This window comes from Alnus glutinosa, chromosome 11, assembly GCF_958979055.1.
Source record: "Alnus glutinosa chromosome 11, dhAlnGlut1.1, whole genome shotgun sequence".
Taxonomy (NCBI): Eukaryota; Viridiplantae; Streptophyta; class Magnoliopsida; order Fagales; family Betulaceae; genus Alnus; species Alnus glutinosa.
Genome location: NC_084896.1, coordinates 14,862,691 through 14,934,779, shown reverse-complemented (window position 1 = coordinate 14,934,779; position 72,089 = coordinate 14,862,691). Strand labels below are relative to the sequence as shown.

The following is a 72,089-nucleotide window of genomic DNA, read 5'->3' as shown; positions in this document are numbered from 1 at the left end:
AAATCAGATTTTCAAAAACTCATGTATGCAATGTATGAAGGGTCCTAAGGTCATTCTAGGGTAAGGAGCCTTAGGAGTTCAATCATATAGGAGCTTTACAAGAATACCCTAATAAAATACGGATTCTTCAATCTTGAGTTCTTCAGTGCTTAAGGGCTTCTTGCTTTGAATTCCAAATGCCTTTGATTCTTTTTGGTCCTTTGAGAATGTGTGCTCGAATGTTTCTTGCAACTATCATACTTGAAGTAAATACATTAGAGCAACAAGATATAATTTGTTATCATCAAAATATTTACAATATAATCGGATTGACGCCATAGGGCTAACACTCATAATCTGGCAGTTTTGCTCAACCTGAATCTTCTTGAATAAATGTTGAGCTGCATCAAAAGCATTAGATTTGTCCCGAAGAGGAATAGCCCAGGAATATCGAGAGAAATCATCCACAATAACCAGAATATATCTTTTCCCACCTAGACTAGTAGTTCTAGTGGGACCCATGAGATCCATGTCCAACAATTCTAAATTTCTGAAAGTTTGAATACCTGAGGTCTTCTTATGGGCTACTCGAGTTTGTTTCCCCAGTTGGCAAGAACCACAGATTCCTTTCACAGTCTTCTCCATTTTGGGCAGATCTTTAACAATGTCTTTGCCTGCAATTTTTAACATATCAGAGAAATTTGGATGCCCTAACCTCTGATGCCACAGCTCACTGTCATCTATGGTTGCTTTATTGCAGAAGATCTGAGGATATGTAGTGAGACCAGGAAGACCATAGCAGTTGTCAGCAGTTCATTCACCCCCCATAAGCCATTTGCCACTGCTGTCAAATATGTTACATTCCTTCTTGGAGAATTGCACCACCAAATCATTGTCACAAAATTGGCTGATGCTGAGGAGATTTGCCTTGAGCCCCTCTACATACAAAGCTTCCTGAGATGTTCTGAGGCCTAGAATGTCGATGATTCCTTTTCCAATGACTTTGGATTGGATCCCATCTCCATAGGTGATCTGTCCACCTTTGTCCATCTGAACTTCTTTTAGTAAGGTCTTGTCACATGTCATGTGTTTAGAACAGCCACTATCCAAATACCACAAACAAGTATCAAGAATTTTTAGTGTAGTATGAGAAACTAAACACAGATTATCTTCCTTTTTGACCCAGATTTGTTTGGAAGCTTTCTTATGATTATTGACCAGGACAGATCTTTGCTCATTAGGGATGAGGTATGCTAACTTCTCACTAATGACCTTAACTTGATCACTTAACATTTTGACTTGCTCTTCAAAGCCTGGTTCATCTTTTCTAGGGACAAAAGTTTTGTTCCAAGGTTTTTGAGACCTAATCTGGAAACAATTTGGGCGAATATGACCAGTAACACCACAGTGGTGACATGTAGGTATAGACTGATTTGCCCCTTTATCCCCACAAATAGATTGAGTATGATTATGAGACATGATGAACATGGTTCTATGAATAGACATATAATGAGAAATAGAAGCAACTTTATCCTTACTCAAATTAGACATGATAGAAGTCAAAAATAACACTTAAGAAATGAATCTAACCAGAGTGTACCAAGCTCTGATACCAATTGAAAATTGAAATTGACTTCTAAAATAAAACAAGTGTGTGCAATAGTGTGCAACAAAAATAACAATGCGGAAAATAAATGACACAATGATTTTTGTTGACGAAGTGGAAACTCAATAAAGAGAAAAACCACTCCGGGGCAGCCAAACCCAGGATATCCACTATTCAGAAGACAAGACTAGATACAAGATAGTAACACTCACATACCCCTGATACAGTGGTCGTACCTTGCTCTCTAACGTGTAACCCAACACGAACGCCTCCCAACCAGGTCTCCTACCTGAAGGGCTCTTCAATGGAATACTTTACCTTAAGGACGACCCCTAAGATAGATTTCAGTTGTAGCGCAGCAACAGCACACTTGCAATGGCTTGAGAGAACAGATCAGCTCCAATAACTTCACAAATTAACTCTCTAATCTCTAGCGGAATTCAATACCGAATTCTTGCAGTTCTCAATGCCCAGGGGCCTCTATTTATAGGATGAGGTTCAAATGCGAGACTGCAGTGAAATATGCGGGTGTCATCCGGACAGTGGACATGGGCCGTTCGGACGGATAACTGTGCGACCAGAATTTCTGAGATTTTCACTGAAAATCTTACTTGTTTGAGAGCCGCGTACGGACGGTGAGGCACTGTTGTCCGAACGGTCGTACGTCCGCTGCAAGTAACTTCCATATAAGGCTTCGCGCATCCAGACCATGGGGATGGCCGTCCGGACGGTTAATCTTCAACACGCAATTTCCATATCTGACAAGCACGTGTCTGGACCATGAGAGGCAGGCGTTCGGACGGTTGAAGTTGAATACACAATTTCCATATATGTTGAATGCGCGTCCGGACCATGCTGACAGATGTCTGGACGATTGAATTTGAATTGCGATTCTTGCCTTATAAATGAGCGCATCCAGACGGGAGTCCACGTCGTCCAGACAGTTGCAGCAATCTTCCCATATTTACACTTGGAAAGAATCTGAAGCTTGATCGAATACTGAGAGGCGTCCGGACGGGCTGCTGAGACGTCCTGACGGATGCAAGCTGGAACAGAAGCTTCTCAATACAGTGGGGGGTCCGGACGAAAATCCACGTTGTCCGGACGGTTGATGCTTGGTCTGTCGAGCGACCGGATGGTATGGCACGTCGTCCGGAAGGATGGAACAGTGGACAGATTAGCGTCCGGACAGGATGACACGTCATCCGGATGGCTGACAGGGAACCAAAATTCTTCTGACTTGCAAGCTGTGCAGAGTCTTCTGAAGGTACTCTGAATAGTGGAATCCCTGTTAAAAGCATCTTTACATACAAATGATTTTGTCTAACCAGAATGTAGCCAATCAAAACCTAACAGATTTGGTTAGATATCTGGAGCTCAAGCTAAAGAATGGAGGATAGGACAAGGAAAAGGACACCCACTCCCCGAGGCGAAGCGGACCTACCTAGTAAGTGAGGTCACAAATGCCTAGGATTTTGGTTCCTAAATTCTAGAGCATGACAAGTACACTTGTATTGCATCTTTATATCATCTTATCTCATGTTTGCTTTGCATGTTGTTGTGGAACTAGCTTTTCTATACCCTATAGTCTCTCTTGTTTATCTTGCAATATTTATACAGGTATTAAATAGGGATGATAGAAAAAACAAGTCGAGCGGCTGCTTTTCTATCTTGGTATCGTCAAACCTCTCTCCCTAAAGTCAGGTTTGCCTTTACCTTGCATGCTTGGATTAGATTTTTTTTCTTTTCCTGTGTAGCATGTTTTTGTTATTTTTCTACTTTTATTTTCAACAAAATGGGGAACAGCGCCAAAAACTTGATGTGCAAATTTATTTAACTCGCAAGCGCACAAATCGTTTGCAATATAGTGTATGTGCAAGTGCGAGGTCGAATCCACAGGGAATTGTGTTGCGAAAATTAATTTCTATTTAAACTAATTCTATTTTAACCTAGTTCCAAATTTTGTGAATAATAGAAAAATAAAATAAAATAAAATAAAAAGTACTGAGGTTTTGGAATCCACACCCACCAAATCATAGCAACATATTCTCATGGTTGTCAATACATATCCGAAGTTCTCACCGTAAAAACAAATCTTATGTATGTCCTACTATGCTTCAAAAATTAATTGAATCATTCAATGAATCCGTTCTTTGCACAAATCACAAAAGATATCCGGTTTAAACCAAATCATCAAATGTATCCGTAGAACGAAACACAATGAATATCCAATGTTTTGATAAATGAAAAATTCAAGCAATCAAATAAATGAGATTATTCTCAAATCATCACATGTATCCGAAAATCACAAGAGATATCCAAGAAATCATCTCAATAAGTGAAAAGAAGTAGAACATTGAAAATATTAAACCTAATAAAATCGGATAGTATAAACTCTCATAAAAATATTGTTGCTCTTCAAAAGTGAGGTTTCATCCTCAACCTTAGTTACAAAAAAACTAACTACTCATGGATAAAAATAAAATACTAAATTTTATTAAGAAAATAAAATAAAAAAATAAAAAACTTACAAACTACTACATGCCTTGGTGTGGCTGCAGGCTTGCGCCTCTCACCCTCCACACCTTTACAAGAGAAAAACGTGATGTTTATAGGCAAGTCCTAGGGCTATGCAAATTGGAGAGAAAAGTGTGTCGGTGCTGCTTGTTCTCTACTTAAGGAAAGATCTTGCACTGATTCGGTTTGGGCAGAAAATCAAGCATGTCTTCATTTGGTGCACGCCAGGTCTGCATGGGTCGCATGGTCTATTTGGTGCCTCAAATTCTAAGAAAAGCGTGTCTTCTTTTCTGCCCATTATGGAAAGAGATCATGCATTGAATGCCTAGGTATGGAAAGGAAATAATCTCTTTGGTGCTTCCCTTCACGCATCCAGACCTGGAAAGATTTTGGTGCTGCCCAGCTCTACACGTCTCTCGGTCCCTTCAGTTATGGAAAGAAATTATTTGATGCCTTGTGTTAATTTCAGTGCTGCCAGCTCTACAGGTCCAGGTCTCTATTCGGTCCAGCTTTGGAAAGAATTGCATGTACTGAATATCTGCTGCATGTCAATTGCTCGTTCTTTTGGAGAGATTCATGCTCATTCTTTTGGAAAGATTCCCATGATGATTTGGTGCATGGATGAAAACCGCGTATGCTGTTTATTATGAAAAGTTGGTGTTCTCTCTGCTGTCCATTTTTAATTGCTTAGGTAAGACTCGGTCAATGCTTTGCAGTCCACGTGAGTTACGGTCCTGAACTGAAGAAATCTTCCTTGCTGCCAAGTGCGGAAAGAATCATGAAAAGCCAACTCATGCACTGCTTCAAACGTGTGAAAATATGCTGCTTATCCTGGAAAGAATTTTTGCCTTGATTCGGTGCTAACGTGTCCCTCCAAAACGCGTGTAAGAAGATTAAATAGCTGGTGCTGCATGTTCATCTTTGTTTAATTTGATCGTCACCTAGCTGCACCACAAACCTTGGCCATCAGATTAACTATTATAAAAATTATTATCGGTTCAAATTAATCACAATGAGCCAAAACTAACAAAAACTGTTAAAAACTGTTATTTTCTCTCAATCACCTGTAAAACACCAAGACATCAAAACTAAACAAAAATATTAAAAAATAACAAAGCTAAAGGATTAACTAATGTAAATTAAGGAGTCCAATTATACAATATTTCGCACTCATCAGAGGGGAGAAAGATGCAGGTTTTTATTCCCTTATTTAGCTTTTCAGATATCCTATATATTTTTACCTGATGTTTGATGTCTTAGTTCTTGGTGCGTTAATTATATTGGCCTTTATATAACTAAGAGTTCATGCTTGATATCTGCAAAGTTTCTCTGTTGCATCTGTTTGATAGATAATTGCTTTCCTCAAGCGATGAAAATGTGCACAATCCAAAGCTCCCCTAAGGTACATTTTTTTTTTTTTTTTTTTTTTTATCTCTGATTTTCTGCTTCTAAAAGTTCTTTCGAGAGATTATTATGTGCTAGGATTGTCAAATTGACCAATTCACTAGTTGAACCTAGCTCTAAAAATTCCGGCTTCCTCTCTAAGCTGCAGCACCAAAAAGAAACAAGCAGTTATTCTTCTAAGCTTATTGGTACATGAATAACTTTCATTGTTTTTGTGCTGATACAGCCATATATCTTGTCCTTCATGGTGCAAGTAAAAATCAAAATAGTGCTGCTTCTTAGGGGGAGAGTATCAGATGAGGGTGACTAGGCCTTAGTATAATAATGTTTGACTTTTGACTGATCTAACTGTGAAAATTCTCTCTTTAGAAAATTTAGTTGCTTTAGATCATATCAGCGAAGATCATACCTTACTGAGAAAGTCTTCACACACACACACGCATTGCATGAGTTAAGTAGACTGTTTAATAAATTATTCTGCCGGGAAATTTTTGCTAGCTAATTACTTAACTCTCTGTTATATTTTAGCATCAGTGTTAAAATGCTATTGAACCGTGTTATCAGCTTTTTATACATGCGTGTTCTAAAAATTATTTTTGAGAAATATTTTTCAGCTCTTTTTTCCTCTGTTTTCAGTTTTTTTTTTTGTGAAGCGTCCAAACGATGTTTTTTTTTTTTTGTCCGAACGGTGCGGCAGTTTAGTCTGGACGTGTGCTTTAGTGCGATATCTTACGTGGTACTATGTCCAGACGGCTTTAGTGATACGTCCGGACGGGGAACGCTTGAGGGTTAAATTGCTTTCCCCCTACGCCACACGACATTTCTCTCCCTTTCTTTGGTTTTTTTTTGTCATTTGTGCGATTTTTTTTTTAGCTTTTCACGTGCTTTTCTGATGTGGACTTGTCTTTTTATGATTTCTCTCCACCCCAGGTATGTTTCTCTACCCTTTTACTGATTTCTTTTAAGTTTTTATGCTTAAAATAGTGGATGTTTTTAGGGATTATTAAATTTGGGTTTATGTCAGTTCACCTGCATTTTATTGCTTTTATTCTCTATTGTTGGGTTGAGATATTGCTATTTTATGAATTGTGATGTCATATTTTGGATATTTATGTGTCTGTAATTTTTGGGATAGTCCATTTTACAGCCTTCATTATTCCTAATTTTTTTTTTTGAACTAACAGGATTTAATGTTTTCATGATTTTTTTTGGAATGTCTTTTGTGTTTTAGTTCAAGAAAAATGTCTTCAATGACTCTCCACCCAGAGTCAGGCAAAGAGTTGAAGAATCTGTAACTAACAGGTGTCTCCACATGGAAAGCGGCAAGTCCTATTAGAGCGGAACTTTCTCCGCCCCAATCTGAGAGATCCAGTTCTACTCCCTATTGGCCAGATGATTCAAGAGAACCAGTGGAAGCACCTCTACAACTGTGCCTTCCCGATTTTCCTAGACTGGTGCGAGAATTCTATGGTCATATGATTATCACTCAGGATGACGACAAAGGCCTAATTATACAGACTATTGTTAGAGGACACAACATTCAGATTGACCCACAGCTCATCAGTGCTGTGATCGGGGTTCCAGTGCTTCATGTTCCAGGGGTTCCTTTCCCAGATGGTGTTGAGGCTCCCAGCATGGACTATCTCTTGGATTTCTTTGGCGCTTGACCATAGGGGGAGGAGAAGTCCCACTCTCATATCAGAATTGGTGCCTTTACCCCTATGCACCGGTTTTTGGCAAAGATAGTTGTGACCAACTTCTGGCCTCAAGCTCATCGAAGTGAGCTTACTCTCAAGAAGGCCACCCTTCTCTATGCCATTGTGATGAGGACACCTTTCTGTCTGTGCAAACACATTTTGCACACTATGCTCGAGGTTCATGATGAGACAAAACACTAGTTTGTCCTTTAGGTGTTTGATCTCTCACATCTGTCTTCAGATTGTGACAAACATTTCTGATTCTGAGCCCAGATAAAGGATACTGTATCCTCTTGGCAAACAAACTCTCATAAAATCTAATGCCTAGTTACGACATGAGGATCAAGGCGAAGTTCCTCAGCCTCCACCTATTCCAGTTGACACCTAAGTTGCTGCATCATCATCTCAGTTAGTGCCTCATTCCTTCAACATTGAAGCTGCTTTTGCTCAGCTTATGTCTTCCATGGGAGCTCTCCAGGGAGAAGTCAATCTTATTGCAAAGCGTGTCAAGCAGAGTCAGATTGACATTCAGGAGTGCTTGAAGTATCATCACCCCAAGCTTGATGATGATGATGATTGAGTTTTTTTTACTCTCTTATTTGTTCTTGGTTGTTGTAGTTTTAAAACAATTTTCTTTTCTGAGACTTTCTGTATTTTTTTAATACCAATGGCTTTTCTCTTATACTTTGTTTACCCTTTGTCCTTTTGTGACAAAAATAAAAAGTATTTTTTGTTGTTTTTGGGCCAGGAATTTATTTCCAAACCGATCAAGTGTTTTTTGTCCCAGAATAGCCAAATGGAGACTTTGTTAGTATTTTATGTTGGCTACATTCTGGATGACAAAAACACTTTATGTAACGGTTGCATTTTAAACAAGTTTATCGGTTTTATTCAAAGTCTTCAAGTTATATGGATAGTGTTCATTTCAAGCCATGTGATTGATCACAAGTTTCTAGAAGATGTCCATGAAGATTCCATGCATTTTCCAAGTCAGATCAACCGGTTCCTGTGCAACCGTCCGGGTAGGCCTTTGAAGGCATCCGGACGCCCCTTAGTGTCTAGAATCTTCAGCATTGAAGATGTCTTGACGTTAGATCAACATCGTCCGGATGCTAGGTCAAGCTTCTCCAATTTCTACACAGAGTTGAATTTCAGTCGACACTATTTTGGAAGTTTCTGCAAGACGTCCAGACAACGTGGCAACACATCTGGACGCTACCCAGCGTTCCAGAATATTTCGGGTTTCCTTTACAGACGTGGAAATGAGTGACAATGAAGACCGTCCAGACGCTAGGCCAAGCAGTCCAGACGTGGTTCTATTATGGGAATAATCGCGCTATTCTTGAAAGATGGTCACAGAAGACCGTCCAGACACTCCACAGCCAGAGTCCGAATTTGTCTAGAATTAGGTTTTCTAAAGCCTATAAATAGATGGCTCTATGCTTGTTATTTGTAAGAATTTAGTATAGAATTTTATAGTGCTTAGAGAGGGTGTTTAGGGAAATTTGAAGATCCGCTAGCTCTATAGCCGTTGCCGATGTGTGTTCAGCAGTTTGTGTGAAATCTATCTTAGGGGTCGGCTCTAAGGTAAATGAATCCATCAAAGACCCCTTCAAGTAGGAGACTTGGTTGGGAAGTGTTCACGATGAGCTTCATGTTATAGTTAAAGGTATGACTACTACAATAGGTTTTGTGAGTACAAGTGCTTTGTAACTTGCTTTGTCTTTGGATAGTGGATTTCCTGGGTTTGGCTGCCCCGGAGTGTTTTTTCTCTTCACAGAGTTTTTACTTCGTCAACAAATATCTTGTCTCTTTTATTTTCCGCATTTGAGATATTTTGTTGCACACGAACACACACTTGGTAATTTAGAAGTCATATATTTATTTTTCACACTAAAATACCAAAACTAGCCAAAAACATCAGAAAATAACAAAGCTAAAGGTTTAACTAATGTAAATTAAGGGGTTCAAATATACAATATTTGGCACTCATCAAATATACTCAAACTTACGTTTTGCTAGTCCCTTAGCAAAACAAAATGAAAAATAAAATCAAAGCATGAAACATGAATCCTCTGTTGTTGGAGAGACGATTGCATTTAGCATATGCAACAAGCCTTTTAAACCCATAGGATTCCCTAATGGACGAGTGAAGTCTCGTGAGGGTTTGCCAGAAATGATACTCACAAACATTGAAATACTATGTGTCAACAAGAAAGAATTTTTATACAAACCATGGTTCATACATCATGAGCATGCTTAAAAAGACAAACATTGGACAATTAAGACATCATATGTTCTCAAAAGTGTAAAGTGAAATTAACATACAATCATAAGGTTTCATTTTAATCTCAAGATAAATACCTAAAAAATCATTGGAATCCCTATCAAATGAAACAACCAAGGCAAGATATGCAAATTATTATTATTATTTTATGTAGGCTGTGCAATGCTCAGCTTCCTTAAACTTTCTAATTGACCTATGTAACGAGTGTTGGACCAATGACTCCCAAACTAGATGGTTTTAGGGCACTAGATGTAGAAACATCCCTAAAAGCTTAATTACTCAAGTCAAAAAGGCTACGAAGCCAAACTAGCCATACAATCAACCAAATTGAATTTTAGACATTTTGACGCGAACACTCAATGCTTAGTGAGATAAGAGGTCCACTTACTTAGTGAAAAACTCAAAATGATATTAATTATTTATTTTTTAAATAGATATATCTTGCAAGCTAAGATTATTTATCAATAGGTCATCCAACAATTCTCAAAATACACAATTAAGCACAAATTCATACCCCACAAATTATATGTTAATGTGATCGTGATAATTCAACTCAAAACAAGTGAAGTCTTACTAGCCCAAAAATAAGTCATAAGACTCAGATTCCTAATGACATAATGATATGTTCAACACTTTAAGCAAACAAATAAAATGCAAACCACAGTTACAGTTTAACTCAAACTTGACAACAACATAGCACATTTTTTTTTTACAACAAAAAGACAACTAAAAAGAAACAAACAAACAGACTTAGTGTATTTTCGCACCCCCAAACTCGAATTACACATTGCCCTCAATGTGTAGTGTAGAAATACATTACCAGAAGGGAAGGAAAATCCGATGTGTGAAAAAGGCCAAGGTGTCCCACAAACTTAAACACCAAAACACTTGTCAACATAACTAACAACAATATTTTCTCATAAAAACAGACATTAAAAGGTTAATTGCTATCAAAAAATAAAATGACAAGAAATCAATTGAAAAATGAAAGAAATCAAATGTGCAGAAAGTAAAATGGAAAAGAAAGTTTACAGCACCTTCCCCGAACATTTGGATGTCCAACCCTTCCACCCTTTCTTCTTTAAAATTGGATACCCCTCTGGAAGAATATGTCGCCATCTCAAGTAGTCTACTTGCTTGCTTCAAAGGATCTTCTTAGGGAGATGGTTCCTAGATTTGTGACCTTATGTGCATGGATCCTTGACTGTTTTGGCATAAGATGACTCTTTAAGACATTGAAGAACTGAAGCTTGGGGCTCATGAAATGTCTCAAGGGAGATTGTGATGAAGCAATGAGGTTCAGTACTCACTTCCTTGTCATGGGACAATTTTGGAGATGACGGGGGCTCGACTTTCTCCATGGGCTCAACTTGCTCCTCTTTTTTTTCCTCCTCATTGTTATCCACAATTTTCTCACTCTCAAGTATGGTGATGGCAGGGACATGCTCATGACAAGAATTGTTGGATTCATCCTCATTAATCATGTTGTGCCTTTCAGCCATCAACTGACTCTCAAGCTCTTCTTCCTCCCTTTTGTTTAACTCAGCAACCAGACGATTAAGCTGACCTTCCAACCTTTGAGTCGCTGAAGTGTTGGCCATAGTGGCATCTTCGATCTCTTGAATGGATGGGCTATCGACCATGGTGACATTCTTAAGCTTTTGTATGGTTTGGCTATTTGATTGTATGAAAGCTTTGAATGTGTCTTCCAATGATGACTTTGGTTGTGGCACTTGAATGGTGGATTGGCCAGTTCTCTCCATAAATTCCTTTAGCGTGTCTCCCAATGAAGATTGTTAAGGAAGAGGATTATATGATGAAGGATCAAGGACTTGTTTTTCGAACTACGGATATTCAGGATGGTGCAGTTCATGAAATTGGGGAGCACAATTTTTCATGGCTTAAGCTTGCCACGAGAAATCAGGATGGTTGCTCCTGTCCGGGTTGTAAATATTAGAATTAAAATCAAACCCCGAGCTGGAGAAATTGGTGTTCATTTGCTCAAATGAAAAATTATAGGATTATCCTCAGGATGGACAATTACTAGAACTATGATAAGGATCGAAGCAGTATGAAAATGTTCCATTTGGGTAGAAACTGTAAGGATAGTTGGTTGGAGCGGGTGTCCTACCACTAGGCAAAGCATGTTGTGCAGAAAAATTACTATAATTATCAAAATAAAAATCCATGCTTTAGCATGCAAATATCCCACATAAAACCTCAACCCTTTTTTTTTTTTTGAAAACTAAAATAAACTAAAAGAAGAAAAACAAATAATGAAAAATGTAAAAACAAAAACAAAATATTAACAAAACAAACCAAAAAGAAACTGCAGTTTTTTTTTTTTTTTTTAACTTACCTACATCCAGTTTGGTGCTGCTTGTAGAGGGGCGCTCGAGCGCAGGAACAGAGGCTAGAATTCTGCAGAAGAAATTGAAACAGAACCGAAAACACCAAAAAAAAAAAAACAAAATTGTTTTTTTTTTTTTTTGTTAGATCATAAAACATAAACAAAGAAAAAATTATGAAATAATAACATAAACAAAAATCTACCTAAAATAGTAGAAAAATAAAATTAATCCAAACAAAAATCAATTTTCACCAATCAACAATAATTCGGCAACGACGCCAAAAACTTGTTGTGAGTTTAAAAGAGAACTCGCAAGCGTACGAATCGTTTGCGATATAGTGTGTGCAAGTACGATGTCGAATCTACAGGGAAATGGTCAAAAATCAATTTCTTGTTTAACTAATGCTATTTTAACCTAGTTTCAAATATTGGGGCTTAAACATGCAAAATAACAAACTAGAGTTAAAGATAATGAAGAACAAAATATAAAAGGAACTAAGGATTAGGAATCCACCAAACCAAATCCAACAACACACACTCTTGTTTTCTATTTAAACACCTAAAGAACATGTAAGCTTTGCTTGTCATTCAAGTTCTTAACAACATATGTTAGAACTATTTAATGAATCCAACTCAAAGATAAATCACAAAGAGTACCCATTTGAAATCAAATCATCCATTGTATCCACTCAAAGAACAAATCATAATGAATATCTTTAAACGGATAAATCAATGTATACATCGGTTGAAACACATCAAATGCCCTACTACTTCAATAAATGCACATTCAATCCAAGGCATAAGCTATAAAGACAATGTAACTTGAATAACATATCAATAAACATTAGAATGTACAAATTGCATAACAAGAGTGTGAGTGTTATCAATGGTAAGGTTTCATCCTCAACCTTAGTTGAGATTTCTAGCATCACATGACTAAAAACATCACAAAAGCTTGAAGAAATAACATAAACTTAAAGGAAACTTAAAAGAAAAGAGTTACAAAATGAAAATAGTTTCTAAACTAAGCTACAACAGAAGAGAAAATGGCCTAGTCTACTGCCTAAATTCATTTTTTTACAAGGAGGGGATAGCTATGGTTTTATAGAAGAGTATTAAGGTTTGAGGGCCAAGTAAAATGACTCCTTTACCCCTCTCTTGCAAGAGACAAGACAAAACACAAATGCAACATGACCTTTTGCAAAAAAAAAAAAAAAAAAGAATAGAAAGAGGTGCTTTTGGCATGAGAAATCGTCTGATTGGCATTCTGAGTACGACTCTGTGTTTGCCAGTTTTGCACTGTGCGCTTGAGCCCAACAGGGCTGCGCTCTCGCGCTCTCTACTTGAATGACTGCTCTGCAGCGTATCCTGGTGCGCTGATGGCTACTATGAGCCCGTGCTCTCAAGCTCAACAGGTTTGTGCTCGAGTTCACTCGGCTGAAAGGCTCTTTTACGGCATATCGAAGTGGGCTGAGGGCTATTATGGGCACGTGTGCTCAAGCTCAACAGGGCTGTGCTCGAGCCCATTGCCAGAAAATCCAAATTTTCAACCTTTTGTGCATTTTTGCCTCAAAACCTCCATTTCTCACTGAAAGACTTGGAAAATGCTAAAACACCAAAACTAGCAAAATACATTAGAAAATAACAAAGCTAAAGGTTTAACAAATGCAAATTAAGGGGTCCAAATATAATATATTTGGCACTCATCAGTTTTCTTGGTGTTTTCATCATACTTTACCTAATTAATCATTTAGTTAATTTAATTCATATTTTAAACACTCAAATAATGTCTTGGACATTATAGAAATGAAGCCCTAGAAGCCGACACCTACTTCACCGCTTGGTCGCTTTAGAAAAAACACTAAAGAGAAGACCTCGAAAGACATCTTGTCGCACTAGGTTTGTAAGGTTAGAGATTATTTAGTATTTATTACAAATATTCCTACTTACACATTTATGTGGACATCATAGAAAATATAATCCCTATCATTTTATATTAAAGGGTGAAGTACATTTTTGGTACCTGTGGCAAGGCTTATTATCAAATGGCTACCTCGATTTAAAAAATATTGTAGGTGATGCCTATTTTCAGCCTAAAAATAGAGATAGTCTTTTTGTCCATAATTTAACAGTGATCCATGTCAATGCCTTTTAAAATGCGACACATGTTCCAAACACCACATAATATAGCCTATTAAGTAGATTCTATTATGCATCACTTACATGTCATTGACACATCTTGCCAACTCTTCGGTCCTACCCAATGTGCCGCAACAAACAATCAAAACTAAGTGGTTTAATGAGATTTAAACCATGTCAGATGCCACATATTTTGAAAAATTACATAAACTAAATTTGACCCAAATCAAATTATTTCGCTCCATTTATCCCTTCTCCCACAAATATCCCAAACATTGTGACCCTTAAGTTTTCAAAGACTTTCGACTTTTGGTTTGCCCCAAGAATTGGTTTCCCCAACAACATTTCCTTGTTCAATTCTAATGTTTTTCCCCCAAAGAATCAGATTTTTGGTTGATTCTGGTTGTTTGTACTTGGAAGCAGGTGGTTCTGCAATCATAGTTGCCGCTGTTGAAGCCCATTTCCAACAAAACTACTACTAGTTTCCATTTTGCACCAGTATTTGAGAAAAAGAATGATGTATAAGAAAGTAAGCTTTTGAGTTCCTTGTGCACTGTGTTACTCTTCTATTATTTGAGAAAAAGAATGATGTATAAGAAAGTAAGCTTTTGAGTTCCTTGTACACTGTGTTACTCTTCTATTATTTGAGAAAAAGAATTATGTATAAGAAAGTAAGCATTTGGGTTTCACATTTTTGTTAGTGGTAGAGCAATTTTTTGCTTTTGTAGGGCCCCTAATCCAAAAATCCTTGTCTCTGGCTTTCACACGCGAGGCTTAACGTTTGGTATATTATATTTAGTGGTTGGTGTTAGGTTGTAATTGGCTTCATTCTGTTTGGACAAAATCACTTGTATGTAAAGATGCTTTTTAACAGGGATTCCACTATTCAGAGTACTTTTAGAAGACTCTGCACTGCTTGCAAGTCAGAAGATTTTCGGTTCCCTGCCAGTCGTCCGAACGACGTGTAATGCCGTCCGGACGCCCATTTGTCCATACTTCCAGACGTTCGAACGATGTGTCATACCGTCTGGACCCCCGACAGACTAAAGCATCATCCGTTCGGACGACGTGGATTTCCGTCCAGACGCTCCTCTGTATCGAGAAGCTTCTGTTCCAGCTTGCATCCGTCCGGACGTCTCAGCAGCCCGTCCGGACGCCTCTCAGTATTCGATCAAGTTTCAGATTCTTTCCAAGTTCAAATATGGGAAGATTGTTGCAACCGTCCGGAAGACGTGGATTCCCGTCCGGACGTGCTCATTTATAAGGCAAGAATCGCAATTCAAATTCACCCGTTTGGACATCTGTCAGCATGGTCCGGGCGCGCGTTCAACAGATATGGAAATTGCGTATTCAACTTCAACGGTCCGGACGCTTGCCGCTCATGGTCCGGACGCGCGCTTATCAGATATGGAAATTGCGTGTTGAAGATTAACTGTCCGAACGGCCATCCCCCATGGTCCGGAAGTGCAAAACCTTATATGGATATTACTTGCAGCGGACGAGCGACCGTCCGGACAACAGTGCCTCACCGTCTGGACGCGGCTCTCAAACAGGAAAGATTTTCATCAAAAATCTCAGAAATTCTGGTCGTACAGTTGTCCGTCTGAACGGTACCCGTATATTTCACAATAGTCGCCCATTTGAACCTCAGCCTATAAATAGAGGCCCCTGGGCATTGAGAACTGCAAGAATTCCGTAGTGAATTCCATAGTGCTTAGAGAGTTGTGTTTTAGAGCTGCTGTGCTGATCTGTTCACTCTCAAGTCGTTGCCAAGTGCTGTTGTTGTGCTAAAACTGAAGTCTATCTTAGGTGTTGGCCCTAAGGTAAAGGATTCCATTGAATACCCCTTCAAGTAGGAGATTTGGTTGGGAGGCGTTCGTTTTGGGTTACACGTTAGAGTTCAAGGTACGACTACTGCATAAGGGTATGTGAGTCCTACTGCTTTGTAACTAGCTTTGTCTTCTGAATAGTGGATATCCTGGGTTTGGCTGGCCCGGAGTGGTTTTTCTCTTAATTGAGTTTCCACTTCATCAACAAAATATATGTCTCCTTTAATTCCGCATTTTGATATTTTGTTGCACACCATTGCACACACTTGTTAAAATTAGAAGTCCATTTAATTTTTCAATTGGTATTAGAGCGGGCACACTTCGTTGAAAGGATTTATTTCCTGAGTATGATCCTCATCTCTTTGTGACTTCTATTTTTTTATTACACCTTTTATTATGGATTTCTCTTAGTTATCTGAAGAAAATTATGATATTGAGCTCTCTAAAGTTTTTGCAAAATTCGATAAACTTATTTCTCCAAAAGAGCTCAAAAGGTGAAGCAAGAAAAAGAGTATTTGATTGTTCAGTTGTCTGAATCACATGCTTTGATTGACTCTTTGAAATATGAGAATACAATGTTGCTTAATATTATTGATGAACTTGAGAATAAATTTGAAAAATTCTCTAGTGATAATTTGAAAAGTATGCTTTGTATTCATTTAGATATTTCTAACAAGGCTGCTTTAAGTATTGATGATATGAGTGCTTCTACTTCACATGCTTCTGATTCTGAAGTAGATATTAAGCCTGTGATAGTAGATACAGCTTGTTTAGAAAATTCTTGCTTAAATCATGTGATGCTTAACTCCAAGGATTCTGGAACACAAGGTAAGTTTGTTCATATTTGTCATAATTGTGGGAATATTGGTCATATTAGGCCAAATTTTTATTTGTTGAAATCCCATAGGCCTTGGATTAAGCAGGATGCTTTGAGGAAAAGTGAAGTTGAAGATTCTTCCTCATCAAAATATGTCCCTCCGCATAGGAGACATATAAAAGGTAAGGGCAATGTTATTTGTAAGAATGCTAACTATAATTCTGCAGAGAATGTCAAGAAGCATTCAAATAAAAGAAGCTTGCCTACCTGTCATCACTGCAGCATCACCGGTCACATCCAACCCAAATGTCCACATCTCTAGGCTTAGAAGTCGAAGATTCAAAAGGAGCTGCCAACAAGAGCTACACCAGGCACTCTACCTTCGACAGCACATCAGGCTTCACGGCATCAGCAAAAATTTGTTCCTGCCAATGAAAGTGGCAAACCAAAGAAGAACAAATCAAGGCGCTACAAGAGAAAGCCGACCCATTAGCTACCATGACTATGAAGGGTTTCTGAGTCTGATGCAAGGTATGCTAAGGACTATGGTCAACATGGACATGACCCGCAAACCATCTCCACGGGTTAAGCAAGTATGGGTCAAGAAGGATGAGACCATTCACCCCTTGAGGGGGAGTGGACTCACCTAGTAGGTGAGGTCTCTCATGCCTAGGATTTTGGTTCCTAAATCCTAGTGCATGTCAGGTATGTTTGCATTGCATTGTTTATCTTGTCATATCTTATTCATGCTTTGCATTCTGTTTGAGGAACCATTTATTTTATCCCCCATATTTTCTCTTGTTATCTTGAGAAACTTCTGCAAATTTTTTTGGGGATGACAGTTAAAGCGCGTCGGGCGGCTGCTTTTCTGTCTTGGTATTTCTAAACCTCTCTCCATGAGGATAGGTTTGGCTTTACCTTACATGCTGGGATTATATGTCATTTCCTTTTCCATAAGCATGTCTTTGTTGTTTTTTCTGTTTATTGGTTTTCAACAAACATAAAAAAAAAATTGGGGAGAAGATGAGGAATTTTATTTTCTTTTGATGGCTTTTCAGATATTCCATGTGTTTTTTACCTGATATCTCAATTCATTGTGCATTGATTAAATATGTTGATATATGATTGAGAGTCTATGCATGATATCTGCTAAGTTTTCTTGTTGCATCTTAATGATAGATAGTTACTTTCCTCATGCGATGAAAATGTGCACTATCTAAGACTCCCCTAAGGTACATCATTTTCCTCTCTGACTTCTTGCTTCTAGAAATTTTAATGAGAGAGATGTTTTTGATTAAGATGGTCAAATTGACCACATGCTAGTTGAACCTAGAGCCTAAAAATTCTAACATGCTCTCTAGGTTGCAGCACCAACAAGAATCAAGCAATAATTCTTTAGTTTTCTATGCCATATGCTTACATTCACTGCTTCTGTGCTGAAATAAGCCTTGTCCATCATGGTGCAAGTAAAATTTTACTTTGTCCTTCATGGTACAAGTAAAACAATTAGGTGTTGCATCATAGGGGGAGTGTATCAGATGAGGGTGGCTAGGCCCTAGCAAGTTATAAGGTTTGACTTTTGACTATCTTTCATTGATTTTCTCTCTTGTCTAGAAAATCTAGTTGCTTTTTGTCATATTAGTTAAATTCATACCTTTTGGAAAAAGTCTTCACACACACACACACACAAGCATTGCATGAGTTGAGTAATCTATTTAAAATTTCTATCTGCATGGAAATTTGTACTTATTGAATACTTAACTCTCATTTATATCTTTGCATATTTTTGCAATGCGATTTGACTGTTTTATCAGTTGATTATACATGCGTGTTCTGAAGCTAACTTTAGGGGAAAATATTTTTCTGCAAATTTTTCCTCAAGTTTCATATTTTCAATGTGAAGTGTCCGGACGGACCTATTCTTACGTCCAGATGAGAGCAGTCTCGCCATATGCTGACCTAGCAGTTGCACATCCGGACAGGATCTCTATAGGTTTAAGACTTGCTTCTCTTTCTCTGCCATACACACATCTTTTCATTTTTATTGATTTATCATGGCATGTTGTGTGTTTTTCTCGTGGATTTCTCCCGAGATTTTGGCATTCTCTACACATTTCTTCTCATTCCATGATCTTCATTGTGTCTTCCATTATTCTCTTAAGTTTTTGTGCTTTTAGAATATTGGAATATTTGTTGATTGGGATATTTTCTTGAGATATTGTGCATAAAATCCCATTTTGTCTGTGTGTTGGGTTGATATTGATATATCTGGGTTATTTGGATTGCGATCTTTTGTTTTTGTAATTCTTTGGCATCCATTTGACAGCCGTCTTTAATACCACATTATTTTTGGAACTAACAGGATCTAATGATATTTTTGGAGATATTTCTTATTGGTTTTGGTTCAGGAATATGATATCCAGCGGCTCCTAGCACAGTGTTTGACAGATGCATCCTTTGGAAATGTTTGAGGTCATGTGCTCAAAATTTCCAAGGGTCTCAGGATTTAAGATGAGCTTTTCCCCTAGCTCATGCAAAGCCTTCCGTAGCATTCCCTCAGATCTGCATCAGTTAAAGGTTTAGTGGTGAATCTCCTTATTTATCTTGCAGACCAGTTGCTTAAAAAATGTCAATCTGCGGATAACCAGGTTCAGGCCTTGCAAAATCAAGAGACTAAAGGTTTTTCAGTCCATGGTTCCCGGCTTTCGGAGCTAGAAGCCAAAGTAGTACAAATCCAGCTTTTACGGATTTCTCTCCGTTACTTGATCAGCAGGATTTGGTACTTGGAGGATTTCTGTTCCTCTCTTTTGGGCCACTTGCAGACCTTTCTCTATTTTCCTATTGTTTTGGATTTTAGAAAGTTTTTGTCTATGGATATTATTACTCTGGTTACCCTTATACTTTTGAGACATTGAGGGGGAGTAATTGTTGTGTGGTTTTTCTCATTACTTTGTTTCACCCTTTGTGACAAAAAAGGGGAAGTAATTTTTTATTTGGACCGGGAATGTATATCCAAACGGGTCAAATGATTTTTGTCCCAGAATGGCAAAAGGGGGAGTTTGTTAGGTTGTAATTGGCTTCATTCTGTTTGGACAAAATCACTTGTATGTAAAGATGCTTTTTAACAGGGATTCCACTATTTAAAGTACTTTCAGAAGACTCTGCACTGCTTGCAAGTCAGAAAATTTTCGGTTCCCTGCCAGTCATCCAAATGACGTGTCATCCCTTCCGGACGCCCATCTGTCCATACTTCTAGACGTTCGGACGACGTGTCATACCGTCCGAACCCCCGACAGACTAAAGCATCATCCGTTCGGACGACGTGGATTTCCGTCCAGACGCTCCTCTATATCGAGAAGCTTCTGTTCCATCTTGCATCCGTCCGGACGTCTCAGCAGCCCGTCCGGACGCCTCTCAGTATTCGATCAAGCTTCAAATTCTTTCCAAGTTCAAATATGGGAAGATTGTTGCAACCGTCCGAACGACGTGGATTCCCGTCCGGACGCGCTCATTTATAAGGCAAAATCGCAATTCAAATTCACCCGTCTGGACATCTGTCAGCATGGTCCGGACGCACGTTCAATAGATATGGAAATTGCGTATTCAACTTCAATCGTCCGGACGCTTGCCGCTCATGGTCCGGACGCTTGCTTATCAGATATGGAAATTGCGTCTTGAATATTAACCGTCCGGACGGCCATCCCCCATGGTCCGGACGCGTGAAGCCTTATTTGGATATTACTTGCAGCGAACGTGCGACCGTCCGGACAACAGTGCCTCACCGTCGGGACGCGGCTCTCAAACAAGAAAGATTTTCAGCAAAAATTCAGAAATTCTGGTCGCACAGTTGTCCGTCCGGACGGCACCCGTATATTTCACAGCAGTAGCCCATTTGAACCTCAGCCTATAAATAGAGGCCCCTGGGCATTGAGATTTGCAAGAATTCCGTGGTGAATTCCATAGTGCTTAGAGAGTTGTGTTTTAGAGTTGCTGTGCTGATCTGTTCACTCTCAAGCCGTTGCCAAGTGTTGTTGCTGTGCTAAAACTGAAGTCTATCTTAGGCGTTGGCCCTAAGGTAAAGGATTCCATTGAAGACCCCTTCAAGTAGGAGACTTTGTTGGGAGGCGTTCGTGTTGGGTTACATATTAGAGTTCAAGGTAAGACCACTGCATAAGGGTATGTGAGTCCTACTGTTTTGTAACTAGCTTTGTCTTCTGAATAGTGGATATCCTGGGTTTGGCTGCCCAGGAGTAGTTTTTCTCTTAATTGAGTTTCCACTTCATCAACAAAATACATGTCTCTTTTAATTCCGCATTTTGATATTTTGTTGCACACTATTGCACACACTTGTTAAAATTAGAAGTCCATTTAATTTTTCAGTTGCTGATAAGCGTTGAATGTTTACATTCAAAGCTCCTTAATTCACATATGTTAAACCTTAAAATGTGTTGTTAAATAATGTGTTATTGTGTTTTAGTGTTTTGTCTTAATTTTAGGTCTTAATGGAAATCAAGAGCAAGACCATTGAAAAATGGGTCTAAAGATATCAAATAGGCTGGAAAATATCAAGGATGGAGGATCAAAATTCGATCAACCGACCGTCGATCGACCTTTAAAGAAATTGAAGTTGATCGATCGACCAATAGGGTCGATTAAGTGACTATTCGATTGAGTGACTAGAATAGTCGATCGAGCAACCTCTGATCTTTAAGAAATATCTGCAGATGTCAACATATTTTTTGTGCGATCCAAATTCATCCTCAAGTTGTGCGGTTGAAAATGATTGATTGAGATATTTTTTATGTCTCAAATTCTCTATAAATAGAGAAGAGCCGAGAGAGAGAGAGAGAGAGAGAGAGAGAGAGAGAGAGAGAGAGAGAGAGAGAAAGAGAGTTTTTTCTTAGTTTTTAGGTTGTAATCTTTTGATACAACCCTTGCTTTAGTTTTTCCAAAGAGCTTAGATTAGTATATTTAGATTGTGTAATAGATTTTAATTCGTTCTTATTCCAGAAAGTTTGGGAAAATTCTTTGATGCAACTTTTTCTCTTTTTTTTCTTTTTTTTTTTCTAGCAACATGTTCTTTCTTTATTGTCTATTTCTTTTCGTTTGATGCAACCTGGAATCCAAAAATTCCAGGGAGTTTAACTTAGTTTCCTTGATGCTTTACCTTAGTTTTTCCTTTTCAAAATCCTTGTTCTTCATTGTTTTTAGTTTTTAGTTTAGTCTCTTTTACAAAGGTCAAAATAAGTGTTTTCAAAGTGTTGTTTAAGGAATAAGTTTAATTTGTAGTTTCCAAATCCTCTTAAAGAAATGGGTTCTTCTTCTTCTTCTTATATAAGAGAATCACATTCCTTCATGAGTAGCTAAATTAGTTATAGGGATTGATGCAACTCCGTCCAATTACTGTGGCTTGATTATGTTATTCCTAGATTTCTATATATGTGTAATGATTATATAGCCTAGAGATTCGCAAAACTTTTGTGAAACATTCTTCAAATAATATTCAATCTTGAAAAGAATGTTTTCTTGTCTATAAAAACCCTTCAATTCTTGAAAGAAATCAACGTTTCCTTTTTTTTTTTTGTGATTAAGGGAATGATGGCTATGTAATAATGTTTTTTGACATAATTTATGTAAATTTGATCAACCATGCTAGGGAACATGCATCACTCCACATCTTTTTAGTTTAAATGCTTTTTCGTTGTAGTGTAATTTTTATGTGGATGATCCGTGCGAAACTAAGATGATTTATGCATTTTCTATAAATATGTATGCTTATTACGAGGTTTTATATAGTCCATGCTAAGGAGCATAAATCATTCATAAGTAGATTTTAGTTAGATGATTAATGTGTAACTAAGATGGGTTATTATTATCTTTTAACTAAAATATTTTCATGTTGAGGCCGTCGTGTGATTGACAATCATTACGCACTAATATTATGCATATAAGGAAAATCCAAGATAGACATAATCTGCCATTGGTATGAGGATTGAGTAAAATCAATTCTCTATACTTTTCATTCTATAAGTTTCTCCATTTTGATTGTTTTTAGTTTGTGTTATCATAGTTTTAAAAATCAAAACAAAATACATTTTTCAAAGTTAAATTGGGTAACATTTTAAATATTTCATAACCAAAACAACCTCCACAATCCTTGAGGTTTGACACCCGCTCTATAGTGCAAAAATTCGTACTATTGCGAGTAGTTTATAAATTTAAAATCCACCTAGTAATCATAACCAAACAAGTTTTAGAACAAAATCAATTTTTAAGTATAGATTCACTACCAATTTTTGGCGCTGTTGCCAGGGATTGTAACGATTGTTTATGGGATATTTAGGATTGTATCTAGTTTGATTCTGTCTATAGTCTAAATTCTGTTGATAAGCAGTTTTCATTTTGTTCAAATTTTTTTTTTTTTTTTTTTTTTTTTTTTTTTTTTTTTTTGTGTGTGTTTAAAAACCAGTTTCTATTTCTATTTTCTGCAATCTTCTGTTTATGTAGAGAAGAGTCGCTCGATCGACTCCTTTGGTCGATCGATCGACCTTGTTTCCGGCAGCACTGCATCCCCTGTTTTACGGTAGGAACTGATTTTTTCTGAATATTCTTCTCATATTTTGTCCATAATACGTCTCTGTGAATATATTGTGTTTTAATGTTGGTATAATTTGGTTTTTGTGAGTTTTTGCATCTCTCTGTTTTCTGCAAAAAAGAGTCGATCGAACGCTGGATTTCATCGATCAATCGACCAGTCGATCGCTTGACCGAAGTGTCAATCGACTGACATCCCGACCAGTAGCACTGAAGCTGTTGCACCACTGGATTCACTGCAGAAACCAGTACTTCCTAAATTCTTCTTTCATTTTTTTTTTTTCCTTCTTGTTCTGTAGATACTGTTACTTTAATTAGTTAGTTTATGTTTGGTCATCGTTCATTATTTTTGCTTATTTTTCCGTGTGACCTAGACATAGAACGTACTCTTAGGCAACTTAGAATCGAAAAGAACTCAAGTTTAAGAGCACGTTCTGAAGAACATATGGCTGAAGCACCTAAGCTTGTGCTATTGAGGGATCATTATGTTCCACTACATACACGTCATCTTCCTGCCTACAGCTGCCACACATCACGACAGCTCAATATAAAATTAAGTCCAGCATTATTCAATGCTCTCATCTTTTTATGGACTTAATAACAAGGACCCTTAAAAGCATCTAGATGAATTTATTGAAATCTGCTCAACCATGAGGTAGCAAAACATTTTAGAAGACGCTTTAAAGATGCGCCTTTTTCCGTTCTCACTAAAAGATAAAGCAAAACATTGGTTAAATTCCCTAGAGACCAATTCAAATACTTCTTGGGCTCAGATGCAACACAAGTTCCTTAAGAAGTATTTTACCATAGGAAAAACTAATCAAATATGAAAAGCCATAACTGGATTTTCGCAAATAGAGGGAGAGACATTTTATGAAACTTGGGAAAGGATGAAGGACCTTTTATGAAAGTGTCCACATCATGCTGTTCCTAAGTGGCAGCTTATACAGTGCTTCTATGATGGCTTAATTGAGCCTCATAGACAGATGGTAGATGCCTTGTGTGGGGGTACTTTTATGTTAAAGAGTGAAGATGATGCATGGATCCTTTTTGAAAATCTTGCTGAAAATTCTTTACACCATTCATCATCTAGTCGTAGGGCACCTGCGTCTAAGAACCAGAAAAATGAGACCATTTTTGAAGTAAGCCATCCCTTAGATGTAACTACTAAGGTGGACGCTTTATCAAGAAAATTAGATCAAATCATAGCCTTTGGTTTTGTGCCTACAACCGCCCTTCACGTTCCTACTCCACAAGAAGCATGTTCATTTTGCTCTAATCCATCGCATCAAGCGAAAGATTGTTCCCTCATAGGACAATTTTCTGAAGTTCCTCCTGAGCAAGTGAATGCAGCATTCTCCAGGCCGATTAATGATCCATATTCCAATTCATATAACCCGGGATGGAGAAATCCACCAAACTTCTTATGGCGAGCTCAAGCCCCAGGGAATTTAGGACCCTCTTTAGGATTGCATAATCAGGCACACCCGTTGCCTCCTAATCACTCCTATAACCAATCCTTTAATTATCGACCCCCTCAGTATCAGTATCAGTCAGCTCCTCCTCTTCCTCCTCCTCCTAGAAATTTTGCTTTTGAGGAGAAAGTATTGACTACGCTTGGCAACTTGGAAGCAAATACTCAAATGCTGAATTCTCATTCCCCATTTATTGCCAAGTTAAAAGGTCAAGTTGGACAGCTAGCGAATGCACTTAACCAGAGAAGAGAAGGAAAACTTCCCTCCCAACTAGTAGCCAACCCCAGGGACAATACATGGTCGATTGGAATGCTTTCGGAAGCACAACCCATGAACAAGTCCAGGCAGTTACAACTTTAAGGAGTGGAAGGATGGTTGATAACAAGGTTAGACAAGAAACCACTGAAGAGGATGAATCCCTGCCAAATCCAAATTTACCCCTTAAGAGTCCATAGTTGATGAAATGAAAGAATGTGTAGCACCCAAATCAAAGAAGATGCAAGCAACACTACCGAACAAAGGGATTGTACCTGTGACTACGTCGGTAGCATTTTCTTCAGCTTCGACATTACTCGGTGTGAGTGAGTGAGGGTTGCCCTTGGCTGATAGTTGCTCGCTTGAGACCCTTGACTTTTGGTTGCAACTTGTTGACAATCTCTGGCGTAATGGCCATCTCTGTAATACCCGAAAAAATACTACGCTTAGGATGATAATGCATAAATAAAAATATGTGCATATGCATACATAGGTATAAGGCCTAATTAATGTTAGTCATAGACAAAATAGGATTGTGTATAAGTATATAGGCATGTATAGAAATCGGATGAATAAAAATATTTCAGCCAAGGTCGATCGAGCGGATTTATGGTCGATCGAGCGACTTTGGAAGCGATGCCGATCGATCGAATATTAAATTGATCAAGCGACATAATATTTGCCGATAAGCAGGATCGATCGAGCGATTCTAGGTCAAAGTTGATCAAGCGACTTAATTATCCAGTGTGATGCAGTTTACGTGTAAACAACAAAAGACGATTTTCAACCTTTGATCCTTGAACCCACATCATGCTTTTGGTTCTAGATGATCATAGCCTCATCTAGTCAGCTTAGTTAATTCAGTTTGGTTCAAAAGAAACTGGATTTGGTTGAACAGTGAAATTATTTCATAAGATACAATATGTAATCTTTCAAAATATATAATGTAATCATGTTGAAGATTTCCTCAATCTAGCTGTCATAAATCTGACCATTGAAGGAGTATGTACTAGTTTGATCTTAGCCATTCAAGATTTCTATATAAGAGAGTCTTAGATGATCAGTTTTTGTGAAGAAACAAGAAAAATGCAGCAAGTCTCTTACGTAAACATCCTCCTCTGTTTTATTTCCTGTTAGTGCAGAAACTTGAGTGGTAGAATTCTCTTGATTCCCCCATGTTCCCAGTACCCATGAAGCCAGAAATCAAGTCTTCAACCACCTCTCTTACTCCAACAAAACATTAGAAATCAACCCCTGAATTTCTCCCCTGTTTTTGAACCAAAAACCAGCAACTTCCAAACTCAATCTTGAGTGTTCAATTTCAGACCAGCTTTCTCTCTTCGCTAGATTTTTCTGTGCGAATTTTAGTAAGTAATTCTTCATTTTGTTTCTCTGAATTTAGTGTATCATTCCCTTAATACATACCCTGTATTTCCCTTCTCCCTTAAAGTTGTAACAACCGGTATAGATATAATTCTCCTTACCTTCTCTTTTATTTTCAACAGAGGAGTTTTTCCTTTTGGATACATAACCGGTCATCAAACAGTAAAAACAGTGAGTATTGAATAGGATAATTTAAGAAATAACTATATATATATATATATATATATATATATATATATATATATATATATATATATATATATATATATATATATATATATATGTTAAAGGAAAGAACTAGTTATGGGGATAGAAAAGAGTGGTGAAGTGTAAGAGTGCTTTATGTGTGTGAGTGCATGCTAAAAAAGAAAGAAAGAAAAAGAGGAAAGGAGGAGTGAGTTTGTATTTGAAATTGAAGAGTGTGCAATGTGTTTGGATTGTTAATGATTCATATATGAGAACATGTGAATGTGTGTTAAGGATATGTGTTTTTGGTATGAGCTTCACTATAAAGGACATGTATGTATATGAAAGTGTGTGATAATTTAGAAGGCTTGAAGAAAGTAGGTGTGTGTGTGTGGATTTGAATATGAGTGTGTGTATGTGTAAACATGTGTGTGTTTAATACACGATGTAAATGAGTTGTGTTGAGTAAAAATAAGTAAGTATATGTGTATATGTTATGTAGAAGTATATGTGTGAGTTATATGTAAATAAATAAATAAATAAATAAATATATATATATATATATATATATATATATATATATATATATATATATATATATATATATATATATATATATATATATATGTTAGATGGAGCTAAAGGTTAATAAAAAGAAGATATTTGACTATGTTAGTACCACTTCATTACTCAACAATTTGAAATGGCGTTCAATATCCACGTTAAAGAGAACAAAACATCAACACCGTTATGTCATTCTTTTTTTAGATGGAAGTATTAGAATAATTGTTATATTTAAATCTGTAGCTGCAGTAATAGAGAATAATTTCTTGAAGATAAGTATAGTGATAATAAATAAATAAATACTTTTGTAGTGCCTTTTTACTAATTTATTATTATTGCATGGGTTAAATTATGCAGTTTTTAAGGATAACTGTTGAAGCAAACAAGTAAGTATCTCTATACTTACTGAGGACGAAGCAAGTGAATTTTTCCTATAATATTATGTTTACTGCTTTATTTACTTGTTTGCACATGTGACTTTGCACGTTTTATTATTTTAATAATTTGTTTAATAATAAGCTATGGATTCAGATCCACAGTGGTACATGACGATTCACTGGTGGCCCAGGTACAGTGAATGTAGAAGTACCGAAAAAAAAGAATAATAAATACAAAAACTGGTGTACCCAGGTCACCAGGGAAGACCTAGGTTTCCAGGAGCCTAAGCTCCCAAAGAATATAATTAAAACTTAAGTGAGGAAGCCCAGGCTTCAATAAGACGCTAACCGTGCCTAGGCCAACAGAGGAGTGGAAAAAGGGAAATACCTAAAACTCTACATTTAAAACTGTTACATCATTGCTTTATGATTATGTTTATATTCAATTTATGTCCATGATTCGCGACCATAGATTATATATTGCGTATACATATAATCATGAAGCAATTGCATTATGTTGCATTCATTTGAAATATATCAGCACTCATATTATTATGGGAAACAGTGGACTCACTTTAGTGTTTCTATGTTGTTGTTTTCTTATTATGTGTTAAATCAGGTTATGAGGAAGATGATTATCAGGAGTATCGATACATATTGGAGGATCCTAATACTAACATTAGAGGCTAGACTGCCTCTCTTTTTGGAACTACCATGTTGTAGTTCATTATCTTAGTTTAAAGACAATATTTATAATTCTGCAGCTATCTAGTTATTAAACCTTAAACATTTTGGCTTGTATGACTATTTATGCCCTGTGAGGCATAACTACTACTGCTTTGTATAATTATACTGACTTGCTTATTATATCTACTTTGAGGTATTTCAAGTCTGTATTACATTTACATATTCTATTGCCAACATTCAACTCAGATAAGTTAGTAATGTCACGTGAAAATTCAAAAAAAATTCACTTACGCTTTTTGCAAAAGCGAGGCGTTACAATCTCAACCACATTTAAAACACGCCCTAGATTCCATGCGGCATACACCCAAGTGTGGCCTCCTACATTTACCGCACTGAGTGATACTGAAGCTGCCCTGACTCACGGAAGCATCTTTTCTTTCAAAGGATCCAGAGCTGCTGCTAGAAGACTATCTCTTTGACGAAGGTGGAGGAGGAGAAGCACCCATTGACATTGACCGCTTTCTATTCACATAGTCAGCAGCTGCTTCTATAATCCATTTCTTAGCAATGGTGGCAGTGTGCACCATTTTTGTGTAGCTGGTGATGTCGAGGAAAGCAATCCTCTATTTGATTCTCGGCGACAAGCCATTGAGAAACCTTTCAGCCTTTTCGTTTGCTCATCAGGGATGAGATGTAGAGCATACCTTGATAGCTTCAGAAACTCAGCCAAATACTGCTCAACTGACATGTTCCCTTGCTTGAGGTCTTGGAATTCTCAAGCACATTGTTGTCATTGTGCTCGAGGGAAGAATCGATCGTTGAATTCCCTCTTGAATCTATCCCAAGAGATTGGGACATCGGGGCCCAACTCTTCGGCTATAAGGACCTTTGTGGCCTTCCACCAATAGCTAGCTTCTCCATCCAACTTAAGGCCTGCGTAGTCAACCTTCTGATTGTCAGTGCATCTGAGTGCATCAGCAAGGTCTTTGAAGTTAGAAATCTAATTGTCAACTGTTAAGGGCCAAACACTTCCATCAAACATTGGTGAACTATGTCTGAAGAAGTTGGCCAATGAACAACCAATAGTTTCATTACGTTCAGCCTGTCGAGGCATGGGGACCATCATGGTTGTCATGAATTGGGTAGCATTAGCCCAAAACTGAGCCATATCAGGCATATTGAAAGTTGGAGGTGGAGGTGGTGGAGGAGAAGGAGGTGGCGTAACGCCGTCCCCTTCATTCACCGATTGCTCATCCTCATGTCGCAAAAGTGGTCTTTGTCTAGGCGGTATAGCTCTGCGCAATCACATTGGAGTTAGCCTACCAATGTAAGAATGGAAGAGGTGCCACATAAACAGGCATAAACCATATCAAATGCATTACAATGAACATGAAATGCACACACAACAAAATTCTAAAGTTTTCATGTCTTCAGTCTTTGTTATAAGCTTTTAGAATCCTAAGGCTCTAGTGTCACCCTTAGACTCTAACACAACGCTTCCATGTGTCGATGTTACGAAAGTACGTCCAAGACCCTTCGAATGTTTTGGAAAGAAAACCACTTCAAATCCGCCATGACGTGACTTATGAAGAGGTACCAGTGCAGATAGTAGATAGAAAGGACAATGAGTTGCGTCGACGAAAGATTCCAATGGTTAAGGTGATGTGGAGCAATCATCGAACACCTGCAGAGGCCTTTTGGGAATTAGAGGAGGAAATGAGAGCAAAGTACCTGCAACTGTTTGAGTGATTATTGTATCATGAAACAATGGAAATTTAAGTATTGGAAAAAAAAATTAAAAAATTAAAAATTAAAAAATTAAAAATTAAAAAATAAAAGAAAAATAAAAAATTGTCTGTATTCATTCCATGGTTGGTTGCATGAATTAATTATTTGACTGAATCATTTTCCCTTAAATACATACATTCGTGACATCAGTGTGGCAAACTCTTCAGACATCCCCAGGTACCCCTAGACCGTGACTTGATGTTACGCCATCGCGTGCAATGGGCCAATCGGAATGGTTATGAGATCATTTGACTTCGCCCGTTTACGGTTCGGACACCAATTGTTAGGCGTGGTGGACGCCGCCGATTAGCTTTGGGACCTTGGGCGATTCATTAGAGATATGGCAAAAAGCCTATCATGGATTTTTTTTTGCGACATCTAGACCTTGAGTGTATAGATGAGGAACCTACACCCCCCCTCGGGGAGACTGATCCAGGATCTTGCACTTTCATCGACTGAAATGACCACCGAGACCCCACCCATTAGATCCCTCACAGACTAGGCTTGAGTAGGTTAGTATGTATATACTCATTTGCTTTCATTTTTATTGAGGAGATAGCAATTCCGGGGATGAAATATTTTTTAAGGGCAAGTGTTGTAACACCCTTATAGTTGTGCTTAGAAAAATTTTGACCAAGGTCTTGAGGCTAAACTTAGGACAATGTCATTAGACCTAGTAACCTTAATAAATATTGGATCAAGCCCTCTAAAGGAGATCATGGAAAAATAATTGATTTCATAAATTAATGATTAATTCATAACATATGTCATATAGAACAATATGAAATAAAACCTTATAATCTTAATATAACATGATCTCTTTTAATTATGTACATTAACTACCTTCAATCATGTTTAATTAAAGATAACCCTTGTTAATTTAATTTCCTTGGTATCACCAATCACTCCATGCATATGACCGCCTTGGTAAAAAGAAAAGTAAACTTTGCATGGGTTGGACTAGTTAATAGGAGAAATTCTTCTATATTTGGAGGAGCATGGCTTCTTTTTGACTTCTCCAAAGTAAGGAGGCTTGTTCCTTGCTCTTCAATCTCCCATTTCACATGACCCACTCGATCGTCCATTTTCACCTTATCTACTCTTTCATTTTCCTCACACTCTCATTCACTTCCAAGAGCTCATCCTACTTCTTTTTCATTAGAGAAGCCCTTTGAGTTCTATTGTGCTTTACCCTAAATTTGGTAAGTAATCCATCCTCTCTTTTTTCAAGCTATCATTTATTTTATGCTTTAACTTGTATGTTATATTTTATTTTGGTATGTAAAACCATGTAATGTCATGCTTTAACCTAGATGATAAATTTTTCTTAAGTAGCATAAATCTTTGTTTAAACAATGAAAATGTGACTATGCTCTTTTACAAGGCAACTTAATCCATATAATGTTAAATTTCTTTTTATACCATGAAAACACATGTTAAGAAGACCTCATAAAAGCATGAGTTATATATAACCAAACCTATGTACCTTATGCATTATTTTTTTTAAATCACATCTACCTTATCTTAGATGACCAAGAGTTTTGTAAATAGCCAATTGTATGAACATATGAACACCACCTTGCTTTAATGAAAACTTCATGATGACCTTTTAATAACGTTTTTCATGAAAATGACATTGGATCCCATACCAAAAGTCTATAGTTGTATAATGATGTGAAGAGTGATTTTAAAAATGAATAATGAATATAGATTTTAGACTAGGTCATAAACTTTTATAACAAAAAAAAAAAAAAAAACTTATTAAGTGAATAGCTTTATGTGTATTTTGGGCCAATGGACCAAGTAGACTAGGTGAAGAGAACTAGTTTAGACCCATTTAGTGAGTTATGGGCCTTAGTGCTTAACCTAGTTAGGAGGATGTCCAAATGGGCCATTCTTGAGCCAAGCCTCCATAAAAACAATTTTTAAATTCTTTTGGAAGAAAAAGATTTATAAATTTTTCTAAGTAAAATTCCAAAACTAACCCGACTTGGGTTCCTTTATTCAAAGAATACAAAAATATTAATAAAATAAGTTAGGTTAAAATGAAATATACTTTTAGAAATAATAACTTAATTTCGGACCTAGTCCAAAAAATAAAATAAAATATCTTTTAATAGGGGAAAATGCTAGGAAGGTTCTGTAAGGAAGGATAGACTCCTAATTAAGGTATTTGAGTATCTAGCTCTGGGCTAACCTATATGAACCTATTTGTTCAGATCTTAGCAGATCCTCGCCTACCTTTACCGTAGTAGCGAGGTAAGTGGTATTCCTTACCCCTTTCAAATGCATTTCAATTTTAAGGATTATCACTTTTATATTATACATGTTATGATGGATTACTTTGAAAGTTTAATTACCTTGCAAAGTAATGTTTCATTATTGACCTTAAAATATTTTAATGACATGTACTTGTTGTGGCATTTATCACAATTTGCCAATTCTTTATGTTCACTTTTTAAATGTCAACATATGATTTAAAAGCTCATGGTATCAGAAGAATTTATAACTAAGTTGTCACTCAAAAGTGGGTACAAATGCTCAGTATCGAAATGATGATTTCAAAAGAGGAAAGATTATATTTTAGTAATTTTTTCCCGAATGAAGAAAAGTTTCCATTTATGGAAAGTTTCTAAATAAAGAAAACTTTCCTAATAATGAAAGTTTTGCATAAAAAAGTGATACCTTTTTCACATGCTAAGTTATATGATTATTGAAAGTTTAAGGAAGTAAATAATAAGCATGTGTAAGGTGGAACCACATTATGTAAATGAAGATTTTAAGACATTTGACCTAAGGAAAAGTTAATAGTACAGTACTAGACTAGGATGAAGTTACGGTTACGTGAAGGTGTTGCCATCACCAAGTTGCCATGCTGACTGTACCAAGAAATTAATTAGCTGGCCATGGCATATTTGCAGCCACGGTATTGTTTGATCCTCGAAGGTTGGATCTCACAATCCCATGCATACGGGGCGTAATTGTATGCAAGGCTAGATGGGTAAAATTATAAAGGATATGATGTTCAAATTATTAAGAAGTTTATATCTTATTTTGGTGTTACATGTTTTTCTTACAACAATTACTTTTTACTTATGTTGCTATTTGTTTCCCCTCAACAACCATTTTAATTCGGTTGGAAAGTATTACCTACTGAGCCTTTCGCTCACTCCTTACTTTTTCTCAATTTTCAAGTTTTGAGACAGATAGGTAGGGGGCCAGAATGTTTAGGCTTTTGAAGGTCATCATATCATTCACTATGTTACTTTTATTGTATTTATATTCTGTCAAACTATGTTTTATGCTAGTAAGTGGATCAGGCACAGACAAAAAAAAAAAAAAATGGATCACTTAACTTATTAAGTTGTGTTATTATTTATTTTTTATGTTAAGAACTTATGCTTCTTTAAAAATATTATTTTCTTATGGCATGCATGGTAGTAGTTTACAAGTGCTTTGCTATTCTAATAAGTAACCTTGTGCCTATGAGGCTTTAAGACTAACAAACTAGGCCCTTTTGGGTCTGGGCGTTACACCCTCTCACAATTACAAGCAATTTGGGCAGACATTTGCAAACAATTGGGGGAGCCAATTACATTGGATCTTAATCCCTCCTTGAAGACCTTATATTCTCACATACTCTCTTACTCACAACCTCTCTTCGCTTGTCTTCTCTTCCTTGCAGCTCCTAATATGAAAATATAAGAAATATGTACGAAATTTCCGTACGAGTCAAAAGCCTAAAAATGTTTTTAGCTGAAAAATATTTTTCTATCAAGAAAACAAATGGGCATGAGTGGGAGAAATTTTCGTATAATCCAGTTTTGTAAGCAATTTTTCGTCCAAGTAATAATGAAGTAATGAAAATTAAAGGGTGTGAAAGCCAAAGATGACATCACAAGGTTTAATCAGAATATTTGTAATGTGTAAGAGAATAGATAAGGGATATAGAAAAGAAAAAGCATGGAAACCACAAAATCTGGGTTGAAACAAGGGAGATTTAAAACAGGCATTTATTTCGTTGACTAAAAGTGAGCCTCTCCCCTTTATTGTGAGGGATATAAGCAAAGTCTCTTCGTATGCAGGACGTGGTGGGGACAGCGCTGTCGGGGCGGGCGTGCGTCTTTGACCCGTTTCTATTCTGCTCTCTCTTCGTCTATTCCGCATTTAAGCATTGCTAAATAACTTACCTTTTATGGATCCATCTAATTTTTCTTTTTTCTTTTTTCTTTTTTATTAATTCTAATCCAAAACTGATTTTTACTAAATAAGATTATTCTAATAATAATAATAGAAATGAAAATATGATAAATCAAATAAAAGAAATTTCTCAACATTGACTAAGCCCATACTCTGAAGCTTAAAAGTAAAACCTGCTTTTGCTGAACTGTATGTTTGAAAATTCTGTGCTCTATTGCTTTCTCTGACTCTGCATGCATATATATCTATTTTTTTTTTTTTTTTTTTTGCACCGAGCCAAAATCCAATCGACTCCTCTCCAATTCCATTCCCGGAATCCCATCCAAATTCTTACTCATTTTAAAGCCAAACAAGAACGTTAACAACTTTCCCGGGATTTGGATTCGGATTTGGATTTGGGTTTGGCAGTGTTTCTCTATCCACCGATTTTTTCCAACCGAGGAGGTCAAGGGGATCGGCCGGTCAACGGGTTCGAGAGCAATTGATTTGGATATGTTTATTCATCAAGTTGTTCAAGATGGGAGTAATTTTGCATTATGACTAGTAAGGAATGGAATCAATGGAGCGGCTGAGTTTTGTGGTTTGGGTTCTCGCTTTTTGGCTCTGGTCAATTCTGGTGTTTGGGTTCGTATCAAAGGTCTCTGCTAATGCGGAAGGTGCGTGCTACCATGCTTTTTCCTACTTTTGGATGCATTTTCTGTTCTTGCTATTTAGGTGTGTTTGGAATATGGAAATTGTTATTTGCATTTGCTAGGTAGCGAATTGAATTCCGATCTCGAAAGAATTTGAGCTCTATTTGTTTAGTTTCCAAATACACACTGGGGAATAATAAAAATAAAGCTTGGGAACTTGTAATGATCCCTATTTACCGTAGCTGTGCTAAAATCTTCATCTTTCTCTACAAATTTTGAATTATACTGATGGTTTCTTCTGTGTTTTTTTCTACTTTGTGGTGGTATGGGAAGTGATGGATTTAAAATTAACTGGGTTGACTGGATGTGTGAAGTACTCTAGAGGGTTTTGGCTCCCTATGCACTTTGTGCATAGCCTCATTCGAGCAATTTGGGGTCGCGTGTTTTCAGGGAGAGTATGTGATTGGTAACAGTTGAATGATCTTTGGGAATCATGATTAAGTCATTCTCTATAACCGCTATCTGTGTCTCTCACTAAGCCAGCAATAATATCTAGCAAATCGCAATTTTAAACACTACTCAGTATGGACACCACTCTACTTATATATTTGGGTGGTTTTAATTATATAACCCTTCTCCCTTATGTTTTGGATGAGAAGTTGTCAGATTCAAAGACCTTTTTTCTTTTCTGGGTGTTGGTAAAAACTGTGATTTTAACTCGATGCCATGTTACTAGAGGATTGTGACTACTGGCAGTTTTAAATGGTGAGAGATCTCCCTTCATTCTGTGGACGAAGCTTGGATGTTAACATTTTTACCTTCACTTTCTAATTTATTAATTGATTTTTGTGACTAATGTTTGGCTTGTTCATGTATGACAGGCGATGCCTTGAATGCATTGAAGACCAGTTTAGCTGATCCTAATAATGTTCTGCAAAGTTGGGATCCTACTCTTGTCAATCCCTGCACTTGGTTTCATGTAACATGTGATAGCGATAATAGTGTGACACGAGTGTAAGCTTATTATGTGACTTCTTGGACTTAATGTTTATCTTTAATTTTAATGTTGTAAATATAATGACAATTTATATTTCTGTATCTGTTCTCCCAGTGATCTTGGAAATGCAAATCTATCTGGTCAACTGGTTCCACAACTTGGTCAGCTTACAAATCTGCAGTACTTGTAAGCCATCTTCACTGCGGTGGAAGTTATTTGGCTGCCTTTTGTTCTCAATGATGTTCTATTTCTTATATTCCATATAAAAATAAAAAGAGTATCAACCTCAAAATTACAAAATTTTCTTTTGGTGGTTTTTCGTCTCATTAATTTGAAGACCTTGAATTGTGTGGATTCCCTTTTTGTGATTTTCATGACTGACGATTGGATGGACAAGCTTGTTATTGAGTTTTTTTCTTAAAAAAAAAAAATTAAAAAAATTTGAGGTTTACTCCTATAAATATGACATGGGCTAGTGTTGTATGAAATATTATGTTCAAGTGTATATTCACTTAAAGTTTCAGGAAACCAAATTCTCATAGGTTCATCAGTATGCATCTTGATTGATAATTGGTCTTAAAAGGATTTCTAGATTCATGCTAAAAATTGCTCTTTCTTGTTAGGCGTTCTTGTTGTATAATGTCTGTGTACGTAGGGGTACCTTACACTTTACTATAAATTTTTTTATTACTTACCAAAAAAAAAAAAAAAAAAAAAAAAAAGAAGAAAGATTCATGCTAAAGATAACATCTTCATTGTATTTTTTTTTTCAAAGGAAAATGAAGTTACAGTGCCCCTAAGCTGCTTTAGTGTGTTGCATTAGAGTTATTCATACTTTAAGGTACATAGATATTACGTGAATTTGGCTGATGAGTTTCTTCATTTCTCTACATGCTTACAGTAGTATCCTCCCTTTTATTGTTATCTCATTTTCTATTGGTCTTTGTTTAGTATATTGATTTTATATTTAATTCCACACCCGTGTCATAAGCATTTTACTCCCTCCGTACCAATTTGTTCACCCTCTATGGGGATCCCAACTTTTTAAGGGAACATCCTCATTACTCTCTAAAATTTATCACTTTCCAAATTTACCCACATTTTTTTTTTCATGTTGATGCTATTCTCTAGCATTTAGAGGGCATTTTACTAACCTTATTGATATCCTTTTTTAAGTATTCAGTAGAGACCTTATAACTGGACATCCAAAAATGGAAAGGAGGCCCAACCAAAAGGGATAAGGGAAGTATTTGATATTATATGTAAATAAGTAGAAACATGAATGGTGTATGGACACTTTGTTATACACATACATGTGCAAACATGATGATGGGTTATATTTCATGTTTTGTGATCCTTTTTCTTCTGATCTTCTATATCAAAAAATTTGTGGCAACATGTAAAATATTGGGGTTGTTTGTGACAGATGGTGGTGTATACAAAATTGGAGATTTAACAGGGATAGTGGTCCTCAGATAAAGTTCAGTGTGCACATGGGGTTAGTTTATGGAAAAGTATTAGGAGAGATTGGGGAGATTTTTCCAAATTTATTAGATTCGATGTGATTTTCTTGATGTGTTATACTGTACTAAGTTTTGTAGGGAGGGTGCGAACGAAATGATTTGAATTTCTGCTAGAAGTCACGGTTGTCAAGTAATATCTTATTTTAAGTTCTAAGATCAGATGGAGATATTTTCCTTCCATGGAGGAGTATTTGGAAGGTTAGAGCACTGGTAAGAGTGGGATCTTTTACTTCGACAGTATAGATTTTAACAGTGGATAATTTGAGGAAGCATGGTAATAGTTGTGCATTAGTGGTATACTGTAAATCAGAGATTACAAACCATCTACTTCAATTTTGTTCATTGGGATTTGGCCTGTTTTAGGTTTCGTGGGTCATGTCTAATACAGTTGCGATTTGTTGGCATGTTGGAAGGGGCAATTTGGAAGGCATGGTAGTGGTGAAATTTGGAAATGAGTTTCCTTATGTCTTATGTGGTGTATTTGCAGAGCTCTAACATGCAGAATTTTAGGGTTTGTGAATTATCCATGTTCAACTTGAAGTTTTTGTTTTAGCATTTTCTCTATGAGTGAGGTCACGAGTGCTTCCCCCCACCACCAAATTTATGAGGGTTTTTGGGTCTTTTGACTTTTATACATTAGTTTTGTTTTTGGGTATTTCTCTTGTATAATTCCCATGTACTAGGGTTGCACCATTTTGTTGTGCTTTTCTTTTCAATGAATTACACCTATAGAAAAAGAAAATTAGAACTGACTACATTTTTGCACTTTCCTGTGTTAGAGTTTTATCTAGAAGCCAAAGGGGTGGCATGTTTCTGTTCTAGCCCCTTGCATGTTTTGTGGCTTTTATGTAGCTTTTTGCACACGTTCACCTGTCGACTATGCATCTTATTTGTTCAAGATACTAGAAGGTAAAATGTCCATGCAAAATGGATACTTCCAATTTCCATGGTGGATTACTACATCTTTCAGTATTTAACGTTACTTATATGTCTTACAGTCTATACTGTTTGGCATCTAGCCTAGGAATGGTTGTCTAGTTATGTCCGTGGCTGTACGAGTTGGTAAAAGCAAAGTGTGGATGGTAAATTTAGTTGTTTGCATACTTTGTGCTATTTTCTTTACTTTTTTGTTCTGCAGATCTTTAAATCATCTTGTCATGACAGGGAACTTTATAGTAATGGCATAAATGGAAGAGTTCCGGAAGAGCTTGGGAATTTGACAAACTTGGTGAGCTTGGATCTTTACTTGAACAATTTGACTGGACACATTCCAACCACATTGGGAAGGCTTTCAAAGCTTCGATTTCTGTACGCATATCTATCCTTCATCTTGTGGTTGAAGTCAATAGATTTATTATGTTTTTCTTGATCTTTCTTCTTTGCTTTTACTTCTTAGTGTCTATTTGTACGCCTTCGCTGCCTGAAAACTGGTAAACTTATGGGCTAAAATATGGCTAACTGGATTTGGAAAGTAGTTTTTCTTCTAACTATATTCAGAAAGAAAATGTACTCGAGGCTTTGTTAGATATTTTCAATAATTATGAATTATTCACATGGTATCTATGGTAAATACTTAAACACATAGACACACACAGGCAGACATGCTTATGCAGTGACATAAGGTATTGAAACTCATTTCTGAGAAAAAAAAAAAAAAAAAAAATTTGCTCAGCCAAAAGTTTTGCTTGATTATAAGTCCAATCCTATATATATTTACTGTCACCTAGGTGTCTTAGATGGAGATGTCATTGAATTAGCAGAAAAAACAATACATAAGAAAAGGAGAACATGGTTATTGGAACTCCAAAGGCAAAATGCCATGGCGACCTATTTCGTTATTGATGTTCATCGTTGAATGGTGGTCAAGATGTTGTTTAGCTTTGGGAAGCCTAAGATATAGTAGTGTGGAAAGCAATCCCACTGTGTTTAACATGGTGCATTAGGTGTGAGAGGTTAAGGCATAAATTTTGGAGGTAAAGCTGCTGAGCTGAAGCTTGTGGTTTTGAAATCATTTTTGCTGTGGTTGAGTGCTTTTATTTTTTTATTTTTTTCGGGGTTCTTTTCATTGATTTTCTTCTTCCTTTTTTATTGCATTATCTCTCTTTTCAAACAAGTTGATTTTCCTAAGAGCTACTTTGTAATGACCCTTGAAAAGCACTAGCAATAGCCACATTGGTGTATTACTCCAAAAGGACTAGTCAACTTACAATTAGAGCCTCCTAAAATGACTTATAAAGTCTAGTCTCACTTAGTAATGAACCAATGTGAAACTTAACACTTATGAGCATCTTTATAATACACTCACTCAAGGTGGGCAATCCCTTTTATCAAAATAAAATAAAATATGGGACTAACTTTTTGAGGTGTCACAATCTCTCATATTCGAATTATTGGCATCCTCGTTAGGATCCACGTCATGTAGTGCCTCGGCACTACATGGTGTTACTAGGTTTCTTTGATACCATATATAACGACCCGGTTAAAGCACTAACTACATTTGTGTTATTATTCCAAAAGGACTAATCAAGTGTTTGAGGGCTTTTGGTTTTTCAGGGTTTGTTGGGTTTTTTTCTTTTTGTGGGCTGTTTCGTTTTTCGCTTTCTAGTTAGGTGCTCTCTCTTATATACTTCCGGTGTATTTAGGGGCACCATACGCTTTTAATAAGACCAGTTTATTACTTATTAAAAAAAAAAAAAAAAAAACTTATCAAGTTATAGTTGGAGTTCCATAAAATCACTTATAAAGCATAGTTTTACTTAATAAAGAACCAGTGTGAAACTTATCTCCCGTGAGCACCTTTATAATCCACTAACTCAATGTGGGCTATCCATCTACCCATTGTGAGACTAACTTCTGGAGTGTCACATACTTTTTGCGAAGCAGATGAAAACATTTAAGTGGTTGAATCCTTTTTTTTGGGGGGGCTACAAATACTTGGAAATGGGACACAATTGATGAGACCAAAGAAAGTGATAAGGATGATGCATAACCATAGTAAATATAAGAATATTGGAAATGTCACTTCATTAAATATGCTATCAGCCAAACTTGGGAACCAAGTTTGTCTATGTCAACGTGCCTGAATCCATTAGTAAACTGATAGGACCTACAAAACTGATGCAACTTTACACATAAATATCTACAAAAACAAAATTCTTTTCTTTTTTGATAAGTAATAAGCCAATCTCATTAAAAGCATAAGGCGCCCCTTAGTACGCTGGGAGTATACAAAAGGAAATGCCTAACTAAAGAAACGAGTTGGAAAGTCATTAAACTAAAAGAAAAAGGGGACACGTAAGCCGTAGTCCAAAGATACAAAGTGTGGTAAAAGGAGGATAAAATCTCCTCCGAGGTCTTCGCCAAATCCTCAAAGCTCCGATTATTTCTTTCCATCCATAAGCACCAAAAGAGGCAAGTAGGCGTCATTTTCCACACCATAGCACTCATCAGCCTACCCGAAGACCACTAGCAAGCAAGCAGATTGAAAACCCGTTGAGGCATAACCCAGGACATCCCAAAGCAACTGAAATGAGTATTCCATAAAGCAGAAGCAACGTTGTAGTAGAGAAGAAGATGGTCCACGAACTCCTTAGTCTTCTTACACATGCAACATTTATTGATCACGATAACGTGGTGCTTTCTAAGATTGTCCAAGGTGAGGATCTTTCCAAGAGCCGCCAACCATATAGAAAAGGCCACCCTTGAAGGAGTTTGAGTCCGTCACACACTCTTCCAGGGAAAGTGAGTGAGAGCCTTCAGAGCAATAGAAGAAAGACTTGACTTGGAACAAACATTTTTTAGAAGGACCCACCAAAGCTTGTCTTCACTACCTCTTCTAACTTTAACTGAATGCAGCACCTGAAAGAAAGAAGTCCACCTCCCATTCATGCGCCTCTCTAGCAAAGCTCGCGTTCTACTGGTTGGAATCGCCCAAAAACTCCAAATTATTCGCAACAGATGAGTCATTTGCAGAGGCTATATCAAAAAGGGCAGGGAAAGCTACATTGAAAGCCATATCCCCACACCACATGTCATGCCAAAAGCTAATCCTGGTCCCATCCCCCACTTCGAATTTGGTGCAGCCTGAGAAAGTCTCCAAACCTTTTCTAACATTTTTTCACAACCCCACCCCAAAGGCTCCTACGCCCCCCCCCCCCCCCCCCCTCCCCTAAACTGCCATATTTGGAGTCCACCACAATTCTTCACCAAGCATCTCTTTCAATTCCATAGCTCCACAACCATTTGCTTAGCAGAGCGCGATTGAACATCCTCAAGTTGTGGATACCCAACCCTTCCTCAGAGATCGGAAAGCAAACCTTTTTTTGATAAGTAATTGCAATTTTATTAGAAGACAGCGTAAGGCGCCCCTAGTACACACGGAGTATACAAGAAGCAACAGCCTCACAACCGACCCGAAAAGGAACAACCCACAAAACAACCCAACCCTAAGCCCCTAAAGCTCACAATCTTCAATCCTATCCCATCGCCTATGTTCCTCATCAAGGGCAGAGAGGAAAGCCATAGTTCTATCCCCCTTTTCCCCGAAATACGAAGAGCATGCCATAGACAACTCCAAAGGAGATAGCTTTGGCTTCCTCCCTTTACATAAAGGCTTGGAGGTGGGTTCTTCCAGGGAGGAGGAAGGAAGAATCCTCCCTTCCGGCGAGCCCATCTCAATGGAAACTTGTGAACCCACAGTAGAATTCTCAGACCCACGACCCGCCTCTGAGGAAGCCAAAGAAGAAACCGGAAGAGGAAAATGAGAAGATTCGGTGACAAGATCGGGATCCGGAACCGAAACCAACTCCGAACCCATATCCGATCCCTGACAAATCCTCCCACCAGCTTTCCTACGCCTAGAGGGATAGTTCGCGTCACCATAGTTGATGGAACTCTGCAAATTTAGAAGTTCCCTTTTTCCTTTATACTTCTGGCGCGCAAAAACCTGGAACTCCTCTTCCATGGCTTCCCGAACAGCCAAAGCCCCCTCCCCAAAATCCCCATCCATCGCCCAATCTAAGGGCAAACCATCCCAGTAGTCATCTTCCTCCTCCTCCCACACCACAATCTCACCGTTATGATCGCCCTTGTTGACCTCCTGAAGCTCCACGGAAGGGACAGGAATCGGGGGTAGGTTGAGAAACCCCTTTCTAAAAAAGCCCTGATTCACTTGCGTCACTGACTTCTTCGTAGCACGAGGATTTGTCGCCTTCTCAACTGGCGGCTCTGCACCAGTAACACTCTTGTCAACGTATCCAACTGACATCTTAACGGCTTCCAAAGAATCTGAAATTAGCTCATCAGTCCATTTCACAGAGTGCTTTTCCCTCAATTTTTTCGCCCTCCTGTAATAACACTGAAAAGGCAAAGAAACCGCCACAGGGAGGGGAGAACGCAGCTTCTCACCTAAAATATCTGCTCCAGCAATAGACGGTGTAACCGGAAGAGATTTAGGAATCTGAAGCTTTCCCAAAGGAGTGAAATTAAAAGAAACAGTAGTAGCCGCCGGAAAACCCAGATCCGGCGCCGGAGAAGGGGGGAAACCGAACAGGTGGGAGGCTGGATTCCAGCTAGAAACCGCCGGAATTACCTGGGACCTGCTCGACTCACCCCTTGAAGGAGACTCCGTTCCAGAAATAAACCCAGCATCAGCCACCGACGGTGGCTCCGGCCTAGGGGAAACCCCAACAAAACCCGTAGAACCTGGACTCGCTCCCTTTTTTGCTCCCAACGCTGTATCCTCTGAACCCCCATTTGGAATCCGATTCAGAACCAACCCAGAGGACACCTCCGTTGTCGTCACCGGCGATGTTGGCGGCGGACCGGAAACATTAGGTTTCCGCATGAAACGAGCCACGCGACAACCTAAAAATTTTCGAAAAAGCCCCGACCCGGCATATCGAGTCAGGACTCTCCTCACAGCCCGGCCCAAAACCAAACAAAAACTGGGACCCAACTTACGCCACGTCCGCGTTCTCGCCTTTTCAAATTTCAAACCCTTACCCTGCGGACTTCCAGGCTGGTCTTTGACCAACAGATCAAGCGTGTTCTGCTCCAGAGAAAAGCAATCCACCGCCGATCTCGGATCAGCCTCTGTATGCTGCACCGCCGGAAGGAGATCAATCTCACATGGAGTCGCCAACGAAACCCTTAACCAGGACCGACCATCACCCGCTATGGGCATCGTCTCAGCAACGGTGGTCGGGTCCGACCTCAAAATCTCTGCAAAGGAGGGCCCCATCCACTTTGGAGCCAAGCCCAGAGTCGGCCGATCATCCTCCACAACCTTCTTCTCCGATGTAGAAGAGGAGCCGAGCTCGCCACCCGACGAGGCTGAGAAAAAAACAACCACCTTTCTCAGCTCGTCGGAAAATTTAAGCCATCCCCACCCTCTACGTCCCTCGGGGATAACAATGTACCCCTTCCGACCACCCAAGCCGAACGTTGACACCTCTAAAAAGCGCCCAGCTTTATTCCCCCCTCTCCGAGCAATTAGGACCTTCTCACCTTCTCTGAACGATTTAACAAGCTCCTGCTCTGCCGGGAGACCCAACAACTCTTCCATCATCGACGCAAGCCATTCGGAGCTCTGCGCATTCAGCAAAATCACACCCAGGAAATTTTTCCTCTTCTCCTCCACCCTCAACGTCGATGCCCCACCCACCACCGAGAACGTGAAGGACTTAGACTCCACTAAGAAATTCTTCTCCATCTACGAAACCCCCAGTACTAAGACGACCAAACCACAAAACTACATCTCCGATCTACCTGAAGTGCAAACACATAGAAAGCACCCAGCAACACTAGCAAGAGAATCGCAATGACAAATACCAAAGATATCAAACCCCCTTCAAAGCAAAGGGTTTTACTAGTTACCTTCTATTGAGAACAGTACAATGAACCCTTGTAAGCAACAAGCATTGGTTGCAGACTAAGAAGTTTTGAAGTGCTGGGATTTACTATTATTACACATACATGGGGAAAAAGAAAGAGACAGAGAGAGGCCTAGCTAACTAGATGATATTTAAATTCTTCACCTATCCCTCCCCATAAAAAGTCTTGTTGGAGCTTCCCAATTCGATTAGCTACACTAGCAGGAATGAGGAAGAGGGACAAAAAGTACGTCAGTAGGTTGGAAAGAGTGCTCTTAATAAGGGTGACCCTGCCTCCCTTGGACAAATACTTTCTTTTCCAACTAGCCAACCGACGCTCCATCTTTTCTACAATGCCATCCCAAATAGACTTTGCCTTGTAAGAAGCCCTTAGCGGAATACCAAGATACTTCAGGGGTAGAGAGGAAGTCCCACAACCCAATATGCTAGCCAACTCATCCACGTTATCCACATTGCCCACAGGAACCAAAACAGACTTGGCCAGATTACTTTTAAACTAGAAACAACTTCAAAAAATAATAATAGAACACGGAGATAGCGAAGATGATTAGGGTTGGCCCTATAAAAAACTAAAGTATCATATGCGAACAAGTGTGAGATATTAACGGTAGGAGGCCTAGATTCCACTGAGAAGCCTGAGAGAAGACCTCTATCAACAGTAGCAGTAATCATGTTGCTCAAAGCCTCCATGACTATTACAAATAGAAAATGAGACAGAGGATTGCTCTGCCTTAACCCACGAGAGCTACTGAAAAAATCAGCTGGAGAGCCATTTACCAAGACATAGAAGCGTACTGACGAAATGCAATGCGCTATCCAAGAATACCATTTCTCCCCAAAACCACATCTTCTCAGCAGGTAGTCAAAAGACTTCTCAATATCCAGCTTGCAAAGCAACCCAGGTTTGCCAGACTTGATATGATTGCCCAAAAATTCGCTAGCAATGAGGACCGAATCCAGAATTTGCATATCTTTAACAAAAGCGATATGGGCTTTGAAATGATCTTCTCCATGACACTACTCATTCTATTAGCAAGAACTTTAGCGATGATCATATAGACCCCACTCACAAGACTAAAAGGCCAGAAGTTTGTGATCTCAATTGCCCCAGCTTTCTTTGGAATTAGAGCAATAAAGGAAGCATTAAGGCTTTTCTCAAAATTGCTATGAGCATGGAAGTCAAGAAAAACCCGCATGAGATCGGGCTTGATCACATCCTAGCAGTCTTGGAAGAAGGTCATAGAGAAGCCATCAGAAGCGGGAGCCTTATCTCTATTCATACCTTTTACCACCTCTAAGACCTCTCTCTCCTCAAGCGGAAGCTCTAGCTGAGAGGCCTCCTCCACATCTAAAGAGTCAAAAGCAAGATCATCCATTCTAGGTCGCCAGTTGTAATGTTTTGAAAATAAGGTATCATAGAGCTTAACAATGTGATCTCTAGTAACTGGTTGATCATAAGTAATTAATCCTTTTACAGAAAGCGACTATGGAATTGAATCTCCGGTTCGAGTTAGCAAGCCGGTGGAAGAACTTTGTGCATTTATCATCTTCTTTAAGCCAAAGAATCCTTGATTTTTGCCTCCAACTAATCTCTTCTTGAAGAGTGATTTTTTCCAGGTCATTGGAGATCAGGCTTTTACTCAACTTCTCTTCAAAATCTAAGCCTCTCTCTTCCTCCAGTCTATCATGAGTGTGCAGTTCCTCGAGGAGAGCTTTTTAAGAGAATACACATTACCAAACACCTGAGTGTTCCACCTTATCAAATCAAACTTTAAAACCTTCAGTTTTTAAGCCAAAATAAAGCTAGGAGAGCCTTGAAAACTATAGGACAACCACCATTGCCTCACCCTATCCACAAAACCAGCTTCCTTCAGCCACATATTCTCAAATTTAAAAGGTCGTTTGCCCTCTTGAATACCACCACAGTCAAGGAGAATAGGAAAATGGTCAGAGCACAATCTAGGAACCCTTTTCTAAAAAAGCCGTGGATAATTAGCTTCCCAATGCGGAGAGACGAGAAACTGATCAAGTCTTGACCAAGAGAAATTATTAGACCACGTAGACGGCCCCCCAAAACGGGGGAGATCCATGAGACCCTACTCTGAAATAAAGTCTGAGAACTCCATCATCGCGGGACAAAAACGAGTTACCCCCGATCTTTCGCAAGGGAATCGGGTGACTTGAAGTTGCCTTCGATGCACCGAGGCATGTCCCACCAACTAAAAAGGCTAGCCAGCTCCTCCCAAAGAGACCTTCTAAGACTATCAAAATTAGGACCGTAGACCCCCTCAAAAGTCCAAGTGAAGTCATCTTCAATGTTTTTAAAGGAGCAAGCCACAACATACTCCCCCACACACACCTCAATCTTCTCCACAACCCACTTATAGCACATTAAAAGAATACCACTGGAAGCCCCTCTAGAAGGTAGATAACAACAGCCGGCATGATGACAACCCCACAAGCTTCTCACAATATTGATACAAATAAACTCAAGTTTTGTTTCCTGCAAGCAAATAATGTTTGCCTTCCACTGCCTTAACAAATTTTTAATTTTCAACTGCTTGTCATCCTCATTTAACTCTCTCACGTTCCATGAGAGCAATTTAGGCTCATAAAAACCTTTTTGAGCCCTCACCTTTTTCCTACCACGTGAAGTGCTGCCGCTATGCTCATCATAATTAATAGAGCAGAACAAACCATTCAATTATCTCGTACCCCTTTTTCCCGCCGTCGGGGAAGAACCCACTCCTTGTTTTGCATTTTTGGTAATAATAGCCTCAAATAAGGCCGATAACTGTTCTTCAAAACCGTCGCACGAGAGCCCCACGACGTGCCTGAACTGCTCGACTAACTAAAAGATCCAATCACAGTGCCACTGCCCAAAATACCCCTTGCCGTTAACTGCTGGACACCATAAGAACGGGGTGGGCTCCACCTTTGAGTAGAAATCCACCTCCAAGCAAGTACAGTTCAAGTCTAGCTCCTTGCCCATCCCTCCAAGAGGCTGGGGAGAAAAAGGCAATTTTCTAGTTGCTGGGACAAATTTGAAATATCACACAATTACACGATTACCCTTTAAAAATAAAAATTAGCAGGTTCTACCTCGTTTCAGGCGCATTAAAACTCTACATTTTATAGTTATATACATATGGAAAATTCCGAAGTCGTTTCTGATGGAGAGAGAGAGAGAGAGAGAGAGAGAGAGAGTACATACAATAACAAAACCAGCTCTTAAACCATTTTATTCTTCTCATTCTTTATTTCTTTCTGTAACACTCTAGTCCCATATTGGAAATATGAAAAGCCCACATAGTGGTGGTTTATAAAGAGATATTCATGGGTGCTAAGTCCTACATTGCTTACTTATTAAGTGAAATTAGGATTTATAAGTGATTCTAAAGAAGTTTCAAATTGACTAGTCCTTTTGGGGTAATAGCGCTGATGTGATTAGCACTTTTCCCTTATTCGTTTTGAATGATATCAGAGTCAAGTTAGTAACGCTATGTGGTACTTGAGCACTGCATGACGTGGCCTTAACAAAGACGCCAGTGATTTAAGGTGGGAATTTTGTAACACTTCGGTCACATATTGAGAAGATGAGTAGCCAACATAGACAATGGGTGGTTTATAAATATACTCATGAGTGATAAGTCTCACATTGCTTGCTTGGTAAAACTGAGTTTTACAAGTGATTTTAGAGAAGTTCTAAATTGACTAGTCCTTTTTGGGATGATAGCGCGGATGTAGCTAGCACTTTTCCTTGGATCATTACAAATGGTATCAGAGCCACCTAGTAACACCATCTAGTACTGGCGCACTGCATGATGTGACTCTGACGTGGATGTCAAGGGTTTAAGAGATGGAGTTTTTAACATCCCGGTCATGTATTGGGAAGATAAGAAGCTCACATAGAGTAGGTGGTTTACAAAGAGACACTCGGGTGCTAAATCCCACATTGCTTACTTACTAGGTGAAACTCGGCTTTATAAGTGATTTTAGGGAAGTTTCAAGATAGTAACGTAAATACGGCTAGTGCTTTTCCCTGAGTCATTACACTTTCCTTTACTTTTCTTGTTCTTTTTTTCTTTTTGCAAGCATATAAGCTTCTCTTGTTGGAAAAAATGGATCTAAAAGAGGTGGGTAGAGAATTGATTTCTCAAGTAACTTTTAAATATTTGTACTCTCTGAAAGACACCAATTGGAGAGTAGTTGTTTATAAAGCATTTATTAGTTTTAATTCAGTCAGAAGTAATTTTATGTTTCTGAATTGACATACTTCTTTTAATTCAGTCAGAAGCACATATTGGCGAACTTCTTTAACTTCTTTTAGTAGGTTGATTTATGGTTGAGAGTTCTTTAAGATTCATTACAAACTTTTCATCAAGAAAAATGTTAGGGCTGGATTTCTAAGATAAGAAAAATGTTTTTCATTGACAAAAATGTATTTTGGAAACTATTATGATTAAAGACTCTTTGGTTCAACAGAAAATTTATCCAAATGGAGAAAAAATATTTTCATTAATGAGTGTTTTTTCTTTTGGGTTATCTTTTCTGCTAGCTAATCATTAAATGCACAGAAATTAAAGAAGAAAGGCGTGAAGAGTATTGAAAACCAAGCTTACAATTTAGTCGACACATCATGGTGTATAGAGGCACTTTCAGATTGAGTCCCCTTTTTTTTCAACCTATTGGAGGTGCTATCCATTGTTTTTTTTTTTTTTTTCGATAAGTAAGAAAAACTTTATTAAAGAAAGCGTAAGGCGCCCCTAAGTACACAGGAACAACCAAAGCTAACCTGCAAAAACCTACTACACCAAGGCCCCAGAAAACGAAAAACGAAAAACAAACTACAAATGGACCCAACTAAGAACAAGACTACCCATTACCCGCCAAGGCACAACAAGCCTACAACAAGGTGCTATCCATTGTTCTGGCTGATTAAGACTGCCCAAAAATTTTAGATGCAGAACCATTCTAAGAAAACAAGTAGCAAGACAAGTTAGTGTCTAGAAGGCCAAAGATAGAGACGGGAAATTGAATATGATAATGATGGCATCTTGAAGGAAGATGATCCGGAGCCTATCAAGGATCAAATTCATAGAAGTTTTAGTTTCAAATCTCGTCAATGAGATTTGGGATACAGGACATCATATGACAGACTTTTTTAGTATTTGAGCTGGGGTGCTGAACTTTGCATTCAACTATGAGATCCTAAATTTGGAAGAAGATGCATTATGTGAGGTTTTTTTATTAGATTTTTTAAATATCTGTTGTGGGACATTGTTATAGGGGCCCTTAGGCTAATTGTAAGCACAAAATTCAATAAAGCTCCCTCCTTTTATTAGGGGCTTACATCGGACTAATGAGAAGATTTTTCTGTCTTCTTCTATTATTATTATTATTATTATTATTGAAGCTCTTCAACAAATATCTTTTACCAAGAGTACTATGACCTTAATTTCCATATAGGTTGTGTGCTTTGAACCTTGATTTGGACTTGTGGTTACATAGGTTGATCCACAATATCTATTATCCATCTTTTGTCAATTCCTAGTTGTAGTTTAAGGTCTTTATCCATGTAATTAATTTTATATAATAGCTTTAGGCTGGAAAGTCACAAAGTCGTTAGGCGATTTAGGCCGGAAAGTCACTATGTAAACTCAAATAATACTTTTTAGCGGAGCTGTTTAGCTCCCAATCTCCTTTGCCAACATTGTTTTATGTTTTCACTCCCACTTGCACACCTAACACATGCATTACTGTCTCAAATGATCAATGAAAAAAGTAGATGAAAAGAGATTACCTAGAATTTATGTACTTTTCTCATCACTTCTCTTCTAACCACGGTCAGATTTGTTTCTAGGATAAGAATCAGATTACACATATTATTCATAGCTAGATGTAGCATACAACTAAGTGCGATTACAGATCATTGGCACTCTATATGGACATTCTTACTTTTATTTCTACTAATTGTTATGGTATGTGTAGTTATTGGTCATATAACTGACTAATTAGATAGTTGTTCTATTACTGCAATATCATTATGGTTATCTGTAAAATGACTGTCTGTGTTGCATGAAATAGGCGTCTCAACAACAACAGCTTGTCAGGAGAAATTCCGGTGGTTTTAACTACTGTTAACTCACTCCAAGTCCTGTGAGTGTTATCTTGATTACTTATTTTTTTCATGATCAAATAATTGTTATATTTTAGTTTTCTCATCATCAATGTATTGCGAAAATGTAATTTGTCTTCTTTTCTTGTTGCATATAGAGATCTGTCAAACAATCGTCTAACAGGAGACATTCCCACTAATGGCTCCTTTTCCCTATTTACTCCTATCAGGTTAATTATATTTCTTTCTTCTGTTTTTCTTGGTAGCATTCTACATCACTGATCAAAATGCTAGCTCACTTATGTCGTTCCATTTTGCAGTTTTTCTAATAATCTACTCAAACCAACTCCAGTTTCTCCACCTCCTCCTCTTCCTCCAGCAACCACTTCTTCTCCAGGTGTGTTAATATAAATATGTTTTCATCATAGATATTGTAACACCCCAATCTTATATTCGGAAGAAGAGTTGCCCACATAGAATGGGTGGTCTATAGAAAAAAACTCATGGGTGCTAAGTTTCTCATTTGTTACTTACTACGTGAAACTGAGTTTTATAAGTGATTATAGAGAAGCTCTAAAATTGACTAGTTCTTTTGGGGTGATAGTGCAAATATAACTAGCGTTTTTTCTTGAGTCATTACAAATGTTATCAAAGCTATCTAGTAACGTTGGTTATATGGTAATGGAGCACCGCATGACGTGACCCTGATGAGGACGTCAGAAGTTTAAGGAGAGGAGTTTGAAACATTCAGTCTCATATTGGGAAGAGATGAGTAACCCACATAGAATGAGTGTTTTGTAAAGATACGCATGGGTGTTAAGTTCTACATTACTTAGTTACTAGGTGAAACTGGGCTTTAGAAGTGATTATAAAAGTTTCAAATTGACTAGTCCTTTTGGGTTAATAGCGCAGATGTGTGTAGCGTTTTTTTCTAAGTCGTTACAAGGGTTTAAGGGAGGGAGTTCATAACACTGGTCCCGTATTGGGAAGATGAGTAGCCCACATAGAGAGTAAGTGGTTTACAAAAGATGTTCATGAGTGTTAAGTCCCAAATTGCTTACTTACTAGGTAAAATTAGATTTTATAAGTGATTTTAGAGAAGCTTTAAAATTGACTAGTCCTTTTGGGGTGATAACACAGATATGACTAGCACTTTTCTCTAGGTCATTAGAAATGGTATTAGAGCCACTTAGTAATGCTAGCCATGTGATACTGGAGTACCACATGATGTGGCCTGACAAGGACGTTAGGAGTTTAAGATGGGGAGTTTGTAATATCTCAATCCCATATTGAGAAGAGATGAGTTGTTCATATAGAGTGAACGGTTTATAAAGATACTCATGAGCTACTAAGTCTCACATTACTTAGTTACTAGGTAAAACTGTGTTTTATAAGGGATTTTAGGAAAGGTCCAAATTGACTAGTCATTTTAGGGTAATAGCGCAGATGTGGCTAGCGCTTTTTCTTTGGTCGTTATAGATATTAACTCTAGTAGTATAGATACTAGGGTATGTTGTGTTTCTTTAGCACTTTGTTCCCCGTAAAGATTCAAGATGGATGTTTCTTTGCTTATTTGACTTTTTTCCCAAAAAAATCATCTCACATGTAACTTGGCCGATTTTGCAATCTATCCACTTCCTATTTTCTTCCTCTTTATTCTGATTTACATAAGCATGAAGGATTCATAGACAATTAATGTCTTAGAGATCAACTATCTGGAAGTGGATTGCATTCAGCCATAGATGGGTTGTTTTACTTCACAAACTTTAGATGGTGGCTCTATCTCAGGCTTTAGTTCTTGTCTCCTTAGGAGAGCTTGAAAACCAGGAGAAAATTTGCATTGATTGGTGGCTCAGACTTGACTTTTGAAGACTAAATCTGATGATGCTCTGACCCAACGGGGGATGAGAGAGAGGGAGAGAGAGAGAGGGTGATGCTGTGGTAATCAATTGTGAAGTCCTCTAGTACATGTACTTTATGTCTAGGTGAAAGTCTACCTAAAAGCATGACACCTAAGAAGAGTTTTGGAGATTAATATTGGGTGATGCTTTGACCAAACAAAGAAGGGGAGAGAGAAAGAAAGGAGGATGATGCTATCGAAATCAATTGTAAAGTCCTCTAGTATGTATACCTCATGCCTAGGTTGAAGTCTCCAAAAAGAGCATGACACCTACGAAGAGGGAGAGGGAGAGGGAATTAACATGTGTTGGAACATACCAAATTTGTCATCATTGCGATTAGTGAGTTATCTCTCCTGTTGTGTTCTGACTTTGCCTATGAAAGTCATAAATTGGTGAATTGTTTCAGGTAGTGCCACTGGAGCAATTGCTGGAGGAGTTGCCGCTGGTGCTGCTCTGCTTTTTGCTGCCCCTGCAATTGCGCTTGTTATGTGGCGACGGAAAAAACCGCAGGATCATTTCTTTGATGTACCTGGTTAGTGAGTCACTAATTTTTTTTATTTTTTTTTAATCTTGATCACTATCTTGTTGCTTCATAGGATACATTCTTTACTTAATTATGTGTTTGCAGCTGAGGAAGATCCAGAAGTTCACCTGGGACAGCTTAAAAGGTTTTCTCTGCGTGAGTTGCAAGTTGCTTCAGATAACTTTAGCAACAAAAACATTCTAGGAAGAGGTGGATTTGGTAAGGTTTACAAAGGACGCTTGGCTGATGGTTCTCTAGTGGCAGTAAAAAGGCTTAAAGAGGAGCGTACCCAGGGTGGGGAACTGCAGTTCCAAACAGAGGTAGAAATGATCAGCATGGCTGTGCATCGTAATCTGCTTCGTCTCCGTGGTTTTTGCATGACGCCAACAGAACGATTGCTTGTTTATCCCTATATGGCTAATGGAAGTGTAGCATCATGTTTAAGAGGTACTCTAGTTAGCCACTTCTCTACATATTACGCTTTTTCCTAATATAATCAAACGATTTTCATTGCTTTGATGGAACATGCTTTACTTTTATATATCTTTAGGATACCAATTTCATGTGCGACATCAACTCATAATAGTCGTTAGATTTGAGGGCTAAAATTCAACATATGTTTGATTTCTGAGCCACTTTGAGAAAAAAAAAAAAGTAGTTTAAATAACCAATTATGTATTTTTATTTGGGTGTCTGGACCTGTCTCTGGCTCAAATTTGGACTGCTTATGGGCTCTATATCTGAACAAATTGTTCATCTTGGCGAACCACACTAGTAATTTCTTCAGACACCATTGCACACACTAAAAAGAAATTTCAAATGTTCTGTGGTTCTCTCATGATTTTTATGTATGCATTATTGTAGAACGTAAGGAGTCGCAGCCCCCACTTGATTGGCCCAAACGGAAACGGATCGCATTAGGATCTGCAAGGGGGCTTGCTTATTTGCATGATCATTGTGATCCTAAAATTATTCACCGTGATGTAAAAGCTGCAAACATATTGTTGGATGAGGAATTCGAAGCAGTTGTTGGAGACTTTGGGTTGGCTAAACTGATGGATTACAAAGATACTCATGTGACAACTGCTGTACGGGGCACAATTGGGCATATAGCACCAGAGTACCTCTCAACTGGAAAGTCATCAGAGAAAACTGATGTTTTCGGGTATGGGGTCATGCTTCTTGAATTGTTAACTGGTCAAAGGGCGTTTGATCTTGCTCGGCTTGCAAATGATGACGATGTCATGTTACTTGATTGGGTATGTAAGTCACATCTTCGCATTACATATTAGTTTGTCACTAATAAGATGGTGTTATTTTAAATAACTCTCTAGCCTTGTCGTGATTTGTCTGGGTCCCAGATTTTATAGCTTGTTGCTTCAACCAGTTCATTAAGGAGAATATTGAACACAAATGAGACTTTAAACTAGGGGCTATTGTCTGGTGCTTCAGATGTTCATTTCAGTGGTGATTTCGAGTCTGGTAAAAAGTAAAAAAAATATATATATATTCACAAAGATGTGATGTCATTTTATTTTTGGAAAAATATTTGCAAAGATGCAGATACAGTTGTCTAACCGAACGAAATTTTGTTAGAATATCATCTGTCTTGTAATGTTGTACCTTGTTATCACAGTATTTCGGACATCTTTGTTGAGTCCATGTGGCTGCCTGGACATCCACTTTTCAATAGCCTAAAGGTTCATTTTAATTGAGTAAAGTTACCATAATATGCACGTTTCTTCAGATTACATTTGAATTTCCCTTTATTTCCAATGATTTAAGGGTTCAACAGAATTGTACTGGACAGAAAACAGTAATTGCACAGGAGAGACTATTTCTAACTGTTCAATACATTTCTGTTTCCATGTTGGCTTTGTATAGCCCTATGCTGATGACTGTTTAGCTAGCCCATGTCATATAAGCAATCTGTCACTGAATGTTATATACTGCATGGACTTTATGTGTCAAATAGTTTCCTTGGTAAACTTTTTTCAGGTAACTCAATGATTAAATAAACTGATTCCTTCTACTTCTCCCCGAGACTATTTGAACTGCCTGACATTAATTTTGACAATCCAGGTTAAAGGACTTCTGAAAGATAAGAAGTTGGAAACATTGGTCGATCCCGATCTGCAGGGCGAGTATGTTGAGGACCAGGTGGAGCAGCTGATCCAAGTGGCCTTACTTTGCACACAAGGCTCCCCAATGGAACGGCCGAAGATGTCAGAGGTAGTTAGGATGCTTGAAGGTGACGGCTTGGCCGAAAGATGGGAGGAGTGGCAGAAGGAGGAAATGTTTCGTCAAGACTTTAACAATATTCCCCACCCAAATGCTGGTTGGATTGTTGACTCTGCTTCCCACATCCCTCCAGATGAATTGTCCGGTCCGAGATGATCCTTTCATGGTTTCATTCGTAACATACGTATAGTATTCTCTTGGAGGCCCTTTTTGTATTTGGGACTGATATTGATCACATTTGTTCATATGATTTTTCTTTCTGTTCCTTTTCTTTTAATATCATGTCGGTTGATAATGTTGTGATTTCTATAGGGTTAACAAATGTCATTGTGGATAAAAATAGGTGCTAGCAAACAGGCCGGAAGGGCCATGGGAGCACCATAATTTGTCATATTATGTAATCCAAAACTAGTGAAGATTGTACACCAACAATTCCAATTCTATTTTCTTCATCAGAAGCTTGCTTTCTTCTGTCGGTGAAGCATTGCAATACAATTATTAAATTACAGTCGACATTCTAAAGGTATGTTTGGTATGGATTTATCAAGTGAATTAATTTTTTTTTAAAAAAGTGATTATATCTGAATTTATTTATTTATTTTGTATTAGAGATCTGTTTGGTTAACCCAACAATAAGATTGAATTAAAAACCAATTTAGTCAAACTTGAACATGATAAATACAACATAAAACAAACACTTCCAATAGAAGAGAGCAAGGCCCCACGCGGAAGAAATTGGATAGGGTTTTGGTCAATGCCAGTTGGCAGTCTTAATTGCCTTCTTCTTGTCCACAGGTAGCTCGGGTCACTGCCTAGTGATTATGATATTATCAAATTGTCACTCCCCCGGGTCAAAAAACCTTTCAATTCACTTGTGGAAAAAAATGTTCCTTGTGTGAGAGTTGACGAGTCAAGGCCAAGACACTCATATTTGAGTTCTCGTAAATCTCACCAAGGCCTGTATTAACCGAAGAAAATGTTGTTAATAAGATATTGGTATCATGAGCAAGACATTTGTTAAACAATATATTAAGTGAGCATGTCATATGTTAAACAATATATTAAGTGAGCATGTCATATGTTAAACAATATGGTATACCTAAGATATTAACCCATTCTCGGTAGGGTTGGTGATGTCTTAAGTGACCCGCAGTATAATACCGATGCCCTGAATATTATTGCATACCGTCATATATTAGCATCACAACCGAGTCCGACATTGAGTGGCCCACACTACTAGTAAAGCCATCCTGGTGACCCCATCCGAAAAATGGTGCGCAGGTCACAACCATTGGGGCTCTTGAGACTCCACAACCCAAATATGTGAAAAGACCTTATGTTAGATCTAATGCCGAGCTAAATCAAGCCTTAAGTCTTAATATGCTAAAAGTAGGCTTATTGCCTAACCATCGAACGTTTAAACAAAACAAGTCGAACATTTGGGCACAACAACGAACATTTGTCCAGGAGAGGATTGAATGTTCAGTGCTAGACAAAAACCTATTCCAAACCAAAATCTCTTTCAAATCTCATTCCGACGTGACCTAAAGTGTGGCGACTAGATTCAATACATTGCATTGTTTTCTTAACCAAGCCGACACAAAGGTTGGGAGATTGTACATTCATCAACTTGATAGACAATATCAAGGCCACACAATATAGCACGAACATGAACTCAATATCAGAGCTCCATAACACTGCTGCGGAAACATAAAAACATGAGAGAGAATACACACGTAACACATCAGAGATGATATAAGCATCAATGTGATTAACGCTTGACCATTGTATCTTTTACATACAAAAGAATGGCTATACAAACGGTGTCCCATACGACACAATGCCATATAGTCCAAATAGTCTAAAAGTGCAACAAAATATGTACAACACAAAAACGGTTTAGCCGATAGTCCGACGCTAGCATCTGGCATCCTATAGCCTCCGTCATAGTAGACTAGGTATAAGGCTACCAGATCGTTGTCGACATCTAAGTTATCGGCATCAACAACATTGTCTATGCAATTGTAGAGTTAACTACATTTGCATAGGTAGATTAATGAGTCTATAGTCTCAGTAAGTATAGGAATTACTGACTTTTGCATTAAGCTGACATTACACTTTCTACCTGAGTTTACAATAACAGCTACCTTACTTTAGCTTTTCTTTTAAAATATACTGCAACTAATAAAGTGAACAATGTAGCAATGAAAGCATTTCAAAATATATTACTCAGCTGTGAATGTATTTATATGAACCAATCTTCTGCTTAGAAATATATACATACAGACCCATTTAATATATATCCATGTGTACAACTTATAACCTAGCCATACTTGTATACATGTATTATGCAGCCCTTTGAGAACACATACATATAGGCATATCTAAGCAAGAAATATCATCAAGCATCATGACTAAACTAAACGCATATATAGGTATTCTACAACCTCCGAGAAGCACATACATACGGGCATATCTAAGCGAGAAACATCATCAAAATATCATATGCAATCCAAATGTAAAAGTATACATATACATTGTCTCATTCATCACATATACATATCGATACATCTAACAAGAAATCCATTAAAAAAAAAAAAAAAAACCAAACAAACAAAACAAAAAAAACTTGACATACATCATCATTCGTAACATGCTGGGAATCGTTGCACAGAATTGTTCGTTCATACCTGGGAACCTTTGCCCATTTGGTTTTCATAACTTTTCATTATCAACGTAACATACCAGGGAACCTTTGCCCAGTTCGTTTTCATTTCATTACGTTTACCTGGTCAAGCGTAACATACCTGGGAACCTTTGTCCAGTTGGTTTTAGTTTCACTTGTAACATACTCATGAGGGACTTGCTCGTAAAATCGTGAGAGAAACCTCTATCAAAACTGAAGAACCGTCAACCTTGCCATGATATCTTTTATAATTTGTTTCATTTCATATTTATGCATCGTGCTTCGTGCAATAAAGTTATAGTGTTCACGCTTCCATGTTCATGCATCATTCAATAATATATGCTTTCAATACTCTTTGCAAACATATCATAAACTCATGGAAAACATAGAAAGTAAGGCATAAAACACATATTGTTACAATATAGCTTCGACTCGAATCAAAAACATCAATATCATGTTTTGGCAACCATTTTAAAACCGTACTTTTATTTGGAAAGTAAAATACTTACAAAATACTTGATTATTAAAACCTTAAATGTAATATCACTCTCTATAACCAATATACTTACAACAATATGCTTAACCTGAGCTTGTGAAGAATCCCCTACACAAGCCTTGTAATGCACCACTGCATTTCACATTGCAATCACACATCATCAACCCATAACATTTTCTAACTCTAAACACCCCATAGGTGCAGAACTATCTCAAATGTCAACCTCTCATGGCAACTCATCGGGATCAAGGGTGTAACGACTCGCTTTTTACAAAAAGGCGTAAGTAATTATATCTGGATAATTACGTGTCATTAACCATTCAGAGACGATAAATCTCGCAGCGGAAAAATACGAAAATCTTTTTTTTTTCTTTTCGAACATCATGGACAATTCCCTTACAATACATTCAGAGTTTTGACTGAAATTCCAATAGAAATACATTAAAAGTTCTTTACACTAATTACAAAGAAACATGTGTCACATATGAAACGAAAGCATACATGGAAAGTTTACTAAATACAAGTAAATTCTTAAACATGTTACATACAAAACAGTATAAACATTAATAAGTACAAAGCACTGAAATCCTAACTACACAGCTTTAAATCTCTTAAGGTAGCAGTTAATCCAATCCATAATCTTTAGAACCTGCGCAAACATCTATGAGACGGTGGTTATAACCACAACCCCATAGTTCCATAAGTGAGCTAACTGTCATTCAACAACATCATGATTTATGCATTATTTAAGAAACAGAGATGACATAATGATTAAGTGACAGTTCTCTATGCAAAGTTTAAACAGTTGAACATAGTCATTTCACTCCTCTCGTTTAGAGCCGTCACCCGTCAATGCGCCTTATTTGAGACGTTCGACAACGTGTCTCCTACATTACATTTTGATTAGCTTATTTCCACACTAGCATAGTACGTTCCACGTCACTCCACTAGCACTTTGAGAGACATAGCAATCAATATGAATTATTGGGTTTTCGATTTCAGGCACTATTCCCATCCTAAACCATTGGGAGACGTAGCGCCCAATATTAATAGGTTAATTATTCACAATATGCAATAATTAGTCACACGCATCCAATTAAAATAAAACATAAACACAACACTATTAAAATCCAGTACTACCCTCAGTAAGTAATTTATACTAACAGCCCTTTTTTTGCAGTCTCAGTTCATCATCTGCATCAAATACATATACATGTGCATAGAAGGTCAATATCATTACTTTTATTAACTTATGCCTAAACATGAGCCCTATTCATTCATATATGCATACATAGAAGCAATTATCTTTGGAACATCATCTACATTAATTATTACTTAACATAACATGGTTAAGTTCCAATATTATTTTTCAACAATAATACCTAAACCCATTTTCTACAAAAATACTAACATTTCTGACAAAACCTAATCACTTTTAGAGAACATTAATCCAAGCACCAAATCAACAAACAAAAACATCTATTTTAAAACATATTGACTCTAACCATTATTTCAACCAACATATATTAGAAATCACAGCAAAACAGCATACTCAATTTCCACAATTAATTTCATATCACACCATATAACAACTCAACAACAACCTTTTTATATATATATTTTCCTATAAATTAGCATCTCAATATCCTAGAATAATATCCAAAATTACCCATAGTTAACACACAGTGAATTTACCCCCAAATAACTTAAACAACAAATATCATGCTTCACATGGATCCGGTCAACACATGATATATGACTTAACATCAAATGGACAAAGAATAATAAACACCCGAAACACTTCACACATGTCTTGAGATTTCTATTAATTAAAACAGAGGATCAAGGGACCCAAATACTCATAGCCAATTTTACACGCAATCATCCTAACAAAATTCTAACCACAAAACTCATTGCTAATTTTCAGGACATAGAACAAACCTTTACAGCCCATATACCCATCTACATACTCCTAAATTCAATCAAAGAAACTTTATCCAACATCAAACTCACACCATAATATGTCTATACGCCTAATCAGCCAACAATCCAGCAAACACCCTAATTTAGCCTACTCACACACTGCCCAGCCGAGACACACACAGAGGAAATCACAGCAACCACTCGGCCAAATCAGCATTTACACACACACACACACACCTAAAATTGTCAATAATTCTTAGCTTCCAAAATCTAGCCAACAATAGGTGAATCGGTTCAACCACAAAACATAGGAAATAGTTTCAACAGAAAATGGAGGGCTTCTAACTATAATCCAGCCGAGAATCATCAACCAACCAAATCACGGTACACGGGTACACAGTCAACCGAAACAGAGAACACCCACTGCCGACACACACACATCGCCGGAACAGGAACCATCATGCTATACACAAATCTGGCTAGCACAGTAAACACACCTAAAATCCCCATATCACAATATCTAATATTAGCCACAAAGAATCCAATACACCCAATATCTAGATATCATAGTAACCGGCCGAACCACTACCACAGTCCAACAAGAACAGGGAACACAACAATCAACCGGCTACACACATCAAAAATATCAAACCATAAATCATTACCCGAAACAAATCAAATGGGTTATAAGAAATTACCCTAAAAATTTCTTTAGAAAAACGACCAGAATTTCACCGGAAAAACTACCAAAAATCGCCGGAAATCAGCTCATGGAGAATCGGGTTTCTGGGTCTTTCGGGTTACGGGTCTCCCTCTCGCTGTCTCTGCTTCGGAAAGAACAAGGAAGAACAGAACGAAGGAAGAAGGAAGAAGAAGGAAGAAAGAGCCGGAAATAAAGAGGAAAAAGAGAAGGAAGAGGTGCGTTAAAACAAGGGGGTGAGTAACTGCAGCAATCTTCGCAGAGATGAGCCAGGTTGCTCAGTCATCAAATTAAATGATGATTTTATAAAATATCAATAGATATTTTAATTAACCTAAGATTAAATCCTATCTTAGGTAATTTAACTTAGGTTAATCTTTATATATTTATTTAAAATTTATTATTTACATTTTTACCATAAATATTTTTTATAGATATTTCTATATCAGATCTTTACCATTTTTATCTAACTCATTAGGGTATAATATAAGTCCGTTTTGAATCTAATTCGTTTCAGTATTAATATTATTATCTCAATAATATTTTAACATCGTAAATATATATATATATATATATATATTACACAATAATATTAAACACAGTAAATATTACATCATAATATTATCCATTAATATTGTTATATCAATTAGCCCACTAAATAATTCAGTTTGTCTATTAAATAGTCATGTAATATTATTAAAGTCTAATAATATCATTCTTTATTTATAAAATTACGATTTATAAATAATAAGACCAATGAATATTTATTTTCATAAATATCCATGTACTCCTTATTATTTATCTAAGATTAAAATATCATGTTTAAAGCTACGTATTTTATTAACAGCTAGACGTGATGTAATACCCTAGATTTTAAGACAGGACGCCTTAAATAGAATTTAAAACCCGAGGTGATCAATCGCTGGATCGACCACTTCTGCCGATCGATCGACTTATTTCTCTATCATCGCTCGATCGACTTGTCAATTGATAATCGCTCGATCGACTTTTAAATCGCTCGATCGACATTATTCTGATAATTGTATATTTATGTGCCATTTGTTCCAAAACCTAAATATTTGGTAAATTAATGGGAATAATAACATTCCTAATATTATTATATTTTGTAATAATATTATTGACATATAATATTATTTTAGCCTAATATTATTTAGTATAATAATATCATTAATGTAATAATGTTATTCAAAAATTAACATTATTTATGAAACGAACTGGACTCAAAACGAATTTAAAATTACACCCTAGTGAGTCATTAATGAAAAAGATTTTATATAAAGATACTCATGATTATTAATGATTTGTTTTTATTTAAAAAGGTAACTCTAGTTAATTTAACTAGATAAAAGTTAACCATAGGTTAACTAGATATTTTTAAGGTTAACTAAAGTTAGTCTAACTAAGGTAAATTTAACCATGAGTTAAATCCGATATTTTACTTTTAACTCGTGTTAATTTAACTGAAGTAAAAATTAACTATAGTCTATTACTTCTATAAATTAAACCCACTTCTCTTTCAACAAAATTTGCACCACTCAATTCACTAAGCTTTCCTTCTTTCCTCTCTTTATTTCTTCTTCCTTTCTCCTTCTTCTCTTTACTCATTCCTTGTCTTCTCCATCCAAGTCTCCGAAGAAGAGATGATCGTTGGGGAGAAAGGAGGATCAGGGAAAGAGATGAAAGGCAGAGAATAGAGCCAAAAAAAGGAAAGACCCGATTCTTTTTATTGTTCTTCTTTCTTTCCCCTTCTTTCTTCTTCTTTTCTGTTCTTCTTTCTTCTCCTTCTGTTCTGTTCTTTTCTGAAGCCGACTAAGGCAGAGAGATCAGAGAAGAGAGGGAGAGATTGTGAGAGGGGGAGAAGCCGAGAGAGAGAGAGAGAGAGAGAGAGAGAGAGAGAGAGAGACCAGAGTCGGGAGTGAAATCCGGTGGAGACCCGTCAAACCCGAAAGAGGCCCGACCCACCGACGAAACCCAGAGGCGCGATTCCGGCCGGTCCCAGTGACGATTTCCAGCCAATTTCTGATGGGTCAACTCCGGTGGAACGTGGGACACGATTTCCGGCGATTCTGGCCGAAATTCCGGCGGCTCCCAGTAGCGATTTCCGGCGATTCTGTCCAGAAATTCGGCGACTTCCAGGGGCAATTTTCCGGTGAAATTTCCGGTGGAATCAGAAGCTTTTCAGGTGAATTTCTCTAGCCTTAAATTCATGATGATTTCTTGTAATCTCTATTTGATTTATTGGGGTTTTCTGTTGTGTATTTGGATTAACCCGATTGTGTGTATTTTGGGTAGAACCTGTGTGTGTGTTTGGTATTTTTCCCTGTTTCGGTGATGATGGTTCTGATCATGGGAGTTTTGGTTGTTGTCCCTGTTCTGGTCAGTGGGTGTGCTTTTAGTGTGTATGGTGTTCCTCTGTTTTGCCACTCGGCTGATTAAGGGTGTGAGTGTTGATTATTTTAGTTGGTCTTTGAGAATGGAATTCATGGAAGTTGTGGTTATGGGTGATTTGGCAGATTCGGGTTCCTTGTACCCTTCCATGATCAATCATATTTATGAAGTTGTATGTTGGTTATGTCTAATTGTGGATATTCCTGTTAGAAGTTTATATACTAAAATATGTGTTGGTATTTTGGGGTGTTGACAGTTTTACGGTGCTCTAACCGAATGGGAGGCTGTTCTTGAAGTCTTGATGTGTGTATACCTTTGTTGTTGACCGATTTCTTGTGGATCCTCTATATGGATATGTTTGGGTTGGATTAATGGTATTTTTGGTGTATACCGTTCATGTGTTTAGTTGTGGGGATTATGAGTTATGATTTAGGAGTTAGCTAAGTTGAGTTGTGGCTTTTGTGAGTATCATATTTATGTTGGTTTGATGATTTTTAGCCAATTGCGTTAGATGAGGTTGGACCAATTTCTATATGCGTAGGTTTTAGCTATTAGGTGTTGTTTTGTTGCTATTATGCTTTGATATTGGGAAGTTTCGACAGTGTTGATGATTCGGCCAAAATGAATGCATGTTACACAATTGGGAGTAATTTGGTTAGGTCTAGAATCGGGTATTTTGGTAATTGTCTTATTAAAACATATTACGTTAAGTAGCTTTCCAACTAAAAAGATTAGGTACGAAGATAAGCCTATAATTAATATTTACAAGTAACGATGTTAACACTTTGTGTACAAATATATATTTATTGCAGAGAATAAGCTATTATGAGAACTGCACCAAAAGGCTGTAAGTATCTCTATACTTACTGAGGACGATGCTGGTTGATTTTTCTATAATATTATGTTTACTGTTTTATTTACTTGTTTGCGCATGTGATTTTGCATATTTTATTATTTCTAATAACCTGTCTAATAACAAGCTGTTGGATCAAGATCCACGGTGGGTATGCGAGGCTTCACATGAGTTCCAAGGTTCTCAGTGAATGAGGAAATACCTGAAAAGATTAATAAATACAAAAACTGGTGTACCAAGGTCACCAGGGAAACCAAGGTTTCCAGGAGCCAAGGCTCCCAAAGATTATAATTAAAAGTTAAGTGAGGAAACCAAGGTTTCAAATAACACGCTAACCATGCCAAGGCCAACAGAGTAGTGGAAAAAGGGAAATACCTAAAACTCTACATTTAAAACTATCACATTATTGCTTTATGGTTATGTTTATATTCAATATATGACTATGATTAGCTACCATGGTTCATATATTGCGCATAGACGTGATTATAAAGTTATTGCATTATGTTGCATATATTAAATAAACCAGCACTCATATTATTATTGGAAACAGTGGACTCACTTTAGTGTTTTGTGTTTTGTTTCTATATATATATACTGGTGCAGGTTTATAGACAAGGAATAAAGCTCAAGAGGTCTTAAAGCTAAGGACGCATAGTTGCATTTTGTTTATAGTTTTCTATGTTTATAACATTTTATGTTGACAAGATTGCTAATAATTTCCATGTATTCCCTTGTGTCACTGTTAACACATGTTTACATGTATTTGTTTAAACATTTTCTTTATGAACGTCTAGAGGTATTCCAGTTAGAAGCTCTGTCGTGTTATTTATTCCAAACCAGTTGGATACCTTTTTATTCCGCTGCCAAATCTTAACTCTGAAGAGGTTGTAGTAATGTCACGTGGAAATTCGAAAATTTTCACTTACGCCTTTTTGCAAAAGGCGGGGCGTTACACTTGAATATTGTTTCCTACAATATTAAGCCGTTCGAGTGTCGAGTCTTGTGGTTCGAACATCAATTCTAGACTTGTCTATTTTATTCAGTCTTAAATTCTAATTTAAGACATATTATTTAATTACTTAAAATCTGGAGCGTTACAAAGGGTTCTATTTGACACAGTATTAGCCAATAATGTCAACCTGTAGAGAAATTCTAGGTATAGACACTAAACCCTCAATCACAACACTTGGGTAAAATCTAGGTTCTAGTTCTTACCTTGAACATATCGATTTTCAGCACACAAACTTCCACCCCATAACTTAGCACCTCCCAATAGACAATAACCCTAGGGAAAATGAGTAATTAAGCATCACATGCAACAATGCAGCTCAAACGAGAAAAACTAGTATTTATGGATTTACCTGAAATCGATCAGCCAAAGTAGTGTTCTAGCACTGAGGATCGTGATTCCGATGTTAGATTTCGCTTTGATGGCCTCCAATGATCTCAATACTAGGGTTTGCGCAAACCCTAGGAAAGAAAATGTTAGTGTGTGGCGTGAGAGAGAAGAGAAATGATATAATTTTGCTTGAAAATCGAATTTCAGGTATTTATAGTCATCTTTGCAATTAGTCGTTCGTACGGATAAATTACTCGTTAGAATACCCCTCTCGTGAATTTCAAAAACATCCTATCAAACATGCCTCATTTGAATAGATAAATGAGCCCCATTCAAATGTGACAGAATAGCACTTGTTTAGACTAAAATCGAATGAAAATGGAATGAGACCCACTGTAGCTCATCGTTCAAATGAAAATGGAACGAGAATTGAACCAAAAATTCTGTAAGATGCTCGTTCGGATAGAAAGGGAACGGATATTGGGTTGGATGGTTCTCGAAGACTTTCTATTGTACATCACAATGGTCCGTTCCAACGGAAGACTTCCTGTTCGAATGAAAAACCACAAAAATCACTTTTTCTCTAAATCTTTTGAGTATTTTGTTTGTTTAATAATTTCATTTATCTTATCTACTTAATTTAATTAAAGTAAATCTTTTAATTCTTTTCTTGAGTGTTACATCCCTCTCTCCTTACAAAATTTTCGACCTCGAAATTATGGTAGCATGCTTATTGTACTTAAGAATCCACTTAGCAACCATAAAGCATACTTAATTTGTAATTTGAAATGTAATGTACCTAATTTTTCTAGATTAGGTGTAGATATTGGTTTCGCATATCCGACTCGAGTTCCCATGAAACTCTTCCATTCCATGATTTCGCCATAAGGCTTTCACAAGTGGTATGTCTTTTTCCTCAACTGTTGCTCTTTGTGGTCTAATATTTACACTGGGACCTCTTCATATATCAAGTTAGCTTTAATATCAAGAGGCTTGTAACTTACGATGTGCAATGGTTCGTGAACACACTTTCGTAACTGTGGAATAGGAATACATCATGTACTTCATCCAATCTAGGTGGCAATTCAACTTTATATGCCACTGGGCACACATGTCTCTTCGATTGAAATGGTCCAACATACCTTGGACTAAGCTTTCCCTTCTTGCCAAGATGCATTAAACCGCTCATCGGTGACACCTTGAGATACACAAGGTCACTAACTTCAAATTCAACCTTGCAGCGATGCTTATCCCCATAACTTTTCTGTCTACTTTGGGCCGTGAGCATCAACTTCAAGATGAGTGCAACCTTCTCCTTTTGTCATGTATCATCTCTAGTCCAAGCAATTTCCTTTCTCCAACTTTTTCCCACTACAAGGGCAACCTACACTTATGCCCATACAATGCTTCATATGGTGTCATGCCAAAAGTTGCTTGAAAACTATTGTTGTAGGCAAACTCAACTAAAGGCATATATCGAATCCAACTACCTTTAAAGTTGAGTACACACAACCTTAGCATATCCTCGAGTGTTTGAATGGTCCTCTTAGACTGGCCTTCAATTTGCGAATGGTAAGACGTGCAAAATTAAGCTTGGTTCCCATTGCTACGTGTAGCCTCTTCCAAAACTTCGATATAAACCGAGCATCTCGGTCCGAGACTATGGAAATACGCATTCCATGTAACCTTACTATTTCCCATACATGTAACTTTGCCATCTTCCCCATAGAATCTGGGATCTTGAATGGAAGGAAATGAGAACTCCTTGTGAGCCTATCGATGATCACCCATATAGCATCTTGTCCACTAGGTGCTTTAGGTAAACCAACGAAAAAGTCCATCGCAATTTGATCTCATTTCTACATTAGTACTTCAAGAGGCTGAAGTTGCTCTGCAGGTTGTTGATGTTCAACTTTCATAAGTTGGCACGAAGGACATTGTGCACACTATGCTTCATGCCACGCCACCAAAACTTCTTCTTCAAGTCCTAGTACATTAGAGTTGTTCCTTCAATTCTCTTAACTCCGTTGGAGCCATATGATAAGGTGTCTTTTGAATAGGCTGAGTCCCCAACATTAGTTCAATGGTGAACTCAATTTCAAGGTCCAGAGGTAATCTTGTAACCTTTCCGAATACATACGGATAGTGGCGTACAACCGGAATGTCTTCCAACTTTGACTCAACTTCTGGCTTAGCCACAACATAAGCCAAGTACGCTTGAGTGCCCTCTTTAACACTCTCATTGCTTGAACTGCAAATAGGAGTGGCGGAGTAGCTCGAACTCGAGACCCGCAGAACTTGAACTCCTCAACACAATAAAGTCGGAATGTCACTTCTTTCTTCTGACAATCCATACTAGCTCCATACTTCGGCAATCAATCCATTCCCAGAATGACATCGAAGCCAAGCATACCACCAAACACCTCTAATTTTGCTGGCAAAGTCCTCCCTCCTATAACAATAGGGCAATTCTTTGCATAATTTCTATAAGTCACAGCATCACCAACAAGAATGGCCACGTATATGTTTTCCTCAAATAGTTTCGTGTTCAAGTTACACAACTTTACATATGTAGATGAGATGAATGACTGAGTTAGCATTCGAATCAAACAAGTTGCAAGCAAGGTGATGTGGTGTGGAGTCAATAATAAATTAAACCACTCGCAATAGAACCAACATTTGCAAGATAGGGTCTATGTAAGGGTGTCGAACCTCAAGGACTACTGGTTTGGTTGTTAAGTAGTAGATTAACTCTAATCTAATTCAGAAAAGAAGTTTAATTTTTGGTTTTATAATAAAAACTAAATAAAAACATAAAAGTAAAGATAAGATAATATGGAGAAGTTATAGGGGATTGACTTCACCACTGACCTCATAATAATGATAAATTGCATTTAACATGAGAATTTCACTTATATGAATGATATGACTCGTCTATGTTTGTCAAGCACCCAACAATGTCGTTAAGAAATTTCTTTTATTAAGAAATAAGCATAGCTCATATTTCGGTAAAATGTATGAATGCTCTACCTAAACTAGGGTATAGAACAATTCATATTTCCTAGGCATGGGATATCAAATCTTCTAATTAGCATACGCGCAATCAAGGAATAAGCATAACTCATCGTTAGGCAGCATAAATTGATTTACCTAAATTAAACAAACTAAGGTGTAAAATAATTTATTCTTCCTAGGCATGGCCTACCAAACCCTCTTGAATTGTGTCCATTTATATTGTTGTAAAACCATTGTTCACATAATCACAGAAAACATGAACGTTGAATTCAATCAAGATAAACAATTTTCTAAAACAAGATAAAAAGGTTTATCAAAATTTAATATAAACAACCATCATTCATATTCATAGAATTCCCAAAGAAAAACACAATTACACCATTATTACTTCGGAGAGGGCTACATCAATACCCTATGAAGGATTTAGCCTCTCATGGAGATGCTGGAAATCGCCTTTGTTGAAGATAATTTCATTCTAAGAAGCTACTGGAAAATAAGAACTCTTTTGTCCAAACCCTAGCCACTAATCCTATTGATTTCTATTCTCTAAAATGTTGTGTGTATGATGCATCAATAGAAGGTGTATTTATAGAGTACAATAGAAACCCTAGTTGATTTCATGGTTGTCTAGGAATTCTAGTCCAAGTAGGAGAAGGAAAAGATCTTTACTTTTCTGGTTTTACGCTACTGCCAGTTCTGCCACCTTCGATTGCGCTCGAGACCTTTGGGTGTGCACTTGAGCTCAATTATACTCGAGCCTAGTTCCTTCTACGCTCGAGTGGGATGGTCTTGTGCTCGAGCCAGTTTAGGTGAGCTCGAGCGTGTCTGGCAATGCAGAATGCTGAATTGAGTCTTGTGATGGATTTTAGCCTCTAAGTCCAGAGAATTGCTTGTGCTTTTTCCTTGGCTCTTGAGAGTACTACTAGCATAAAAAAACGTGCAAAACATCATATTACAATAAGACTAAGAGGCTAACATTTGCGAGTTAAGGGCTTGAATGTGCAACATTCAATGCTCATCACAAGGCTACCAAATAGAGGAATGGTACCTATAACGACATCTATACTGTTCTCTTCAACTCTGGCATTGCCCTATGTGAGCAAATAAATCATAGCTTGAGCATGCTGTCTAGGCTTAAAACTGCCTCCCTAAAACCTTTGACTCCCAATAGTCGTTGATGGGCAATTCCTGATGTAATTGCCCGACTTACCACATCTATAGCAGACTCCCAACCCAAGCTTGCATACTTGAAAATGTTGCTTCCCACACTTATTGCACTGTGGGGCTCCTCGACTCCCATGGCTTATGGGAACATTCCTCTTCCAAGCTGATCCAAAACTACTCCTTACTGCTTGTCTCTTTGAGAGAGGAGCTCATTAGGACATCAATCGCTTCCTCTGCATGTAATTGGTTGCTGTTTCCTTAATCCCTTTCTCGACTATAGTGGTTGTGTGCATCATTTTGAAGTAGTCCGCATTCTCAAGGAAAGCGATTCTTTCTCTGATTTGCGGTGACAAGCCATCGTGAAACCTTTCAGTTTTGGACTCCTCATCGAGGATGAGTTTTGGAGCAAACCTTGACAACTTCATATATTTAGCCAAGTACTACTCGACTATCATATTTCCCTGCTTGAGGTCTTGGAAATCTCTAGCACACTGTTGTCGTTGGGCTTGGGGAAAGAACCGATCATTAAACTCTCGCTTGAACTAGTCCCATGTAATTTGGACACTTGGACCCAACTCTGCTGCTACAATTACTTTCTTAGCCTTCCACCGGTACTAAGCTTCCCCTACCAACTTCAGCCCTGCATAATTAACTGTTTTCTCATCAATACACTTTAGCGCTTTCATAAGATCCTAAAGGCTAGTGATCCAATGCTCGGTTGCTATGGGGTCTTCACCACCCTCAAGCACAGTAGAATTGTTCCTGAAGAAATTTGCCGACGAGCACCCTACCATTTCTTCACAGTCCCTTTGGTGGGAAGTGCAGCCATCATAGTAGTCATGAATTGTGTACCCGTTGCCGAAAATTGTGCCGCATCAAGGGCATTTGGCTACGGCGGAGGAAAAAGAGGTGGTGGAGGAGCATCCTCACCCTCGCCCACGTGCTACACCATTTTTGTTGAGGATCCTCTTGCACATTTGAAACAAAATTCATATCAAAGTTCGCAATAGAAAAAAGCGATCCACAGAGCTTTGAACTTCAACAGAAAACATGGCTAGATTGTTTTTCAAGACAAAGTTAGTGTAACGTCCAAGATATTAATTTAGATCTTAAAACATAAATTAGATTAATTAAGGGAATAATTTGGCTAAGTATAGAGAAAGAACACTTAGAAATCGTTTAAACTTGAGTTCACTACGTTGGGTGTCCGAACGGACCATTTCATGTCCAGACAGGTCAGACAGTAGGGTCCTATTTGCTGTTGTGTCCGGACAGCTTGCAGATGGGGTTGGCCGAGAATTCTTGATTCATGCACCTCAAGATGAGACATCTTAGGTGTCCAAATGGCGCGACCCAAGCGTCTGATGCGCGATTTCACACACACACATGTCCGGACATGCCTTGATAGAAATTGGTTGAAAGCAATTTCAGCTCACTTTCTCTCATCTCTCTCACAAAATTCTCCATTCGCTCACATAGGGTTTGCCCATAGACCCTAGATTTTAGCATTTTGAAGCCTCCAAATGTGAATCTGACACCGAAAACGTGATCCTCAGTAAAAAAACTATTTTTTTTTTCACTAAAAGATTTGAGGTAAATCCACAAAGCCTAACTTTTCTTGGATTTGTGTAGATTTTGAGAGTTTGAGCTTGATCTCTCAATTTTCTATAGGTATTTGATATTTTGTGGAGTTCTAGATCATTTCCAAGCATTGGATTTCACTTTAGGTGAGAAATCATGGTAAGACCCAAAATCCTAGTTTTGATTAAGTGTTTAAGTTGTGATTTTTAATGTCTAACCCTAAGACCTTATTGGTTAGTAATGTTAGTCTTTGGGTTGTCAAATCAAACCAAAAAAATTCCATGGGTTTCCATGGGTTGTGGCTCTTGGAAAGAAATCAAGAACCAAAGTGGGATGTGGAGTTAGAAGTGTGTTGAGTTAGTTTTAATTTGTCTTTGCAATGTATTGTACAGTGGTACCTTGTGTGGAAAATTCCTTCCTTCCTAAGCCGTAAATCAAGAAGCCAAAGTAAGTATTTAACTCACTGAGAAAAGATACTACTTTTAGCAATTTTTGAGATATGTTAAAATTCTATGTTTGTGACAACTCAAGCCAATGATATTTTGGGATATCATATGGATTATGAATGCTTTCAATATCTTGAAGTATGTTAAGACATGAATTTGATGATGATTTATGAGTTTTAAAGTGTGATATGGAAATAGAGAATTGTGATAAGATTTATAGATTTCATGATGTTTTTGAAAGTGACATAAGAAGTATGGGATACATATGAGGATGATGAATATGTGAAATGATGAGATGAGCATAGCATGGAATGAAATCATGAATGCTAAACTTAAGATCGGTTTGGTTAAACTCCATTCGGCACTCAAGTGTAAGACCAATTGGGTTGAAGTCCCTTTGGCAACAGAAACAAAACTATGAGAAACATATGAAAGACAAGCATGGCATGATGTATGACATGATTTACGATTTATGATGGTTTTTCATGACTAGATGTAGTAATATGCATATGTGT

The 72,089-nt window shown here is 37.6% G+C and overlaps 1 protein-coding gene, 1 long non-coding RNA gene and 1 other non-coding gene across 3 annotated transcripts; 1 reads left to right on the top strand and 2 right to left on the bottom strand.

The window, feature by feature from the left end:
- Window positions 1-24,040: 24,040 nt before the first annotated feature.
- On the bottom strand, window positions 24,041-24,146 carry LOC133882981 (small nucleolar RNA R71). Its single transcript, XR_009902794.1, has one exon. It is a non-coding gene; the product is annotated as a small nucleolar RNA R71 (small nucleolar RNA).
- Window positions 24,147-34,351: 10,205 nt separating this feature from the next.
- On the top strand, window positions 34,352-55,477 carry LOC133882335 (BRASSINOSTEROID INSENSITIVE 1-associated receptor kinase 1-like). Its single transcript, XM_062321478.1, has 11 exons — window positions 34,352-34,790; window positions 35,648-35,780; window positions 35,878-35,949; window positions 38,451-38,594; window positions 50,267-50,338; window positions 50,456-50,527; window positions 50,618-50,694; window positions 52,605-52,730; window positions 52,827-53,168; window positions 53,586-53,980; window positions 54,804-55,477. The coding sequence occupies exons 1-11, from the start codon at window positions 34,685-34,687 to the stop codon at window positions 55,116-55,118; spliced, it is 1,854 nt and encodes a 617-aa protein (XP_062177462.1). The 5' UTR covers window positions 34,352-34,684; the 3' UTR covers window positions 55,119-55,477.
- A 3,080-nt stretch (window positions 55,478-58,557) lies between these two features.
- Window positions 58,558-61,041, bottom strand: LOC133881458 (uncharacterized). Its single transcript, XR_009902521.1, has 2 exons — window positions 60,766-61,041; window positions 58,558-58,805 (listed from the first exon to the last, which is right to left on the bottom strand). It is a non-coding gene; the product is annotated as an uncharacterized LOC133881458 (long non-coding RNA).
- Window positions 61,042-72,089: the final 11,048 nt, after the last annotated feature.

Coding starts and splice junctions, on each gene's coding strand:
- LOC133882335 (XM_062321478.1), top strand. CDS start 34,685: ATGGAATCAATGGAGCGGCTGAGTTTTGTGGTTTGGGTTCTCGCTTTT. Junction 35,781..35,877: donor GATAATAGTGTGACACGAGT/GTAAGCTTATTA, acceptor CTGTTCTCCCAG/TGATCTTGGAAATGCAAATC. Junction 38,595..50,266: donor CTTTCAAAGCTTCGATTTCT/GTACGCATATCT, acceptor TGCATGAAATAG/GCGTCTCAACAACAACAGCT.